Genomic DNA, 72,089 nt, shown 5'->3' with positions numbered 1-72,089 from the left:
AGTTAATGCATAGGATTGCAGCCTTATTTTATTTTCACAGGCAGCCACAAATTACAACTCGCAAATCTCTCCTTGGCCAATTCTCAAGATATTATCAGTTTCTTGTCAGCTGATTCCTCCACATTCAATACTCCTTACATTCCTCTGCAAGCTCTGTCAGCAACTTTTGGTCTCCCAGCCGAGGCCAATCCTGCTTAGCTTCTTCAGGCAGGATATATGTTTGTCTACAAAAAGATCACCTGCCTCCTGAACGTGCCCCACTGTCCCAGTTGAATGGAATGGCAACTCCAATTAAGCAGCCACAGAAGGGAGGATGCACACCATAGGATGTGAGATACAAAGATTAAACTCCCATTAATCTGTGTTTTTGATATGTCTTCTTAGATAAGACTAGGAATGAGTCTGGCACAGAGTGTTCTCAACTCCCCATAACTTAACAGTGCATTTGCTTTGTTGAGTTCCATCTGGTTCAGTAAGTTCCATCTTTCATTGCCCGATAAAGTTTATCTCCCAGAGTTGAGGGGAGCAGATTTGGTCAATAACAAGCTCTCGCCAAACTTAAAATGGAACTGGTAAACTGTGGAGGCCCAATAAGGACTTTTGAGTGCACTATGTTCCCCATTGTGGGAGGGGGGGAATGATGGATCCATTGTCAGAATTTATAAAAGGGACAATGTCATCACAAATGGATGTTAAAAGCCTCTGCAGTTCAGCAGATAAATGTTAAAATATAGGCTATTTTACTAAGCTGAGCCCTGTCCAACTTTCCTGACTATTGTGGGGCAATTTTGTTTACCACTTCTACGGATTGCTTGAACGGGCTGTTTACACATGAAGAGCATTCATTTCTCATATCAGTCTCTCCCTGCTGGTGAATTCATCACTGTATGACACACCACTACACAAGCATACCAAGTCCATAGTAATCCAAAATATGATCAGTCAAAGACCTCCTGGTGCCAGTGGGCCCTCCTTAGACTCAGCACTCGTGGACTTCAGTATTGGGAGACTGGAGGGTCTCACAGGACCTCCCAGACCTGAACAGAAGTGCCTTATGATTGCATCCAGGAGGATCTGCAAGGCTACCCCTTGGTTACCCTTTGTGACCATGACAGACTTTCCCTAAATTAATCTGTCTAATCCCCTTTTAAAGGTACCTAGGCCAGGTACCATCACTATACCCTATGCAGTGTTTCTCAAACAGTGGGTCAGGGCCCACTAGGTGGGTCATGAGCCAATTGCAGGTGGGTCTCCATTCATTTCAATATTTTATTTTTTAATATATTAGACTTGCTGCTACCATGGTACGTGACTGCATTTGGAGAAATATTACAGACCTGTACTTTGAACAGGCTACAATGTATATGCCTTTAACAATGACTTACTCCTGAGTAAGTGTGGGGAGGATTGCAGCCTAGGATAGTTAAAAATTTTCCTGCTTGATGATGTCACTTCCGGTCATGGCATCACTTCTGGTGGGTCTTTCTAAAAAGTGGGTCCCGATGCTAAAAGTTTGAGAACCACTGCCCTATGGCAACTAGCTCCACAGAGTAATGACACAGAGGGTAAAGAAAGATCTCCTTTCACATGATCTAAACCTGCTGCCAGTCAGTTTTAGTGAACTACTCGCTGCTGGCTGCTGCTCCTCCCACACCCTGGACTGGAAAAAGAAGTGATGGAACAGAAGAGGATATGTAGAAAAGAGGGCAGCACTAGCATACCTTGGGGGGGGGCAAGGGTTCAAATGCCCCATGTGGCACACCAGAGGGGGGCTGCAACATGCTGCCATCCCCATGCTGCCCCCCTCGCCCATGGTGACGCCCATCTTTTCCACCTTTTTTTTTTTTAAAGGAATGAACTTGGGCAGCTGCTCTGAGCACCACTGACTTCTACACCTTTTTATAAAAAGTGGCTCCCCCTTTTGTGGCAAGGCTTCTCCAGTCCCCGATCCCCTCTTCTCTTCTTCAGCTGCCAAGGAAGAGCTCAGCAACTGTAGGAGGTGGAGGAGAGGAGGGGATTGGGCACCCAGCGTAGGGCCTCCTTCACTCCCCAGTGGAGTGGAACAAGAAAAGCTACTGTCAAGCACCGCTGGAAAGCAACCCTAGATTGGCAAAGAATGGGGGGTGGCATTTCATTCAGTGTTTCAAGGTGGCAGAGTAGCCAGGCCCAGAAGTAGAATAGGGTGGTGGGTAAAGATGCTTAAGCCCATTGGCTTTTAACCATTTTTTGTGCCAACACCCCAACAAATAAAGTATGAGATTGAACCCACTGCCAATCCCGTCCCCTCCTAGAACCCAAACAACCCCCCCATCTATACCCACCCGCTGACTCTTTCCCCCCTACTTCTTGTGGCTTCACAACAACCTGTGAGGTGAAAGAGGCCCTGAGTAGAATTGGCCTTAGGAGCTGCAGGGCAAGACAGCTAGAAGATGCTGTGCAGGATTATATTTATTTATTTTTCACATTTTTATACCGCCCTTCCTCCAAAAAGCTAAAGGCAGCGTACACAGCGTGCTCCCCTCCTTCCTGTCCTCACAACAACCCTGTGAGGTAGGTCAGGCTGAGAGAAAGTTACTTGCCAAAGGTCACCCAGGAAGCTTTGTGGCTGAGAGGGGTTTTGAACCTGGTTCTTTCAGGGCTAAGTCCACCTCCCAAACCACTATACCACCATGGCTAGTAAGAATGTTGTTTTGATAAGATGGTACCATTATTCAATTGGATCCAAGCCCTCTCTTGCACAGGCTTTGAAATGTTGCTGTGACCCCTCTCCCCAAGTGAGGCTTTGCAATCCCATTATGATCCTATTGGAGTCAACCCACAAATTGATGGGCTAAAGCAGTATTCTTCAATCTTCCCTCCTCCACCCTCTCTTCAGCTCTGCCCCCTTCCTGTTGCAATTTTGTACAATTTCAATCCAGTGCGAAAAGTCAAGGCAGGCACAATTTTCATTTCAAGGAGGTCTGTGGAACTCCTTGCCACAGGATGTGGTGCTGGCGTCTAGCCTAGACGCCTTTAAAAGGGGATTGGACAAGTTTCTGGAGGAAAAATCCATTATGGGGTACAAGCCATGATGTGTATGCGCAACCTCCTGATTTTAGAAATGGGTTATGTCAGAATGCCAGATGCAAGGGAGGGCCCCAGGATGAGGTCTCTTGTTATCTGGTGTGCTCCCTGGGGCATTTGGTGGGCCGCTGTGAGATACAGGAAGCTGGACTAGATGGGCCTATGGCCTGATCCAGTGGGGCTGTTCTTATGTTCTTATGTTCTTATGTTCATTTGGCCAACTGGCACAGAGTATTGGTCTTAGATTTGAAGATCCAGGTTCAAATCCTTGCTCAGCCATGAAGCTTCCTTGGTGACTCCATCAGCCTCACCTACTCAGCCTCACCTACCTTCCAGGGTTGTTGGGAGGATGAAAGGAGAGGAGGAAATATCTACACCACCCTAAGCTCCTTGGAGCTCAAACTGTGAAAAATAAGTAAATAATAATAATAATGATGATGATCAGCCAGCGATAAGATGAAGCTCTGCCTTCTAAGCACCCCTTCCTCATGTACTGCAAAACAGAGCCATCTAGATTCTGAGTATCAGCCTTAGACGTTCAGTCACCCAGAAACAATCACCCAAAAATGTTCTCTCCCACCCAGTATGATGTCGACCTCCCTGCATGGGAGGCACCAGAGATAGGTGGGGAGCCCATAATCATACAGATGTATATGTCTGTTTGCTAATCCTGCCATCCTCCTTGCCCATAAATTAAGAGCTGACTGACATGATCCTGTTAAAGAAGAGCTGTTTTTATTGAAAGACAAAACAAAAGATTTGGAATGTGTTGCAACATTTCACTTTCCCAGTTATCAGACCTTGTACAATCTTACAGGCTCTTTGCAAATCTTATAACGTCCTTTTATTTTATTTGGCAAGACTATGTTACGGTCCCTGGCTTTTTACATTAGGATCCTAATGAGATTTTGTTTAAGTATCTCTTGCGCTGGAAACTAAAAACACAGTTTATGCAGTGCACCTTGTGGGCATCTTCACCAAGAACAATTGCGTGGGATACAGGAAAGCCTGGAAAAAAAGTTTAGCTGAAGTCTACAAGGGCCAAACTGTACATCATAGTAAGTGAGTTACCAGGTTTGGTCTTCTTAATCCCCCCCCCCCATTACGTAGAATCAACCAAAGACAGACCCTGATCTGGATCAAGATTGATCCAGCATGGGTGGGGTTTGACTTTTTACCCCATCATAATCCCAGCCTCCATTCCTGCCCTGGGAGAGACTCACTGGTGGCTATGGCAGCTTCCCTTCCTCCTGGTAAAATAGCACCCATGATGTACCCCCTCCCAAGATCAATAAAGAATCCTGGAGGGAGCAAAGAGTTAAAGTCACCCTCAGTCCAGCTCCACCTCTCCTCCCCCCCAACAACTGCAATTTAAGGAACAAAAAGCAAGCACACATGGACCAGTGCCACAATTATCAGAACATATTGTTAGGCCCAGAGCATCTGGCTGTTGGACATGAAGCCAGTGCCAGAGGTGCTGGAGGCAAGGCTATGTTCCTGTCTGGACATGGGGCAGACCACTGGTCCTGATGGTTTGGAGATGGGTAGGAACCGTAGACTGAGTGGGGAAGGGGAGCTAGTGCAATGCTTCTGCTCCTTTCCCATGAGCCTTCGCTTTCCATATACTGAACATCTTAAGAGGGTTTTTAGTACACCCCAGATGACTTTCACTGTTGTGGCTGCATTCGGAGTCATATAAATATGTTGCAGATGGTTTGAAACTGTTGCACCATTAAGAGTTACCCAATAGCTATGTGCACTCTAAGGCAGGGGAGTTCTGTGGCGGAATCTGGTGATGTCACAAGACTGCCAACCCTGGAAAAATGGAGAAATGAAACATTTATCCTTAAAGAGCATGTTTTTAAAATGACCTAATGCAGTGCTTTAACCTTGGGGTCATGACCCCACATTTTCATGGTCGCAGCAAGTTAGGGAAACCAAAATGACTGATCTAGGAAAGTCAAGAAAAAGTTATTGAAATTATAAGGACAGTGGAAAGTCACACCAAACATTCAAGACACAGTTGTGCTTCAGTGCAGCCCAAACATATAAATAAGACATGATCCAGCCTCAAAGTACAGCTGGAAGCGCTGGGGGGGGGTGTCCTCTCTTGTCGCTTACTGCCAGTAGTTTGCCAAACCAGCAGTGAGCGTGATGGCCTACAAGGTTTGACTCCTGTGCAAAACTGTGCAATGTTCTTAAGCACTTGTCCACCCACTCGTACAACTCCGCATGTTATTGTCCTGCGGAAGCAAAACTAGAAAGCAAACCAACTTATGTTCAGGTCCCAGAATTGTGATTTGACATTCCCAATCATCTCTGGGCATCTCAGGTGAGGCTGTGCTCCTATTCTCACAACCTTAAATCTGTTCACAAAAACAAACAAACAAAAACTCAGCTCCTGAAGAAGCCTGCAGGTTTCAGTCTCTCCAACAGCACATCAGGGAACACTGTTCAAAAGCAGCTAATCAAATTGTGTACAATACAAGCTTACCGGCGGCAAGTTCTTCTTTCTTCACTGACAGCTTTTATGCCCTCCATTTGGTAGCACACTCCAGTGCCGTGTCCCTGAGAGGCAAGGTGGAGATTGGGGGGGGGGGGGGTGAATTGCATTAGCTGTGCTTTGCAGAGACAGCTTCATTTCTAATGCAATGAAAACTCCAAGAGTTTTGCTAAGGCACTTTTTTTTGGCAGCCGGTTCCACAAGCAGAATGGCATCAAAAGAAATCAAACTGCTCTTCTGCATCTAGAGAGCTAGTGTAGCATGATGACTGAGAGAGAGAGTGATACAAATCAAGAAATCGCTAGTTCCATCTCACGCGGTGAACTCACTAGGGCTGCAAGCCTATCCACGCTTACCTGGGAGTAAGCCCCATTGGCTATAATGGGGCTTACTTCTGAGTAGACATGCATAGGATTGGGCTCTAGGTGACCTTCGGCAAGATGCTTTCTTTCTATTGTGCACATATGAAACAGTGATACACTGAGTGAGACCACCAATTCATCTAGGTCAGTATTGTCTGCACCAGTGGTTCCCAACCTGTGGTCTGTGGACACAGGTGGTCCATGAGACCCTGAAAAGAGGTCTGCAAGGTGTTAGGGGGAAAAAATGCCTTTGATCACTTCCAGCAACTTGCTGAGTGAGTGCTCCTTCATGGACCACTGAACAGTTGGCTGTGGTTGTGGGCAGTCTATTCTCTGCCAGACCATGGGGGGACGCTCACTCAGGAGATGTTATCCCACAGACCACCAGAGAGGATGAAGAATGGACCACCCGCAGCCACTACTGAAGTGTTGGCTGTGACCAGTGCTTTTTTTTGTGAAAAAAAAGGTGCAGGAACTCACAAATTGTTAATCTTTTATTTATTTATTTATTTATAAACCATTTTTTATTGGAGAAATAAAATATTTTTTATGTGCTTCTCCCCTAAAGATGAACTTACTTCTGAGTAGACATGCATAGGATTGGGCTGTCAATCTCCACATCCCCTTCCCCCTAGCTACTTCTTCTACACAATACTGTATAGGTGCACTTGTAGAAAATACTGTATAGGTGCACTTGTAGCGTGTAGTATGTAGTGTGGCACTACTTCGAGGAGAGGAAGCAGTGAATGGATTCCAAAAAATGGCTTACATGAGTTCCATGTAGTAAAATTACTCTAAGCAATTGTGGGAGTAAGAACAAAAAAGGAATTCTTACATGAGAGGGGTCCTTAGGTGCACATAGAAACAGCTATTTTTTGCAAACAAGTGATTAAATATGGTTTAATTCAGGTATCAGAATACTCTGTGTCTTTGGGAAGGCACTTGGCATGCAATTGTATGTTCTCTGCTGCCCTGAGCAGCTGCTGTGCATTGCTGGAGAGGAGCTGCAAATGCTGGCTGGTGGAGGGCATGCTTGTGGGGGAAGGACGAGGAAGATCTCTGGCAAGGCTGGACAGCACATTGTACACACGTAGAATCCCTTTTCACCTGCCCTTAGCGTGTGAAAACGGGTGCAGATATATATCTCTGCCAGGATTAAGAGCCCAATCCTAGGTATGTCTATTCTGAAGTAAGCCTCGTTCTAGCCAATGGAGCTTACTCCCAGGAAAGTGCCTAGGATTGCAGCCTAAGAGCCCAATCCTATGCATGTCTACTCAGAAGTCCACTTTAGTGAATGGGGCTTACTGTGGATAGGATGGCAACCTTAGAGTCCAATCCTATGCCTGTCTACTCTGCTTCTGTTTTGCTCCCCCCCCCCGGAATGCCTCCAAAGGGGAGGGGCCCCTGCAAAAAGGTGCCGGAACTCCGTCCCCCTGCGTTCCATTAGAAAAAAAGCCCTGGCTGTGACGGTCTAGTCTCTGCCCTCTCTGGTAGTCCATGGGGGAGCACTCACTGAAGTGACAGCTGCAGCACTGGCAGTCCTGCCTGGGGGCAAGCCTTCCAGTGATTATGTCACTGCAATTACCTCCATGGGTCTCCACCTCCGTTTTTTGGGTTTTTTTAGTGGAGGAGGAGGGTGGGTAGCCTCAGAGAGGCAGGGTACAACTCTGAGGGTCACAGCTACCCTCAGAGCTTTTCCGTGCTGCTCTGTGGGCCATCCTTTTTTTTTTTTAATTTTAAGCAGAGGAGGAGGACAGAGTGGGATAAGGCTCAGAAGTTAGGCCTGATCATAGCCACACTCTGAGCTTTTGCATACCTTTCTTGCAGCAGTGGCTATCGGAGGGGTGTGCAACCAAGGGTCACTGGGCAGGTGGAGGTGATTTTGCAACCCCTCCAACATGGTACCCTGGAGCAACTGCACCCATTGACCCCCCCCCCAAAACCAGTGAGCTGCAGCCGTGGGAGGTCTTTCAACCAATGAGCTGCAGCTGAGGTCCTTCAGCTCTGCACTCCCCTGAGGACAACCAAATTTAATTTTTTGTGCTCAGGGATAAGGATTGCATACGGTCCATGACAATTTCAATTGTTGCCTCAGTGGTCTGTATGCTCCAAATGGGAACCACTGTTCTATGGCAGTAGGTCTCCATGACTTCAGACAGGGTCTTTTCCAGCCCTAACGGGAAATTCCAGAAATTGAACCCAGTACCTTCCCCATGCAAAGCAGGTGCTTTACAACTAGGAGCCTCAGGGAACACACAAGACAACAAGATACTTGCATCCTGGTGCCACCCCCTTGTACCTGGCATTCTGAGGTGACCTACTTCTAAAAACCAGGAGGCTGCAGCTATCCATCATGGCTTGTAACCTGTGCTGGATTTTTTTTCCTCTAGAAATCTGTCCAACCCCCATCTGAAGGCATCTAGGTCAGATGCCATCACCAAGTCCTGTGGCAAGGAGTTCCACAGATTACATGCTGGATAAAGAAATATTTTCTCTTGTCTGTTCTAACTCTCCTGACACTCAATTTTAGTGGATGTCTCCTGGTTCTGGTATGCCATATGTCTGGTTCTTATATGCCAGGAGGTGTAGATAGATAGATCACCACAATAGACACCAGGAGGTGTGCAGACAACTCTGGGACTCACTCCACATGCACACAACCCCTCCAAAATAATCCTTTCTCCGTTTCCACACATAGCCAAATAGATCAGTACTTAAAGGGACAGAATCAACTGCCAATAATTTGCCCGAGGAAGTTTTAAATGGCACACTTAAAATCAAGCAATAACTGATCATTAGAATGTCAAAACTCTAGTAACTGTTGACAACTATCGACTTTTCTTAAATGTCGGCTGCTCAGCACATGCAAACAAAAAGACCCTTTGTGATTAAAACAGAAATGACCAATTATTTTCAGATCGGCAATTTGCCCTAAGAAACCAATAGTGAGATTGAACACCAGACAATAAGCCCTTTTTTTTTTCCACACAAGAAAAATAGAAAAAAGAAAAACAAAAACTACAAACTCAGACCACACCACACCATAGCCCAGGCAAAGAAATATTTTCATGAAAACCTGAAACAGACAGACACACCCAACAAACACACAGACACAGACAACAGGCAGACACACCCAACAGCATTCTGAAGTGAATGCATCTGCTTGTTTGTTACAGTTCCCAGTTGGAATTTTCTTGACAAACAATGGTAGTTTCATGCAACTGGTCCATTTTCTGGTCCTCATCCCCTGTAAATCTCTCTCACTATTTATTTTTTTTTCCTTTTCAGAATGCTGTGTGAAAATTGTGTTTGTGCAAGATGTTGCATTGGCTTAGCTAGAACTCTAGCTCACCACTCTCCCACTTTTTCTATTACTCCATTCCTCTCTCACTTTTCTAATCCAGAGAATACCGGAGGCAGTGGTTCTTCACTCAGGTCATGCCAAATGTACTTAGCCAGCCTCTGCTCTTCCTACCTTCTGGACTGAAATGTGAAGAGGAAGGCAGAATGGAAAAGTGTGGAGGAGGAGGAGAGATGCTCTCTAGCCAGCCCACTACTCATCTCTCCTCACACTTCCATAAGAACATTAGAAGAGTCGTGCTGGACCAGGCCATAGGCCCATCTAGACCAGCTTCCTGTGTCTCAAAGTGCGTCAGGAGCACACAAGACAACAAGAGACCTGCATCCTAGTGCCCTCCCTTGCATCTAGCATTTTGAGGGGAAAATCACTAAATATCACTCTTTCTTTTATGATCATAGACGAGGAGGAAAAGTAATTCAGGTGAATGGGCAGATTGGAGGTGAACATCCTACATAAATCTGCTGCCTGAGACAACTGCTTCCGTTGGACTCATGGAGGGGCTGACCCTGCCTACATCAGGTACTGATGGGTGTACCCTAGATCCAGCCCAGTTTAAGCTACCTAGTTCCCCAAACACGTATGGCGCCATCTCCAAAAATCACTCTCCATTCATCCGAACCATTTTGATCCAACAAAATACTAATATAACTCTTTTTTTTTTCAAGTCAATGACATTACAAGTAACAAGATGGCGGGAGCAAAAATCAGCAGCTGTTGACAAAGCTGCCATTGGCTTTTGTTACAATAACCCACTTTTAAGTAGTCAGTCCAGATTAAGGCATCAGCACTCGAAATAACCTAAATCGAAAGACTGTTGTTCTAGTGAACTTGTATACCGCCCCCTGAGAGCACTGCTTTTGGGAATCTTGCACAGTAAAAAATAAGTGGTTGATGTTTTAAGGAAAAGACATAATAGGAAAGGGTTACATGGCAAGATACTAAAAAGGTAAGATGATGTCAGGTAGCATCTGGGAGAGAGAGTTCATGTATACCATACGATGGTATAGCAAAATGCCTCTGGGAACATGAACTGAAGGCTTGGGCAAAATAAGGTTTGTTAAATTTCTGAAAATGGATGGAAAACAGGTGATCCACCCCACCAAAAGAAAGAATAAGGACTTTATGGAACCATTCTTGTGATAGCATCAAGGGTATCCATACTTTGATCACCCATACAAAATATTACTTAACACAGAGAGTACCATAGCGAGAGGGGGTGCAAAGCACTAAGTTTTGCAAGGAGCCTCACCACAGCTTTCAAGGGGCCCCTCTCCCTTGGAGGGGAGCAAAACAGAGACAAATGCTTCCATTTTGCTCCCCTTGCTCAGAAGGGATTCAAAGGGGAGGGGCCCATTGCACGCTGCAGTGAGGCACCCTGCAAAACTTAGTGCTTTGCACCCCTCTAGCTATGCCACTGCCGATAAGCTGTTAGAGGAGTTGGTGATATGCTTGACACCAAAAGTTAGTGAAACCCCAGTGGACTCGCTCAACCCGAAAAGACATAATCTACATAAAAGCAGGAAGCATTGTAGCAGGCCAACAAAGTCCTTCCAGAAGAGATAAGTCTTGGCCAACCAACCATCAATCAACTGATCTTTAAAATTCATGGATTTTCACAGGACACCACCAGCCACACCTCAGAAGAAGGCAGAACCCACAAGAAGAACTCCCTAAAAGTTTTTACACTGTACTGTCTCAGACTGCACCCCTTTCATTCACTCATATGGCAACTTACATGTCTTCTCACCATAACCTGCTTGTGTGTCTCTGTCTATGCACAAATGTACATGCCAACTGATAACACAGGCCTACATACATACATTTTGGCCTACATACATTTTGTTGTTTTAGACCTATTCTTGGGTATATTTGGGGATGGCGAGTCCAAAAATGGCATTGGTTTTGCCCTAGTTTGGCAAACTCGTTTGCCCAATTGGCTCTAGTTTTGGGGATATGGCATAGCTACCTTATATGCCCATTCAAGCAGCTTCCTTGTGAGGATGGCAGAACCATGGCTTGAATAGGCATATAAGGTGGCTATGCTGTACCCCCAAAACTAAAGTCAATTGGGCAAAACAGATGCCATTTTTGGATTCATTACCCCCCAAATATCCTACAATCATTCAAACATCCTTGGCAACCAAAAAAATAAAGGTTTTGTTTTTGCTTGGCCCATGTAAGAGTTCATTGCATCTGATGAAGTAGGCCCTAGCCTATAAAGTTTGTGCACTGCCTTTCAAGTGCAGCCAGGGCACTCCAGTGCAAATTATTGTCCTACTTATGGCTATGGATTACAATAGCACTTACTCGTTGCTTATTTTCATTCCGTGAGGACACAATTGCAACATGTACTCTCACGTACTAATGGAGGAGGGAGGAGGATGCTTATTTGTAAAGCATACAACACTTTCCCTGGGGAAGGAGGACAGTTCCTCTGATTTCATGGCATTCATCATGGTGCCAGAGGCCCCTCATGTTTAACTAATTAAAAGGAAAAAAAGAACAAGCAAAAGGACAAGAGGAGAACAGCTAATCAAGAAGGGAGATGGATGGAAAAGGGCTAATAAGTGGAAATTAAACACAGTCAATGGAAACATTTGAGTGGCTCAACAGTACAAGTTCCAGATGGTTGAGAGCCATGTTTTGGATGCAGAAGTATGAATGAAGTTATACATGACATTTCTGTTCATTTCATGTATTTTCATAGGAATAATTCATCACGCACCCAGGCAATGGCACCCACTGCCTTGTAAAAAAACATGAGTGTTAATCATTGTCAACTTTGACAGCTGGGGGGAGGAGGTCTGGTGTAGAGGGTAGAGCCGCCGTTAACCCGAAGATAACATCTGAAGGTCACTAGTTCTAGATCACTGGAGGCTTCCATGAGTGGCGAGAATTTGAGAAGTAGCTTGCAAGCTGAGCTGAGCTGAGCTGAGCTTCTCCACCTCCACTTTTTGAGCAGGGTGCAGGGCCAGAGGTGACTGAATGGCTGTGTTTTTCTGAACTCTTGGGAAAGCATGCTATTTTGTCCCAAAAAACCCTGGGTCTGAGGAGATCCGAGGATCTGTGATCAGGAGAGATTTGATCCTATAGATGGTGTATGGTTTCAAAGAAGGGTCTAGCCAGGGGCTGTTTTTTCTCCAAGGGAACCCAGCCATCAATGTCGGTGTTGGTGAAGATTCATCTCGAAACCAACCCAAAGGCCCCAAGCAGGGAAGGGCACTGGAAGAACTAAGTGAGTGTGTCTGGCATTGATTCTGACTGCCTGATTAAGCTTTTGCCTGATGGAAGAAGAAGGAGGGGCAGTTTTTCCCCCTCTGGGAAGAGGAAGAGGAGGGAGGCTTTCTCAGCTCATTTGTTTGCTTGTGTGAGAAGAAGCTTTGGAGGAGAACTGCTGAGCTTGTTATGGAAATATGAGAGCATAACTCTAACTTTACAAATCTAAAACTCGTTGGATTATAAATTAATGGTTTTGGAATATAAACTCTGCTCTGAATATAAACTCAGTTTTGTTTTCCTGTGGAGATCTTGGAGTGCCTGTGGAGAGGGCTGGAGATCTGCATTTCTTTGTTTTGCAAAAGTGGTTTATTGTTTTGAATTCCTCTCACTATCTCCTGGAATGGAATGTGGTTGATATAGCAACAAACATAAGCAATAGAATCAAAACAACAGACTAAGAATAGAACATAGGGGACATCTAGTGGATTTAAAAAGATCCGCTAGGACAAGAACAGGATTTGACGAGTGAAGTAAGGAGGACAATACGTTGAGGACATCTAGTGGTGTTAAAAATATTGCAAGGTTTATTTGACTTAAAATTTCCTTGTGTTGGTTTTTATGGGTGAACAGTTGATTTCTTGATGGTGTGATGTGATATATGGGTAACTGATAGTAATATATGTGATAACAGATATTTGAGTTTTACAGGAAAGAAGACATAAGAAGAAAGAAAAAGGATGACAGGAAAATGAGTGAAAGTTAGGGGCTCTCCTGCCCTGGAGTCAAGCTTGGGAAAACTAACACAAAAGGAACCAAAAGGGAAAGATTGGAAGTAGACAATACAAGACAATATAGAAAAATTAGTGGTGATGGGACAGCAGCACACAAATCAATTTCTGCAGGTTCCAGCTAGTCTGAATGTTTTAACTACACAACTAAATTATCTCAGTGTGCAACTCAAAGCTGATAAAGGCCAAGCAGATGAGAATACACAAAAGATTAGAAAATTAGAAAAAAAGACAACAAAGATCAATCTAGATTACTGGAGATAGAACCAATATGACGGAGAAGCAATGGAAATTCAGATGGAGAGTGCAGCTTGAGTGGTGAGAATACAAAATGTACCAGAACAGAAAGGGGAAGATACATGACGTCTGATTGATGATTTAATATCAGAGTGGATCGACACACCAACAGAGGAGATAGTCATGGATCCGGATTCAGCTAGAAGAGTGAGCACTTTTTATCTAAGAAAACATGAACTACCAAGAGAAATCCATGTGAAATTCATCAGAACTTTTTACAGAGATAAAATATTGAAGATCTCACAGGAAAAGGAATGGATGGTGGAGGGCAGCAAAGTGAAAATTCTGAGACATGTCCCATGGAAGGTGAGAAAGAAGAGAAAAGAATATGAAGAGCTAGTAAAATTCTTAAGAGGAAAACAAATACCATATAGATGGCTTCTCCCGGAAGGTATGTTTTTTAAGTTCCAGTCACAGAGATATAATATAAATTCAACAATAAAAACAGAAAATTTTTTGAGTACAGTGATGAAAGATGAGATGAGAAATGAAGAAACTGAGGAAGAGGAACTGAGAAGAAAAGAACTAGAAAGTGTAGAAATGGAGCTGGAAGAAAAGAAATCAGATGATTCAGAGATAACTGAGGAATTGGAAAAAGAAGAAACTAGAGGGGCAAGGAGGCATTCACTGATAGCAACAAGACAAAGACAAAAAGAGAAGGTGAATAGTAAAAAGAAACATGATGGTTAAGGGAGGATGGAGTATTTACTATGTCAACATTAATGGCTTAAATTCACCTCAAAAACGAAAGAAAGTCTTCCTTCAATTGTAAAAGTTAAATATGGATAGGTCATAATATTACATTAGAACAATGGGGATTTGGAAATATAATATAAAATTTACTAGAGCAACAAATTTTAAAGAAAATGTATATAAAATGTTTTATAGATGGTACATGACACCAGTCAAACTGGTAAAAATGAATCAGAACATATCAAAAAATTGTTGGAAGTGTAAATGTGTAGAAGGGACGTTTTAACATATGTGGTGGACATGTAAAAAATGCAAGTATATTGGGAAATGGTAAGGAATCCAATACAAGAGATCGTTGGATTTACGATATTGCTGAAACCAGAGTTATTTTTGCTTAATATTACCTTAGATATTATAGATAAAGAAAATGATGTGTATTTAGTTGTCGTTGTTGCCATCCTTCAGTCTCGAAAGACTATGGTGTCACGCTCTGAATGGTGGTTCTGGAACAGAGTGTCCTCTCCAGAGTGCGAAGCCTGGGTAAAGTAGATATGGAGGATAGACTGTATCCCATGCAGCAAATCCCCCCTCTCCACGTCGCTGAAATGGTCCAATGGAAAGGCAGAGGCCAATACGGTTGGTTCCAGCGGCATCGCAGGAGTTCCCAGAACACGACTGTGTTCAGTCATGAACTGCCTCAGGGACTCCGGCTCCGGATTTTGCCTCGAGGTTGACTCCTGAAGCCTTTTCCATAACTGGATGTAGCCACAAGGCAGTGGAGGTTTGGGATCAGAGTTTTCCTTCTCTCAGATGAGTTGCCTTCCCAGGCTAACGAGTCCCATCTACCTGTGTATTTAGTTATTATGATATTAACTGCTGCAAGGATTTTATATGTTAGATACTGGAAAGATATTAAAATTCCAATGAAAGATGAATTAATAGAGAAAATAATGAATGTGGCGGAAATGAATAGGCTTACAGAAATTTTGAATCAATAGCGCAGACTGACACAGATAGAGCAATGGAGACCATTTTATGCTTGGTTGAAAATGAAGTTGTAGATTATTATTATTATTTATTATTATTAACAGATGTATAAGATAGGGCATTTAGATGAATATATTGTATACATGATATATTATACAGGATATGATATGATAGATAAATGATATTAAGAGGCTAAACTAGAAGAGGAACAAGATTAGAAGATATGTATTGATTGATTAGATATATTGATATATGATTGCCTGCACTCTTCAATGGTATGTTTTTGTGGTTTGTGTGTCTGTGTTGTGTATTGAGTTTGTGCTTGTTTATATTTGTTGTTTGTTTTTATTTTGGAAAATTAAAAATTAAAAAATTTTTTTTAAAAAATCCTCTCTCTCTCTCTCTCTCTCTCTCTCTCTCTCTCTCTCTCTCTCTCTCTCTCTCTCATAAGATTTGTGATTATTTTACCCTTCCTCCCCAGTAAGAAATTCATTCGGACGACCGCTCCTTCAGCATTCAGTCAAAGGGACATCACTGCTTTCATGAGAGCAGGACCAAGAGAACAGGTTTAGACATGCCTAAGGTGGCTTTGGATGTGAAAATGAACTCTTTTTGCAGCTCACTTCTACTCTTGAATCTTCCCCAAGTTGCAGATGTTCTTTGCTGGTCCTCTGCAGCATACCTGTTGGTGGCAGCATACAGCTACCTGCTGCCACCAACAGACCAAAAGAGGGAAATGTTTTGAATGCAATTTGGCTACAACATGCACATTTTACCTGAAAGAGTCACTGGACAGTGCTTACCTCAAGAAGGTGCTTATTCATCACATCCATGCTCACCCAAAAGCTGGCTCCCATCCCTAAAAAGGTTTAGCCACAGGCTTTTGGGAGAAGCAATGTGAAGGCCTTTAAGAAGCTCCAGTGACCACTGAAGAGTCATTCTATCACAGGTGAGTTCAATCTGTATTAGAAGTGACACAGGTAAGAACAATACCTGCATCCTGATACTACTTTCAAGCTTGGAAGATAGTCAAGGCCCAGGGTGCATCTCCAACTTCTGTCCATCGTATGGCAAGATCACACAATCAATATGGGCGCTAGGAATATAACCAGAGAACCAGTCGGCTCTAGTCCACCCTCCTTGCAGCATTCCCCAAATGTATGTATTCCATTTTCTGCAGTTTCCATTCAGTGGGAATTCTGATCCAATATCTTTCCTCTTGATGGATAGAGATATTCCACAATTAGAAAGTGGAAAGGAGAAGACACTTGGCCCATTCCTATCTGTTTTAACTCTGCATGGACCAGGCTGTATAGTAGGCCATCATGTTTGATTAGATGGACCACTTTGAAGCAGAAACTGGAACTTGAGGCACTTGTCCTGAATAAACAGTAGAACTACACCTTTTTTTTCTTTTTCTTTTTGTAAATAGATGCTAAAAACAAATGGGAGCTCTTATATATAGATCCACCATTATCTGTGGAATGCATTTGTTTGGAATGAATATGAGTAGGAAGGTCTTTTCATTCTGGAGATATGCGCCCAACAAAAGCTAACACTCCACAAGTTTGTCAGGAAAAACTCTTACTTACATTTAACTTGCAACCGAGGTTACAAGTTTTGATTGCCCAAGTGTTTTCAAACACGACACAAAATGTGTCAAGTGTTATTTTAGCACTTTGAGAACCATTGTTGCCATTTACTCTCCAAATTGGCTAGGACAGTCATTGCCTTCCCTCTATATAATTAGAGAAAAGCAACACATTCTGAACCCAGGCAATTTTCTTTAATTTGTGTTCTCGATGGGTAGAGTACACTTTTTGCCTGAGCAAGGAGGTGCCACGACCCAGGCAGTCTAGACACCACTTTCACATGCTATAGCCCTGAAGAAGCTGTGCTGAAGTTTACCCATCTTATTGAAAATGGAAGGGGGTCAGCAGAATAAACAGAGAGCTTCCCACCATGAAGTAGCCCCCTTAATTCTATGCTACAGCACACATTCAGATGACAACGAAATAACAGCTATACTATGTCCTAATTTATATTCATACCTGTTCCAGAAGGTATCTAGCTCTCGATTTACAAGTTAACAAAGTAAACCAACCTAGGATCATAGAAAGCTACATTATACCAAGTTGGACCATCTAGGTCAGTATCTCTCCAGGTTTCAGACTGACAAATAGTCTGTTCTATCTGAAGATACCAGGGATGGACTTTCTGCATGTGCTCACCGCTAGTTATAGTCCTTTCTCAAACTAGTCTGGTGTAATTAATGAGGCATCTAATTTGGAATTAGTCTTGCTCTGAGCTTCTCTTCCCATAAATGTTAACCCCAATGAGATCAAACACAAGGGCACTTGTTTTTGAACACCATCATTTTAATTATCTTCACAAAACACACCACATGAGAACTCAAGCAGAAAAGGAGTTCAGCTCTTCCAGAGTGAGTTTGTCAAACAGGTATTCTCCTATGTCATTCAGAGGAACTATCAGGTGCTTCAGATTGTGAGGTGGTCTGCCAGACACTTGATGGCCTTCACTTGTTCAAGGAATTCAGACTCCAAAAAGTCACAGAGCTAAGAGGCTAGCCACGTTACACAGATATTGCAGCATGAAATTTTGCCCACCAATTCTGCTTCATAATCATCAAGAAACATTGAACCAGTACCCCAGATATTAGCATGTGGAGCTCAACAGTTCTCTTAAGTTATAGGATCTCTCCTTCTCTCCTCCCATCAAAGGTTTGAAATCTGGATACCAACACTGTATTCCTTCCAGGCCACCCACAATGAATTTCAAGATTTCCAGTTATAACATGCACGTCTGCAAGGACACTCACATGAGGATCTCCCTTATCTTTAGCTAGCTTGTGCAGATCCAGCAGAGCCTGGTTCACTTTCCTCTCCAACCCCAGGGCCCTCTACAAGACTTCCAAACTGTTCTCCCACTCCTCCTTTTCTGGTTTCTGTGTAAGAGAATGTTCTAGATTCAAGAAAAGCCTGAACATTTCCATTACAGTTTAGCACTTTCCAGCATGAGGGAACTATTTTTAAGGGATTCCCCAATTAGCCCTTCACTATCCTCAAATCCCTGGAATGCAAAAGCAGACAATTACTCAGATAAGATCTTACAAACAAGCTGGGTGAATATTCTTGGCCATCAGCATGTAGAAGAAGTTGGGTCAGTTTCAATTTTGAATGGTCCATTCTGTTTAATTAGAAACCCACCTCCCATTATCCTGCCATGTGTTTAGAACTGCTATCAGTGATAGAATGCTGCTTTGCATGTAAAATGCCCCACATTCCCAGGGGGAATTGGAAAAGAGGAAACTATGTTGACATGGATGGACAATTGGCCCAATTCAGAAGATGAATATGAATTGGATTGGTCCTGTGTGGTTGGTCTGTGTGGTTGGTCTGCGTGTGGTTGGTCTGTGGAACTCCTTGCCACAGGATGTGGTGATGGCGTCTAGCCTGGACACCTTTCAAAGGGGATTGGACAAGTTTCTGGAGGAAAAATCCATTATGGGGTACAAGCCATGATGTGTATGCGCAACCTCCTGATTTTAGAAATGGGTTATGTCAGAATGCCAGATGCAAGGGAGGGCACCAGAATGAGGTCTCTTGTTATCAGGTGTGCTCCCTGGGGCATTTGGTGGGCCGCTGTGAGATACAGGAAGCTGGACTAGATGGGCCTATGGCCTGATCCAGTGGGGCTGTTCTTATGTTCTTATGATTGCGCACTCAGGAATTAAACAGCTATAGCATTGTGAGTATCAACTAATGATCATGTTTACATTGTTGCTCAACACTGCAAGCACCTGGATGGATCCAGAGGGCATTTAGTTCAGCAGTCAATGCAATTCTCAGTAGGCAACAACAGCAACAGGATTTGATGTTGGATCACACTCAACTGATTCTGAATACCTAAAGAAGAATACTAACCAAAGTGGCCCTTCCTAATGTCTAGCCAAGAAATAAGTTTGGCCCACCTTGACATCTTTCAGCACAATATGACCTCCTCTCTCATTCTGATACTTTAGGAACTTCTCTCCTCATAGAACTGATCCTTCTGAACTTTATTATGTGGCTCAAAGCCACATCATCATGATCAAAGCAACAAGCCTTGAGTAAAGAAAGGGTATACCAGTTGGGCATCAAGTCAAGCTGAGATGGAAGTGTTTAGTCAACCAGCAAGTCCATGTTGTGACACAGCTGCATGTAGCCACACAAGAGCAACTCCATGTTCCATGATGTAAAAAGGATACACATGTAACACAAAATCTTACCCAGAATTTTTGTCTTCTGCTCTTACCCTATTTTACAGGCATTCCTACCATTACCCAGGGAAACCCACCTGTGCCTCTTTAACCAGAGGCTAAATACATTTCCTTTTTTTTTTCATTATTTGTCTAGCTTAGAATAACCTTGTTTTAGCTGGAAGTCTTACAAGAGGCACTGTAGCAAAGCTTAGTCTCCCAACTCCTTGCCCACAAAAGCACAGACTTGTTACAAGAGACTCAAGTTCCAAGGTTATTACATGCCAATAAGCAGTCTATTTTCTTGCCTGCAGCAAGTAAACATGGCTTTCAGCCTAGAAAGAGACATTTTGCAGACATTGGTTCATCCATTTGTGACATAATATGGTGAAATGGCAGCCTGATTAGTAGAAATTAGATATTTTAAATAAGATACCAGGTTAGTCAACAATTTTTTAAACTGCAACTTGTATTGTTTGCATTTTATTTTTGTTCATTACCTTGTATCTTGCCTTCTTAGGATCGAAGTTCAGACTTGGTAACTTTAGGAGATGTATTAGCAAGGCTCCTTTTAGCTCCTACCCACACCTTAAAATAAAATATTCAAGAGAGAAGTAACAAGGCCAGATATTAAACCTCTAATTCACCATAGCAGGTATGAAATTCTTCCTTCCAAGTGAAGGATCTGGGCTCTGGTAGCAAGCCATTTATGCTACTTCAGATTGTTTTTTTCAAGCTAGATTTAGAGTTTCCCTGGAGCAGCTATTTGCAACCTTTTTCATCTCACTGCACACTGACAAGGCCCTAAAGTTGTCAAGGCACACAATCAGGTTTTTGACAATTGACAAGGCACACCATGCTGCCGGTGGGGGGCTCACATCCCCCATTGGCTCTACTAATAAATGACCTTTCCCCCAAATTCCTATGGCACACCTGTGGACCACTCAAGGCACACCAAAGTGCCACAGCACAGTGGTTGAAAATGGCTGCCCTAGAGGCACGCAGCAGAAGAACAGAGTACCACCACTTGCTCTATTGGACAATGACCCCCTTCAGCAAGTCAGCATTTTCACAAAACCATAAAAGTTCACATGCACTAGTGATCAAACTATCTTGATCCTTAGGAAAAAAGACCATGCAAGAGCGCCTTACCGTGGACAAGTAAGCATAGCTAACATGGAATTCTAGGTTCACATCTGTTTCACAGCAGCCTCACACTCAAAGTGGAAATTCTAGCACACCTGAGAAGCTATGGACCTAACAACCATAAGCATCTCACTCTTAGCAAGCCTACCTGAACCTTTACTCAAAAACTGCTGGATAAAAGAACTTATCAGGGCTTACTCCTGAGTAGGAAAAACTCAATTCTGTGTTAGGGGACAATAATGGAGGCCTCCTCAAGGTAAGGGAATTTTTTCCCCTTACTTTGGAACTGTTTTGTGGCTGCATCAGTGTTGGAATGATTGTGAGGACTGGGCAGACTCAGAGAGCCCAAGGCTATGCATGTCTACTCAGAAGTAAGTCCATTATAGTCAGTGGGGCTAACTCCCAAGCAAATGTGGATAGAATTGCAGGCTCAGGACCCAATCCTATCCAACTTTTCAGCACCGGTGCATCCACAATGCAGCCCCAAGGTAAGGGAACAAATGTTCCCTTACCTTGAGGAGGCCTCTGTGACTGCCTGCCCACCACAGAATGCCGCGCATGCCTCATTGGCATAGCTGCACCAGCACTGGAAAATTGGATAGGATTGGGCCCTTAGTCTCTTCAATACTACACTATACCAGCTCTCTATTTTATAGGTATTTTCTGTATTCTTTTAAATTGTGCAGTCTTAAAGCCCCTGCAGCACATTGTCAGGAAGTTCTATGGAAATGAATGGGAGCCTTTGCACAGTTCCTGTCACTTCAATGGAGCTTGTGCAGCAAAACCTATCTCTGGCTGGAACTGCAAATCCTCTTGCATAAAGTTCTCCTAAAAATTCTTTTTCCTTTTCTTCAACAGTAGTGACTCAATCTTTACCTTGCTTGTGTTTCTCCATGTCCTCTTCTGTTAGTGTCCAAAAATAAATTACTATGTGCCACCCCAGGCTTAAATCTTCCTGTCTACCAGTGGTGTAGCTAGAGGGGGTGCAAAGCACTAAGTTTTCCAGGAAGCCTCACCATGGCGTGCAAGGGACCCTGCTCCTCCCCTTTGGAGCCACTCCAGGCACAAGAGCAAAACAGAGGTACTACCTTTCCTCCAAGGAGCTCAGCATGGTGTACATGGATCCTTCCCTCCTTTTGCTCTCACAACAACCCTGTGAGGTCAGTGAGGCTGAGAAAGAGTGACTGGCCCAAAGTCACCCAGGAAGCTTTGTGACTGAGTGGGAATTTGAACCCATTTTAGAAATGGGTTATGTCAGAATGCCAGATGCAAGGGAGGGCACCAGGATGAGGTCTCTTGTTATCTGGTGTGCTCCCTGGGGCATTTGGTGGGCCGCTGTGAGATACAGGAAGCTGGACTAGATGGGCCTATGGCCTGATCCAGTGGGGCTGTTCTTATGTTCTTATGAACCTGGATCTTCCAACTCCAGAACCACTACACCATCCTGGCTCTCAAAAAACAAGTGCAAGTCTTATGTGCAATTGAGTACAAGTGTAAGTGAGAGGAATGCTTTTATTTAAATCCTTTTGTTGTGTGGTTTTTAACTTTTGTCAATACTAATATTTTTTTCTATAAAGGTAAAATAAAAATGCTGAAAATGAATAAAGCAACACACACACAAAAGATATTTAGGACATTGGTTCTAAGCAGTAACACATACTTGTGCCAGCAGATGTCGCTCTAGACCTTTCCTACACAGAGCTTCCTTCTGTGAAAGAGAAATGAACTGATGGGGCACTGTTAAACTTTTCTCTGTTTTTTAAGTTAAATGTATTGATTGCAGCTGTGACCTGTACTGCACTGCCTGATCCCCTTTCCTTGCCTTTCTCAAGGCCTCCCCGAGGACTGGTATATACCAAGCAAAAAAGCAAAGATGAGCTGACTTTTTGTAAGGAGCCCGTAATTCGCATCTCAAAGGATACAAGAGGTTGGATCAGAAAGCATCTGTTGTATGAAGGGATGTTGCCTGGATTCCCTCAACCAAGAGCAATTTCTGTGGAGCTGCAATGTAGGACAGTATTCTCATGAAGAAAGAACAGGGTGGGGCAAATAGCATAGCTTGTTCATATTACACAATTGCACAAAATAGACACCATTATAAGTGTGACTTATTTTTATTTATTTATTTGAAAAATTCATATCCCGCCTTTCCATGCAGAAGCAAATGCCCAGGGTGGCTTACAAAGATGGCTTCATAATAAAAGTACAATGTATCAGAACAAATGTTTAAAAAAATATATCAAAATCAAAGTGTTAAAACATTAATCTTAACATTAAACACTAAAACAAACACATTTAAAACAAAGCAACACCCATCACATATTATCAGTCGTTAGGGGGGAAACAAATTAGTCCAGGGAAAGCGGTCAAGCCACAGCACCATTTCAGAGGTGCAGAGGATAAACATCCAGTCATCAGCCAAAAGCCAGGTGAAACTGGTATGTTTTGAGCCCTCAATGAAAAGCCATGAGGGAGCAAATTGTTTCCCAGGAAGGAAGTTCCATAATTGTGGTGCCACTGCAGGGAAAGCTTGCCTCCAAGCCACCATCCCTCTAACTTGGGATAGAGTTGGCTCTTGAAAGAGAACTCCTTCAGATGACCTAAGAGGGCAGGCCAGAATGTATGAGAGAAGGCAGTCCTTCAGATAGCTGGCCCCATGTCATGCAGGGTCTTAAAGGTCAATACCAGCATCTTAAATTGGGACAGGCAACGCATAAGCAGCCAGTGTAGCTGCTGAAGCAGAGGTGTAACCCCTGTAAGAGTCCAGCCCCTGTAAGCACTTGGCCTGCTGCACTCTATCCTGATTGCAGCTTCCAAACTGTCCTCAAGTGTAGTCCCACGTACAGTGAGTTACAGTAGTCCAGGCTTGAAGCCACTAACACATGGACCACCCTGGCCAGGTCTGACTGGCTCAAGTAAGCACAGCTTATTGTGCTGAATGCACTCTAAACATGCCAGATTGTGAACAGGAGATGGAGCTGTAGCACTTTGCATGTGGAAGGTTCTAGGTTCAATCCCAGGCAGCATCTCCAGGTAGGCCTGGGAAAGACATTGCAGAAGAGTAGCCAGAATAGACTATACTGATTAAATGGCCCAAGAGCCGGACTCCACCGAAGGCAGTTTCATATGCTCACTTCCATGCCACAGATCTTTGTTATTTTCAGGACCCTTTTCTCTTGTGCCACCCCCATTTGCTGAAAACAATAATAATACAGATAGCCTCTCATATGGACCTACCAGTTCTTTAAGAACTTCTTTAAAAGCTCTGCTTTAAGTTATGCTCACTGTTTGAGGTATGGCCAAGAGATGGCGTCACTAGGGTTTGCCTCACCCAGTGTGGGAGGCCAGGGCATCACTCCTATGATAAGCCTCCTCCCATATAGTGGGTGGGGTAATGTCCCAAGCCACGGGCGTGGTGATGCACCATTTCCCCTCCCCACTGGTGTTTTGGCTATAACTCTTAATATATGGCTCTATTCTATTTCAACATTTCTGGCTCCATAGCTCTTTTTTTTAAGGCAGTGATCGTCTACCTTTTTTTGTGCCATGACCCAATAAATAAGTTAGGGCACAATCCTAACCAGGTCTACTCAGAAGGAAGTCCTATTTTGTTCAATGGGGCTTACTCTCAGGAAAGTGTGGTTAGGATTGCAACCTTAGTAAAATTTGAGACTAGGGACCCATTGTCAATCTCACCCCCCCTCCCAGGACTCTATCTGTGCACCCCACACTATTACACCCTGTTCACTGTAACCAAATATTAGAGAGAGCAGAAAAAGTTACCATGAAACCTGGCGCTAATGAAAACTATTTTAGCACAATTGCTAAGAACCCAAGCAGGACTGGGACATAGTCTCCTGGTACCTGAAGGGGTACACCAGATGCCTCCTCCTTTACCTGGTGGTGCTCTAGTCTAGTGGTCTTCAACCTATTTCATTCCTACAAGTTGCCACTTCCCCACAACTGAGGCTTCACAACCCCATAGGGGTCACAACCCCCAGGTTGAAGAACACTGTTTTGAGGTACAAGTCCTCACTTAAAGTCATTTCATTCAAAGTTGTTTCATTATAAAACTGATGAGGAAAAAAAGAATGATTTCTGACCAAGGCTGTTGTCTGTGTGGAGTTTTCACATTCTCCCCATGTCTGTGTGGCTTTTCTCCAGCCTGGAAAACTCATATTTATTTCAAAGTTTAATATTAGAAGTGTTCTGTACTTAGAAGTTTGGTGATGTTTTTGTGACCAGAAATATGCTGTAGGAAGTTAAACCTTGTTCAGGTATATCTGTTAGCCTACAGTAAAATTGGTTTCAATATAAGTCATTTTGCTTACAGTTGTAGTTTCCAAGAACCTATCAACAACTTGAAGTGAGGCTATATACAAAAATAATATCTGAAACAAGGATATGGCCCCCTTTCTGGAATCTGCTGCATGGATGATATGGGTGACTCTGGAACCTCCTTTGAGACCCAACTGATAATGGCTAAACTGTGCCAAAGCTTAATGGAGACTGAACAAGAGGACACATAGTCCATGATAATGAATATGATGGATTTTTTAGGGGAAATATTGGACATCAATATTTTAAACAAACAATAAAATAGTTCTTGAGACTTGAGAAGCCCTTGCTCTGGTAGCCATTCATCTCATCTCAGAAGGGGAACATGGAACAGGTCCTCTGGTGAGGATCTTAGCTGATGGGCACATTCATGTGGGAGAAGGCGGCAGTGTTAAATTAAATCTGTAAATGCAACTTCTGTGCAAAAGGAGGCTTTACAGGTGCAAACGAAGAGCTGCCTTTGTAGTTCATGCATAGATTTATAATATTCATTAAAAAGCTTTGAAGTTCAAGGCCTTTGAAGATGTAAAATGAGACATATGTTCAAAGTGTTATCGGGTTGCTTTTTTTAATTTAAAGGAAAGAAGGTATACATTGCCTTATTTTTATTTTTGGAAATAGCAGCATTAGTTCTGTGATTTATTTTCCTCTCTTGTGTATCTGGTTCTTTTTCTTTTTCTTTTTACCCAACAGGGAAAAGAAAGAGATGATATTAGAGGATCCTGTTACTTTAGGAACTCCTCCTTTCAGTACAGTGCCTTGGGTAGGAAAGGATACTAATTTATGCTCACAATTTGATGCAGTGGTTCTACCATCAGACAGAAAGTGCCAAGAAGAGAAACTTCTACTTTCTACTCATGATAGAAAGTGTGGGTGGCTGGTGAAAGATCCTCTACATTGCAACTTCTGGGGTGTCTTCCCAAACCACTCCCCTTCCCAAGAGTAATGGGTCATTTTTGGCTTAACTCACTGCTTTCTTGTATAACTTGGGGCAGTAACAAAAATGGTAGCAGTCGGGGCCACTCCCCAGGCCCCTGCCCCCCCAAAATAGAAAAACCAAAAACCACACCATTTGAACTGGTTTCAACAGGGAACAGTTGCCTCAGCCTGAACATGAATGGACTTCATTGGAAAGCATTGTGTTTCACTCTATCCCTCTGTGACTCAATCCTTCGTTCACACATGCAGATCCCCCACTTGATATTGCAGTCTTCAGTGAATTAGCAAGCATGTGTGAACTTGCTCAAACCCGTGACTTTGAAAGTAGGCACTGACTTTTGAAAGAAAAAGAGGTCTTTTTGAACCGCACCACTTTGGATCAAAAACTGCTATCGTCACAATTCATTTCACGGAACAAGTTATGGATGATTCCCACTATTCTGAATTAAGCCAAAGTTTGTGAAAAGCATGAGAGAGGCACACCCCCCCCCCAAATAAAACCAAACCCTTGCTTTCCGTCAGCGCTGCTCATTCCATGTCTGATTAAGCAGCTGCCGACAATTCCAGGCGAATCTGTTTCTTTATTGGAGTGTTAAAAATATCAAAGCTGCTCTTTGTGGCTTTCAAGGTATTCGGGAGAAGTAAGAAATACCAAAATCCCCACTTCTATCTACATCTATTTGCAGCTGTGAATCAACTTCAATAGCTCCCCTCATTCTCCCTCTCTCTTTTTTTAGAGATCCTTTTTAACCATGCTCTGGATAATTTATATTTAGCACTAAATAACGCGCTAAAATCTGGACATGTTCAGACACAGCACTTGAGTTCAAATAAATTGCCTACATTATATATGCAAAGCTGCATCAAAAGTAGGACAAAGGCAAAGAAGATCAACATCCTAAACCTCCCCCATGAGAACATCTGTGCATATTTTCCATCCACCTCCCCAAAAAGCGTTATAATGGCAACAACTACTTCTAACTTCCCTTTAAAAGTGTATTTAACTTTTTATTTTTTTAAGATGTCATGTCATCTTTTTCTTCATGACATGAAACTGGTGCACCTTAGCTGGTACCACTGGAAGACAGAATGAGTAGATATACCAACTTATGTTCAACCATTATGTTCCTGAGTATTTAAAGTGAAGAAATCGGGGTATCCTGTTTAGGGAGGAATAGGTATTAGGCTTTAGCCTGATTCCATTCTGAGTAAGCTTGTTGTGCTTGAGCTTCAGCTCAGGCCTGACTCCACTTTGAGTGATTTGCTTGTTGTATCAGCTGTGAGAGTTTAGTTCATGAAGGGCAGTGAAAGACAAATTGCTTTATGATCAGTGGAGAGTTGGAAGTATAAGAAAGTGAGTGAGGGTGGGTGTGAATTGACTTTTTCCTCATTCTCACTTGGGTACTTGCCTCAGCAGAGGTTATGTAGTAGGGTGAGAAATTTGTTCTTTCTGAGTTTTTGAGGTTGAAATTTGGGGTGAGTGAGAGTAAACTACTTTTAGAAAATTTAGTGTTTGCTATTTTAAAACTGTATGCATCTTCTTTAGTATTGGACTGCCTTACTTCTTTTATGTAAACATGTTCTAAAACAAATTGGAATGCTTGTTACTAACTGGGTTTGATGGAGTATGAAGAGGTGGGGGTACACTTACACACCTGGGAAGTTGGAATCTAAATTTGGGGTTGCTCGCTGGGATCAGGGATCCCATGGGATCCCATGGGGTTAAAACTGTGGATCAGGGATTTAACGATCTGTGATTGTTAAAACTGTGGATCAGGAGCATCATGAAGGAGCATCATGAAGGAATGCTAAGGTAGCTAGATAGCTCCTTTGGTTTGAGAGACTATTTAGCCTTGACACCCCTTCTGTACTGAAGCACCAGAATGCAAGAACTAGACTCATGCCTATTCCTGATGAGATAGTGCCCAGTGTTCCATCATATGAAGAATCAAGTAGCTTCCTCCAAAAGTCTTCTTTGTAGCAGCCCCAACACCATGGACCTCTCTTCCAAGGGATGTCAGTGCCATTATGTTATAAACATCCTCTCCCCCCCCCCCCAACAGGTTTGCAGTCTAAGCTGACCCCATTTTGGTTTCTGGCTGGCATTTCTGAGATCCAAGCAGGACTTTGCTCTGTAAAGGGGCCATGGCATGCTGAACAGTTAGGAAAGGTCACACCAATTAAAGGTCATTTGAGAAGGAAGGCTGTGGCACTGCCAGTCTATGTGTCTCACAAATCCTATCTGTTCACTCCCTATTTCATAGACTTTAATCACTGTTGTTCAGACTGCCCTCCATGATCAGGACTAGAAGCCTGCTTGTCTCAAAAATCTACATCTCAGCTCTTTGGGCTCTGAAAGGAATCACACACTATGCTGTATGTCATGCTCCTATTATGAATATACAGAATGTATGTTATCCTGTCCTTACTGTGTTGAACATAATTTTCAACTACTTCATCTCAACTTTAATGTCAACCTGCAACTTCTGGGATGGGGGAAGGGAAAGCAATCTCACTCTGAGAGTTTTTGCATTTCAGAAACAGCAGCTATTTAAGATGTTGCAAGTATGAAAGTCAGTCATACAAGGGCTAATTCAGAAACTAAAGGAGCCATTTCCTAGAGATTCAAAAACCTGTTAGCATTGCCCCTTTGTGCTATAATGCAGAAGATGAAGCAGGCCTGGCAGAGCCGTAGCTACAGTACCACCATAATTCTTTTAAATATTGAACCACAATGCCTTTGGGCTGACACGATGGAGTCCCACTTCAGTGTTTTTATTTAGCTGTTTCAGAAAGAACATTACAAGCAGGGGAACATGAAATAAGTATAAAAGAGTCATATTTGGAAGAATGATGCCAGGGAACCAACTTTGAAGTGGTGAGTTGCTAGAAATGCGATTAGCATTTTTTCCCCCACTGGCATCCACCGGTAGCAGGCATTTTGACAATTAAAAAAAGAAATACATAACTTGTTTTTCTCAAGCACAGTGCTCCAGTAAGTTTCAGGGAAGAGATCACTATAGAAACAAACACCTCAGAACTGAAATATTTCAGATTTAAGAGAACACAAGGTAAGAAATAAGAATCAGGTCAGAGACCCATCTAGTCTAGGATCCTGGACTAGATCAAATCAAATGCTTTTGGGAAGCCCCTAACTAGGGCATGAAGGCAATAGCAACTGATATTTGGTGGTAAAGTATCACTGTACATGGAGGCTCCATCTGGCCATCATGATTAATAGCTACTGATGAACGGCTCCTACACCAGGCATTTGTCCAATCCCTTTTTAAAGCCGCCTGAGCTACTGGCCACCACCACATGTTGCAGCAGCAAATTCCATTAAGGGTACAATCCTATATCCCAATGTTTCTCAAACTGTGGGTTGGCGTGAGCCAATTTGAGGTTGGTTTCCATTCACTTCACTATTTTATTTTTAATATACGATACTTGATGCTACCGTGGTATGTAAATACATTGGGGGAAATGTTACAGGCCTGCACTTTTAACAAGTTACTATGTATATTCTTTTAACAGTGATAGTCAATAGGACTTACTCCTGGGTAAGTGTGGGTAGGACTGTAGTCTATGATTGCTAAAAATTTTCCTGCTTGATTATGTCACTTCTGGTCATGATATCACTTCCAGTGGGTCCTGACAGATTCTCATTCTAAAAAGTGGGACCCAGTGCTAAATGTGCAAGAACCACTGCTATATGCAGTTACCTGGGAACAAACCCCACTGGACATAGTGGGACTTAGCTATACGTACAGGACTGCACTGTAATTAAATTTGGATTGCTTACGCAAGCCCTCTGCTTCCTCCATCCTGAATCTGCTGCCAATCAGTTTCACTGGGTATCCAAGTCCTAATATTAAGAGTGAGGCAGAAGGGCAGTAATACCTTCTACAATGCCGCTCCCTTTAGCAGTCTCTTTAAACCAGACTGATGGCTATTGCAGCCAATGAGAGTGAGAGAAAAATTCGGTTCTGGCTCTGATCGCTTATTGACTAAAATCAAAAGGCAGGAGTCTTCTTGGAGTTTTTACCTTTTATTATAGATGTTACACACAGAATATTGTTTCCACGCTGTCCTGGAGCGACTCAAAGCTCCACCCAACTAAGTGAGGTTTAAATACCCTTAGAACAACAACTTACATAAGCAAATTAAGTACAGCCCGTTTTGGGCTCTTGGCCCTGTCTTTCCCAAATTATTCCCTAAATAGGAGGTCACTCTGCCCTGAACATCTCATGCCCCAGCATCCTCCCTTATCTGGAAACCCCTTGGGCCACAGCCGACTGACACCTTGGTCATAAACATGTTTTTCTCACTTCTTCTGCGAAAGCAGGTCGAAGCCATGAGCTGCAGCCATGACACAAGGCCTTCATTTTATGCCTGCATAGTTATGTTCATTTCTGGCCCTTGAAATGGGCCCAACTAATCTCCATTAAATGAAATAAGATTGTGAAACAGGTGAAAACCACTAATTTTTCCAACAAGAACAGGACATTCTTGATGTTATGGGGCCAGTCAGCATCAATTTCTTGTCTCATCATCAATGATGTTTCCTGCAGTGCTGATTAACGCAGTGCTTGAATGCGTCCCCCACAGTACAGGTGTGAGCCACTTAACAATGGTGGTATGTTCTCCTATCCCCATTGTTATGCAATGAGGTTGTTAAGCGAACATTCGGCCCACTCTAGTGCCTTTGCTGTGTAAACAGACACTACCTGCCAGAAACTAGCTGGCTGTGCAGGCTACTGGAGATAGCTTGCCTCTTCTTTGCAGTAAGGGCCTCTTTGTTGTGTAAACATACACTCTGCAGCAGGCTATGTGAGTCCTGACTGTCTCATTAAGAGCCTTTTTGTTGTGCTTTGACCACTGTCATATATGTGATCTGTTGTTAAACAGCCTGTGTCAGGAATGTTATGGTATATCTAGCCATTTTCTCCACTCTGCATAAAATTTTATAAACTTTAGGCTACAATCATATGCACACTTACCTGGGAGTAAGCCCAAGTGAACCAAAATGGGCTTTCTTCCAAGTAAATAAGAATAAGATTGTTGTTTGCTGTCTCTCCCCACCCCGAATGATGAAGATTCTCAATATCCATACAGTGGGTGAATTCATACAACTAACAGGTTTTACATTTCCAATTATCTGTCCAGTGCAGTTGCGGCATGAGAGGCAGTGGCAGAATCGTAACCTGGAATGTGTAAAAGGATTTGGTCCGGAGTGAATATGGGCCCTTGGAAAAGAGAAAAACAACCACCTGGACAGGCAAGTAGGATGAAAGGCAAAGAGGCAAAACTGAGAATAAGAAATGAAGGGAATCTGCCTGAGCCTCTAACAGGCTTACAGGGAAAACTGAACAATAAGAAACTAGTCTGATAATCCTCCACTTGAGGTTGAAGCCCAGATTTTCAGAAGTATCTTTCTGCTTCTTTTTACAAGGGATTCTGGGAATCTGGGGCAAATGAGATCAGGGCAGACAAAAGTTTCAGTTTTTCCAAAGTAGGACTGATTCCCAACCAATTCTTATTTTTAGCACCTTTTAATACCTTTTAGCACCTTTAAAAAGAGTCTGCTGAAAATCTGCATTGTTAGTATTTGATGGCTCCAAAGGATGCCCTTACTCCTTTGGGGAACCATGAGAGCACTAAGACCGCAAACAGCAGAATAAGCCCAACATCCCGAAAGAGACATCTCAGAGTGTACATTTGGGGTTTCCGACTGTGGCCTCGGGATTTAAACCACTCCACCACGTCCTGAAGGTCGTGGGACTTGGGCTCATACCCCAGCTCCCTCTTGGCTTTTTCCATGCTGAAATAATGTGTGACGCCCGTTTTGTAAACCTCCGTCCGCGTGAGCAGGGGCTGGAAGTTATATACGCGCCCAACGGCAAAATGGACCATTTCGGTAAGAAATGCAAAGAAATAAACAACCAAAAGAGGAAGGCGAAGTGTCGGGAATGTATAACCCAAGCCTTCCACAAGAGGGCAGAAAAACTCAAAATTGTTGACCGGGCTACCATCTGAAAGGAAGTATGCTTGGCCTTCTGCCTTATGCTCTTTGGCTGCTCCAAGAGCCTCTGCAGCTAAGATATGAGCTTCTACCAGATTATCGACATGGACAAAGTCCACTAGACTGCCCGGATCTCCATACACAAACTGAAACCATCCCTGTTCAATGTAGCTGACGATTCTTGGAAGGTGTCTCTGTTCTCCAGGTCCATAGATACCAGCAGGTCTCAAGGCGCACGTTCTCAGTACCCCCTGTCCTCCCGCAAGGACAGTCCCATTTGCCTCTAAGACTTTCATCTCAGCTAATGCTTTGGTCCTGGAATAATGGTCAGGGTGAAGATGGAGTGGGAGATACGGCAAAGATTCATCCCCATTTTCAATTACTTGACCCCCAAAAACCACATTGTACGTGCTAGTGTAGACCAGCCGCGAGACGCCGGTCTTTCTGCAAGCCTGAACGATGTTCTCGGTTCCTCTCACATTCACATCTTCGATATGCTTCCGGTTCAGCTGCTCCCGGCCAGACATGCCATAGGAAGCAGTATGAAAGACACAGGTCACTCCTTGGAGTGCTTCTTCCACTTCAGAGAAAACACGAACATCGCCCTGTACAAATTTAATTTCTTTCGGCATCTCTTGGACAGGCTTCGAGATATCAAATAGGATCACGTCCAATCCCTTTTTGAAAAGGGCACACCCTAAGCTAGAAGGCAACAAGGATTATACGTTACAGGCACAAGGACTTGGATGACATCCATAACTATTTGAAGGTTGAATCCTTGGACCAATTCCAAGGATTAAATAATAAAATTATTCAAATAATGTTAACAATTCCATAAAATTAATAAAACAATAATTCAAACCCCCAACAAGCTAACAAGCCTCAGGATTGGTCCAAATGATTCGGCACCATTCTGCCAAAGGTAAAAATAATTACAGACTGCAAATTTTAATCAATTCAGACTCAAGTTGATTAATTGGTAAGGTTACCAATTTTATAATTTCATACACCAGAAATTAATTTAAATGTGTGTGACTTTTTTTCTACCCCTCCCACAGAGCATCCCTGCTAAAGATGGCTAAAGTTCTATTGCTCTGCTTTTTCCACAAAATAAAGCCAACGGGCAACAGGGCACTAACCGAAAACCAAAGTAACCGCCGCCTCCCGTAATAAGGATGGTTTTCTTGATGAGATTTTCTTCATCCATGCTTGGCTTTCGGGTGCTATCTTAAACAGATCTATAAATAAAGGAACAAATGAGAAAATTTTTATTTTATTTTTTTTAAAAAAATTATGTGGCTTTAAATAGCCCATGTTCTGTGAGCTACGCACTCGATTTGGCTCTGAGCAAAAAACCAGAAAGCAGATGGGGGGGGGACGACGACACAAGACCACAAAACCCACTTCTACCTTATATATTTAGATCAAGTCAAAAATTCTTCTGGCTGTTGAATGTCTGTTCACAGAAGCTGTTCAAGCACAGGAGCACTCCTAAGAAAAATGGGGGCAGCACTTAGCCAACACAGGTCAGCTGTGTCAGTGTGAAAGCTGTTTGCTATACACTTTTGCCTCCAAGGAAAAAAGAGAATTTTACTTAAGAGAAACCAGGAAGGTACATTCATCAAAATGCTTCCACCAGAAGATACTTTTTTTTTTTTTTTAACTCAAAACGTATTCACCCATTTCTGCCCACCCCACAGGTGTACACATTTGATCCATATATGTTTTGTATGTGCAATATTGGACAGAAATGGCTTAAGGGTTAAATAAGGCCTGTCTTGCTTTATAAAGTAAAGCTATTCGTCATTTTCCCCAGTGTGCTTCCCACACCAAGGAGCAAATCTTGCTGAAATGCAGACTGACTGCACCTGTTCTCAGTGTCATAGGAACATATGAAGAGCCCTGCTGGATCAGGCCAAGAGCCCATCTAATGCAGCTTCCTGTGCCTCACAGTGGCCCATCAGATTCCTCAGGGAGCCCACAAGACAGCAAAAGACCTGCATCCCATTGCTGCTCCCTTGCATCTGGCATTCTGACATAGCCCATTTCTAAAATCAGGAAGTTGCACAAACACATCATGGCTTGTAACCCATAATGGATTTTTCCTCCAGAAATCTGTCCAATCCCCTTTTAACTCCTGTGGCAAGGAGTTGCACAGACTAATTACCACTACTAATTACTAACTAATGTCAGGGCTCAGTTCAAATGTGAACTCTTGACTTGGACTCAGATCCTTATGCACACTTTCCTGGGGGTAAGCCCTATTGAACCTACTGAGACTTACTTCTGAGTAAAGATGCAAAGATGGTGCTGCTAATGGCGTAAAGCACACATGTGAGTACTTGCTGCTGTGCCAGTTTAACAGGCTTGGACACACCCTCTTTTATGTTGGGAGAAGTTCCACACTCTACAAGGGGGAGGACCAGTAGCAAAATATAACCCTGATCCAGGTTGACCAGATAAAACGGAGAACTGAGTGTCTATACCTTTAATCATTCTATGGAAGAGGGAATGTGGGCAGGTGCAGCTCAACACGGAAGGGCTTAAAAAGCTGCACCTGCCAAAATTCCCTCTTCTATACAATGGTTTAAGGTATAGACTCTGTCCTCCAGTGCATCTGATCACCCTGCTTTGATCCAACAATTCTCCAATGCAATATCCCCCCCCCCCCACACACTCAAGCCCCCTCTACCACCCAGCCCAAGAATGCTCGCCATCAGTGCACTCTGCCTCCCTCCTCCCCACCGCGCAGCTGGGATCCGATGCTCCCGCGAAGAAGATCGCACTAGAGACCTGGACAAAGAAATTGACAGCAGCCCCGGGTCAGTTGCTTCCCCCAACACAGATTGGAAAGGATCAGTCCCTCCGTTCTTGCATGCCCTCCTCCCCACCCCGTTCCAAAACAGTGATTTCCCTCAAGCCTCCCACCTTCCTGCCTTGCAGCTTGCAATCAGCTTGGTCCCTCCCATCACCCCATGGATGCTCCTCCTTGCAGCTGGGCAGGGCAACTTGCTCAGGCTACAATCCTATCCAAACTTTCCTGGGAGTAAGCCCCACTGACTAGACTAGGATTTGCTTCCGAGTAGACATGCATAGGATTGGGCTCAAAGATAGGCTGCCACCTCTCAAAGGCTGCAATTCACACTTTCCTGGGAGTAAGCCCCATTGACTATCATGGGACTAACTTTTGAGTAGACATGCATAGTCTTGGGCTCAAAGAGAGTCTGCTGCCTCCCAAAGGCTGCAATCCTAACCACACTTTCCTGGGAGTAAGCCCTATTTAGAATGGGAGTAAGCCCTATTGACTAGAATGGGACTTACTCCCGAATAGACATGCCTAGAATTGTGCTCAAAGAGAAGCTGCCACCTCCCAAAGGCTGCAATCACATCCACACTTTCCTGGGAGTAAGCCCCATTGACTATAATGGGACTTACTTCTGAGTAGACATGCATAGGATTGGGGTCTTAGTCTGCACTAGATATACTCTCCTTCTCCTCCTCACTTGCGGAAAGCAAGCAAAAAAAGCATGCAAAAAAAATAAATGTTTAAAAGACCAGCTCTATATGCACCAGCCCCACCTCGCCGGAGCTTGCAAGCAAATCAGCTGTCCGCGCACAAAATAAACTTTCTCCTTGCATTTAGGACCGCGCGGGCTTCCATAGTTCCGCATGGCGCCCTGTACTGCACTGCACCTGGCCACCCTGCCGTACAACAAGATGCCGGGTCCATGCTTACGTACAGTAAAATGGTGCGCTCCAGTGGCTGTTAAGAAAAAAAATTCCGTACGACAACATGGCTGCGGGAGCGTGGCTTGCTTGGCCAGGTGTTCAACACAGATTCAGCTCCAGGCACTTTGAGCTGCATCAGGACATGCAACATTTAACCATGCAATATGGAATTGACTCTGCAATATCCAGCACAGAGTTCATATGCAATTAGTAGCTTAAAAATATTTGCAAAAATATATATATGCAAAAAAGTTGCAAAAGATAAATATGCAAAAATATTTCCCCTGTCCAAGATTAACTTGCATTTTTTCATTTTTTCTTTCTGATAACTCAAGTGATAACTATATATATGCATATATGCAACTTTTAAAACATACATACATACATACATACATACATATGTATGTATGTTTTAAAAGTTGCAAAAGATAAATATGCAAAAATATTTCCCCTGTCCAAGATTAACTTGCATTTTTTTCTTTTTTCTTTCTTTCTGATGACTCAAGAAGGGAGCATCAATATTTATACCACACCTATCAGTGTGCATGAAGCTTTGAGAGTCCAGCTCTACAAAATGCTTTTGTTCACTCCCTCTCCATTGTGTGTGAAGGGGAGCTTAACCAGTTGACTTTCTGCCTGCATGGAATAGCCTTGGAATAGCCTTCACATTCTTCATTGGGTGCCCAAGTTGGCTTTCTTTTTTAATACAACAGGTGGCGCAGTTGTACCAGTGAGTGGTACTGAGGCTGGCCTTGCATGTTTTTCTGCTTCAAAACTTGGTGACAAAACAGCTCAAGCATGAAGTGGGTGGGGAGGTAGGTGAGGCAGAGCCTCCCCGCAGGAGTCCTTCAAAAAGAAGTGCTGCCACTGTGAGACATGCAAGCACTCATAACCCCGCACAGAACCCCTCACAACTCACTCACTCACTCAAAACAACTCACTCACAACCCCTCACAAGACACGCAAGCTCCCACACATGGGTTGTGATGCTTGTGCACCTCACCCAGCAGTGCACTGCTTTTCAAAGGACTTCAGCGGGGAGGCTCTGCCTCACCTGCCTCCCCACTCACTGCATGTCCCTACTCTAAACACCTCTGGGGGCTTTTGGATGCAGAGCTGGTTCATTTTGATGCCACATCCAGTCTTGATAGTTTATTTGGCTGCATGCCCTCTGTGGTATGGAGCAACATATCTTCTTTGATATAAATATACTTGGAGGAGGGGAAAACAACAAAACACTTCACTCCTTGAAGCAGTGATTTTCAATCTTTTTCATCTCACGGCACACTGACAAGGTACTAAAGTTGTCGAGGCACACCATCGGTTTTTTGACTATTGAAAAGGCACACCATGCTGCTGGTAGGGGACTCAAATCCTCTGATTGCCTTAGCCCCGCTAACTGGGTAAGAGGCACTTTTTCAAGTGGGTGCTCGTCTTTTTAGCAGGGGGAGAGTAACTGGCCCACCTCACCCCAGCAATGTCTTTTCTAGTGGTTGTCTGTTGATGTTCTTTTGCAACTTTTTAGATTGTGAGCCCTTTTGGGACAGGGAGCCATTAGTCATTTGATTTTTCTCTGTAAACCGCTTTGTGAACTTCTAGTTGAAAGTGGTATATAAAGTGGTATATAGGGGCTAGGAATAAGAATAGGCTCTCAGTTTGGCTGTACTTGTTGTAAGAGGCGACTAAACAGCCACTGGGTAGATGGGACCCGTTAGCCTGGGAAGGCAGCTCATCTGAGAGAAGGAAAACTCTGATCCCCAACCTTCACTGCCTTGTGGCTACATCCAGTGATGGAAAAGGCTTCAGGAGTCAACCTCAAGGCAAAATCCGGAGCCGGAGTCCCTAAGGCAGTTCATGGCTGAACACAGTCACATTCTGGCAACTCCTGAGATGGAACCAAGTGTATTGGCTTCTGCCTTTCCATTGGACCATTTCAGCGACGTGGAGAGGGGGGATTTACTGCATGGGTAACAGTCTATCCTCCATATCTACCTTACCCAGGCTTCGCGCACTGGAGAGGACGCTGTTCTGGAACCACTATTCAGAGCGCGATACCATAGTCTTCCGAGACTGAAGGATGCCAACTATGTAAATATTGTTGTTAATAATAATAATAATAATAATAATAATAATAATAATAATAATAATAATTGACACTCCCCAAAGTTCCACAGCACATCTGCGAACCATCCGCGGCACCGCACAGTGGTTGAAAATCACTGCCTTGGATGGAGGGATTTATTCATTTAAAACACAGTTTTAATCTTGCCCCTCTTTTCCACAGCTCAAAGGGACTTACAACAAGCAGAATTTGGCTAGTGGCAGACCTCTGGTGCCACCCCTGGGCTTAGTGTTAAATCATAACCAGCATCTTGAACTGACCCTAAATGTGCTCCATCTTCCATCCATCTTCATTGCATCTAGCCATGCACCTTGGCACTCAAACTGGCAGCAGGCATAAGGGGTTGCTTGGGCTCAAGATCTAGCAGGTTCTCTGATGGGTTGTACTACCCCTGGCTAGTTCAGCCCCTGCTCTTGGGGGCTCTGGTATGGTTTAACTATCTGAAGTGTCTTCATCCATTTTCTAATACTGGTCACTAGTCTGATATACTGGTAGTTTCACCATTTCTATGACCATGAGCCAAGTAAGACTAGCCTGGCCCCAACTGGACATAGGCACCAGCTTAAAACTCACCTATTCGGACCTCATCAAACAGATCTCCTATATCTTTTCCCTCTAGTCTAGTGATTTTCAGTCTCTCTCATCTGATGGTACACTGACAAGGTGTTAAAATTGTCAAGGTACACCATCAATTTTTGTACTATTGAAAAGGTACAGTATGCTGCTGGTGGAGGGGGTGCACATCCCCCAATGGCCCTACTGATGTGACCTTCCTCCAAACTCCTGCAGTACACCTGCAGACCATTCCAAGCACACCAGTGTGCCAGGGTACAGTGGTTGAAAATCTCTAGTCCCTTTTCTTGTACACTTTGTCTTTTATACATAGACAATCTGTGGGGGGGGGGGTCGAGCCTGAATCACATTAATTTCATGGATATGAGCTGCCTGGGGAGATAATATTTGCCTGAAAAGCAGTGTTTGACTCAAATAAATACACCAGTAATAAATATGCATCTTGGAATACTGTACTCCACTGTTTCTCAAGTTGTGGGCCACAACCCACTTGGGGGGGGGGTCACAACCTGATTTCTGGTGGGTCATGATAGGCTGGTGGCCGCCGTCTTGGAAGAAGGCACTCGTTTCAGAGTCTTTCTCTCATGCAGAAGATCCCAGGTGTCTACTTTTAGAGCTGGGAAAGAATTCCTAGAGAGCTGTTGCCAGACAGTGTCTGTAATACTGACCTAGAAAAACCAATGTTCTGGCAATATATGGTAGCTTCACAAGCACAGAAGCGTACGAAATGGAGACTGGGGCTGTGATAGTCTCCAGGGCAGCACTCAGAAGACAACATCCCCCACTCTTCTCCCCACTCTGAGATCATGTCAAAACCACACATCCTATAAGGGCAGTGTTTCCCAAACTGTACATCATGACCCAGCAGTGGGTCATGACCTGATTGTTGGTGGGTCCTGAAACAGAGAAGCTGATAAGGAAAATGCATTGAGCCCTATGGAAAGTGAAACTGAGTCACACGTGTGTGTTTACTCATAAGTAGGTGACTGTGTCTCAGTCCACTTGGAAGGGCAGGTAGAGAGGAACACAATGCTACCAGAATGATCCTAATCCCATGAACGCCCAAAAACACTCGAGAAGAAGGTCTCCCCCTTCCCCGCGTTGACAAGGAAAATGTATGAGCCCTATAGAAACCAAACTGTGCCCCATGTGCTGATTTATTTGTGAGTAGGTGAACCTGCCACATTTGTTATCAAAGGCCAAGCAAAGAAGTAAACAAAGCCATGAGAGTGGTCCCAATTAAATGAACATGGAGCTCAACAAATGCTCCAGAAGGCATTTACCCCCACACCATAGTAAAAAGGACAAAAGCAGAGGCTTGAGTGGTTAGTAAAGTGAAACTTTTTTTTCTTTTTTCTTTACATCTCCTAAAGCTAGGCGAGCCCCTATAGAGTGCCATTCTAAAAAGTGGGTCCCTTTTCTAAAATGTTGGGAACCACTGTTAAAGGGTGAGGCCAGCAGCAGCAGGTCAGGGTCACACTTCTACGCCTTCACTCAATAATAATAATAATAATAATAATAATAATAATAATAATAATAATAATAATAATAATAATAATATTTATTTATTGCCCGATCTTCTATTTTTATTTATTTGTTGCCTGATCTTTTATTTATTTATTGTTTGCATGTTTATACCACTCTTCCTCCAAGGAGCTCAGGGTGATGTGCATAGTTTCTTCCATCCTTTCTGTCCCTGAAACAACCCTGTGAGGTAGGTGAGGCAGAGAGACAGTGACTGGGCCAAAGTCGCCAAGGAAGCTTGACTGACCAATGGGGAATTCAAGCTTGATTCAATGGGGAATTGAATCTAGATTAGTGGTTCTCACTCTTTTAGCACTGGGACCCATTTTTTAAAATGAGAATCTGTCAGGACCCACCAGAAGCGATGTCATGACCGGAAGTGACATCTTCAAGCAGGAAAATTTTTAACAATTCTAGGCTGCAATCCTACCCACACTTACCCAGGAGTAAGTCCCATTTACTATCATTGTTTAAAACATATACATGGTAGCCTGTTAAGAGTACAGATGTGTCACATTTCCCCAAATGCAGTCACATGCCATAGAAGCATCAAGTGTGATATATTAAAAATAAAATATTGAAATGAATGGAGACGCACCTGAAATTGGCTCATGACCCACCCAGTGGGTCCCGACCCACAGTTCGAGAAACACTGATCTAGATCATTCAGGTCTCAGTCGAACACCACACTACTACAGCATTCTGGTTTCCATTTCATAGTCATGCTGAACTACCTGAGGAGGGCGAAGGGGAGCTTGTTGCTTTACTTTCTCTTTATTGCTTTACTGTCCACTAGAACCCACGCATCCTCAGGCAGTCACGCCCATACTCTGGGTAGCTTGCAAGGCCGAGCAATGTGTCAGAAGTGGAAGGCCAATTGCTCTGAGGGTGAAAGCACTAGGCAGGTTGGTTCTATTCAAATCAAGGGAAAAAAGATTTATTGGGGGTTAAAATGAAATAAGGTGAAAACAAGCAAATAAACACTCAAAATGTATGCTTGAGATCCAGGCAAAGTTCAAAATAATGTAAACAGATTCTAACTGAATGTTTTCTGACTTTAAGTATCCACTTATAATTAAGTGGCCATTTAACATCCCCTCAGAGGCATCAGAGAGGAAAAAATATTCTTGTGAGTTAACTCTTTCCTAGCTGCACAGCATCACAGCTTTCGTTTTGGTTTGATGGGCTTCTTGCAAAGGCACAATCAACATCTTGCACTTATTGTTATCTCAGCCTAGCTGGGAAACTTCTTTTATCCCATTTTGGGGAGCCTAGCCCTTTCCAAGCTCTGATAGCCTGCTCTGAAATTAATAGATATTAAACTTTCCCATTCCCAAATCAGGTGAGTGAGCTGGACTAATAAGAACATAAGAAGAGCCCTGCTGGATCAGGCCAAGGGCCCATCTGATCCAGCTTCCTGTGTCTCACAGTGGCCCACCAGATGCCTCAGGGAACAAACAAGACAACAAGAGACCTGCATCCTGTTACCACTCCCTTGAATTTGGCATTCAGAGATAGCCTACTTCGAGAACCAGGAGGTTGCACATACCCATCACGGCTTGTACCTGTGATGGACTTTTCTCCATAAGCCTGTCCAGTCCCCTTTTAAAGGCATCTAGGCTGGGTGCTATCAACACATCCTGTGTCAATGAGTTCTACATATTAATGACATGACGGATAAATAAATATTTTCTTTTGTCTGTTCTAACTCTTTCTCTCAACACTCAATTTTAGTGGATGTCCCCTTGTTCTGAAGTTGTGTGAGAGGGAGAAGAGCATCTCTTTATCCTTCTGCTGCATAATTTTGTACAACTCAATCATGTCCCCCCTCAGCTGCCTTTTGTCTAGACCAGGGGCATCCAAACATTTTGGCAGGAGGACCACATCATCTCTCTGACACTGTGTTGGTGACCAGAAAGTAATGCACCACATTTTTTTTCTTCAACAATTATTTATTGAACACAATGAAACTTACACACAAGAAAGAATGATGTTTCTTCTACACTCCCTATTTTTCCACGTAATTTCTGTCCAGTTCTATGGGCTTCCTCCAGCGAGACACAAGGGCATGTATGCCCTGTAGGTACCACTCCTTGTTCTGGTCACGAAGCCATTTCTGCACTGTGCAAATCACCTCTTCATCATCCTCAAAATGTCTTCCGCGAATGGCATCCTTTCATGGCCCAAACAAGTGGAAGTCTGAGGGAGCTAGGTCAGGGCTGTAGGGTGGATGGGGTAACACAGTCCAACCCTGTTTAGTGATGTGTTCCGAAGTCCTCAAACTTGTGTGAGGCTGAGCGTTATCATGTTGAATCAAACATTCACCTGAGTTGTTATGGCGCCGAAGTCGCTGGAAGCGCTTCTTGAGTTTGGTTAATGTCTTCACAGAAGCTTCAGAATTAATGGTGCTGCCTCTTGGCATCACATCAATGAGTATGACGCCCTCACAGTCCCAAAACACAGTGATCATGACCTTACCAGCGGAAGCAGTTGCTTTGAATTTTTTCTTCTGTGGAGATTGAGGATGACGCCATTCCATCGACTGTTGTTTTGTTTCGGGCTCAAAATGGTGAACCCAGGTTTCATCACCTGTCACAATCCTGGACAAGAACGCTTCCCCCTCATCTTCAAAATGTTTCAGCAACTCAGAAGAAATGTTTTTTCTGAGAGATTTGTGGTCCACCGTAAGACAGCGCGGAACCCATCGTGCACACACTTTTGAGTAATCAAGAGCACGGATGATTGCATCCACACTTCCTTTGCTGATTGACAGCTTCAGCGCCAACTGCCTAGTTGTTATGCGTCGGTCCTCGCAAATGAGCACATCAGCAAGCTGCATCTTGTCAGGTGTGACAGCCGTGGATGGCCGCCCCGAACGCTGCAAATCTTGGAGCTCTGCCGAACTGCCTTCTATTGGCCTCACCCTCTGTGCCCAGCGACTAACCGTACTTCTGTCGACTGCAGATTCTCCATAAACTGTACACAAATGTTTGTGAATGTTCTCAACAGTTTCTTTCTCTGCAGTGAGAAATTCAATGACGACACGCTGCTTGTAACGTACATCACTTACAGACGCCATTTCGAAACACTGCTGCAGCTACGCTATCTGTCTGAAGAAACCGAAAATTTGTGTGCGCACTCCTGAAAATTCAAATAATGTATATCTAAAGTTTCGCATTCGTACCATTACTGTAGGCTGAGAAAAAAATGTGGTGCATTACTTTCTGGGCGACCCTCGCACATTTCAAATTTGAATAAATTTACATAAATTTAAATATATTAGAGATGGAACTTCTATGAATGAATGAAGGTCTTGAAATAGCTCAAAGGCAATAAAAGGCCTTGCACAAAGCAAGGCTAGCCTTCTCTTCGAGCCTGCTGCTGCATCACAGACATGAAACAGCAAGCAGTGGAGAGAGCCCTCATCCCACAGGTCATGCGACAGGTCGAACAGTCGCCCCTCACACTTAGAGCAGTTGCGTCTGGCCAGCATGGGCTCCAGCAAGTCTCCAGAGGGTCAGAGGCTCATTGAATACTGGGGGCTTCCCGTGGGCCAGATTGGGAGTCCCAGGCCAGGGTTTGGGCACCCCTAGTCTAGACTGAAGAACCTCATAAAGGAGGTCCCCCCCCCCCCCAGTAATCATTTTGGTCTATTTCTTCTGTACCTTTTCCAGTTCCACTAAATCCTTTTTGAGATAGGGCCGCAAAAACTACATGCTATACTCCAGATGTGGCCTTCCTGTGGCCTTACCATCAATTTGTACAATGGCATTATAGTGGTGGCCATTTGATTCTCAGTCCCCCTTTTTAGTGATTCCTGAGCATAGAATCAATCGATGAATTCTTGTATGATTCCAAAATAAGGAAGTTGGAACAATGTAAACACCCATTTTGAAACCATTGGCTGTGTTCTCTTGAGTTACATTTGCCACGTATCTCATGTCCTAATTGGATTCAGGTTGTGGTTGATGTATATCCAGCTGTTACAAACAGATGGCCATAAAGGGTTTCCCTCTTCTTGTCCTCCTTAGGCCCTGTAACTTGGAAGAATTCATAAAGTCCAAAAGCAGCCAACAAAGCCCTGACAGATGTCTTTTCCTCTCATCCAGCAGGAAACATACACTGCATTTCTGACCAGATTCCTTTGGCTTCTCTTGTGGTTGGCTGGTAAACATGGCCTTTGAGTGCATGAGGAGAAGTTACATGGTGTGCCTCTATGGTCAACAGGGCCTGCTTTAAGCCAATTGGGCCCCATGGCTGAGGGGGCCCCATGCTAGGGCAGTTACTGTAGTGTTGTCAAACACACACAACACATTGCAACGGACTTCTAACACCATATTGCAAGTTTTAGAGAGAACAGCAACTATTTTAACTTTCTTCTGAATGCTTAAAAGGTCAGTACTGCTTTTTTATACTATTCTCTGAAAAAGTTTCCAATTGGGCCCTGCAGATGGCCCTGCAGATCCTAAGGCCCTGATTATCAATGCTCCAGTTCCCCTTTGACCTGGAAAACATTCTTAAAGCTGATAAATCCCTTTGATGTGTACATTGCACAAGGGTCAATAGTAGAGTTACGCAGATATCATTCCAAAAGTTAGCTGCAGAGTCACACATTTTTTTCAGAGTAAACACCAATTTCTATAGATAATCATGTTTACCCACTGCAAAAGCTCCCAGAGGGTGGACCCTTTTTTAACTGAGTGGAGATGTCCAAGATTATGAATGTATTTATAGCAATTCTTGATAATGTAAATGGTAGCTTTTTGTTTTGCCAAATTCCTGTTCCAAACTTGTTCTAGAGAACTTATGCCTACTTTAAGCTAATTATTCCCTCTGGCTCAAACCCAGCTAGCTCTAGCAGCATCTAAACCTACTGTTAAACCCCAGTACCAGCAGGAAGATAACTAGTAGGTAGCTTGTCTGTGGGGCTGCAGGGTCCCTCCTCATAGTTCTCTAAGCAGCAGCTCTTGGGCATGGCAGCTACTAACTCCAAGCTCTTCTACTACCCACAGTCTCTCCAACTTCCAAGTGCTACTTTTATCCCTAAAGACCTTGTTGCCTCCACATACCCACTGCTGAAAGCCCAGGCTTTAACCCCATGTTTCCCAGATTCACCAAAGGGCCACTGCAGACACCACATCCTATCTCCTCCCAATATCTTCCATGATTCCAATACACTTTTCCACTGCGGTTTTGTCTACATTACTCCATAATTGCCAGCCACTTGCTTCTCCAGGAAAGCCACATGACACCATCATTGCCACATTGCTGTCACCCAGTGTGTTCTGTCTTCCTGCGTTGGTTGTTTTTTTCCTCTGACCTTAGTTGATCTTAGTCTTGCTTATAAAATAGTTGGGAGCACCACCTTTCCAATGTGGATGGGCAAAGTGCTACAGAAGCTTTTCAGGGCCACTGTTCTCTTAATTTTAAGCTTCCTGTTGGGAGGTTTCAGTCTATTTTGTGGATACCCTCTTTGGGATCTCTAGAAGTTAATCTCTGAGTTTGGGGACATTGTGTTTGATAGCTCTTGTCTTTATTGTACATGCATGTATATTCCTATGCCTATTCCTATGCCTGGGAGAAAAGTCTCCCATTCAGGTAGATGTGTAACTAGGGTGGAGATTGAGGGGTAATTACCCCAGGCACTATGCCAAGGGAGGGAACATGTTTGCCATTCAGCCTCCACCATTGTTACAGAGGAGGTGCTGGTGACTTCATGCCCTCCATTCTTTCTCCTTCAAAGGGGAGCCTCCACTGAAGAAGAAATGGGGGGCGTGAAGCATCCACCAGGAACTCTCCCTCTCCCAGGGAAATCTGGAAGGGACATCACCCAGAAGTGACATCACAATATCATGATGTCACATAATACCATGGTGTCACTGCCCTGGGCAGTGCATTACGTCTCTGCTGATTCAGGCAAAACATTTCACAGTCTGGGGAGTAATGCACTTTGGGGCAAAAGATCCTAACCGTGCATATGACCCTAACACGGATGGGGCCTGAGCTGTCAGCAATGAACTGGGATAGAGATCTTGGGGTTGTAGTGGCCAAGTCAATAAGGCAATGAAGAAGGCAAATCTCATGATAGGGGTTATTAGGAAAGTAATTGAGAATTAGACTGCTACTCTTCTATTGTCCCGGTACAAATCCGTAGTGCAGTCGCATTTGGAGAACTGTGTAGAATTCTGGGATATTGTAGAGCTAGAAAAGGTGCAAAAGGGGGAAGCCAAAGTGATCAGAGCCCAGAGCATATGAGAAACAGGAAACAGTGTTTGGGGATTTTAGATGAGCAAAAAAAGCTGATCCTTGGTTTGAGAAAAGGGGCTGATATAAGCGAGTCTCTGTTTTTGTCAGCGAAATGTTGGCTGGCATGGTGACACCTGGTTTGATCGCAAAGGAATCTCTGTCACTGAGGAGAAAAGACATAACTGCTGCTGCTTGAAGCCTTGGGAAGCAATCAGCATCTCTAATCTAAGGAAGGGAGGAAAAAACAAAAAAAATTCCTCTTCTTTTGAAACATGAAAGACTTTTCACATCCTTAGAGGCCTCTCTGGAACAGGGCTTTCTGTGTGTGGAAGAAAAACATTTGCCAACTGAAGAAATCCAGGAGACACCTTCCTTTGGAAGGAATGAAAAGAATAGGACTGAGAGGTGTTCTTTGGTGACATTTACTCTGATGGCATCAAAAGTGGGCAAGTGCCTTGTGAAGGGTGGTGCCATTTTTTTTCTTAATTATTGCACTGAACATCTCTTTTAAGTTTATCAGAAGATCGCTTCTTTCCAGCAGAGCATGAAATCAACAGGGCCTTGCTTCCTTCCAATACATCCTCAAGCAAATATCAACAAATTGCATGCTTGTTTTCAGAGTTAACGATCCAAATTGCAGATTTCTCCTGATTTTTTTTTTTTTTTTTTGGTCTGTTGATTAGTTGTGAAATAATTGCAGCTTAAATTCACAGATTATGGGGCAGTCATATCTCACAGGAGTGTCTTCCACAGACATTGCAATCTTAAACCCACTGATGTGGGTTTACTCTACTGAACACAGTAGGACTTATTTCTGAGTAGACATGAATAGGTTTGTGCTGACAATCTGGCCAGGTGTGCAAAATGAGCAAAGGCAATTCATAATAACACAACTCACAAAAGTTGTTTGACTGTACATATAGTCGTTGAGTTTTAAATCTTGTTTGCTAGCTTTCTTTCCTTAGTTGATACCACCTGCTTGGGTGCCATCATCTCCTACTCCCACCTCACCAGCAGTATTTTAGTCTGCCTCCTTATGTGAGTCAGATGTGTGATAATATTGCCAAGTTAGGAATTTGTGTAGCAAAACAGATGACCTCACAGCACTATGCAGGGGATCAGATTTGCCTGGCTCAAACCCAGTCGAAAATATGCAGTTCAACTGCAGTTGTCAAATGCAGTCGACAACAAAGTTTGTTGCCAAATAACTCAACATCAAATGCCTGAGATTGTTTCCGCTCTATGGCACGCAATGGGAGCCTACCGCCCAACATCAGGCCCAGGAGATTAGAGACTCTCGTGAATTGGATCAAAAGAAACAATGTTCTTCATTGAAGGGGCTACAAGGAGGCTGAGACCGTGAGCCAGTGCTGCCAGTTCTGCTGGCTGGCCTGTCCCCAAAAAGTGAAAATTTTATATTTTATTTCAGAGCATGTAGAGGTATCAAGGGGCTGAGATAAGCAGCCCATTTTACCCACAGTTCCTACTTTGTGGTGGCCACACCCACCACATTCTGGTTTCTCAGTATCACTAGGCTGCAAAGTGTCACCTTTTCAAACATTTCAATTGTCTTAAAACTCAGGGGGGAGTAGATTTTTAATATGTGCTCTCATTTTTATCAATTGGTGAGTTTATATACTTGCTGTGTTTCTCAAACTGTGGGTTAGTACCCACTAGGTGGGTCACAAGCCAATTTCAGGTGGGACCCCATTCATTTCAATATTTTATTTTTAATATATTACATTTGATGCTACCAAGGTATGTGACTGCATTTGGGGAAATGTTACAGATTTGTACTTTTAACAGGCTGTATAGTGTATATTCTATAACCTACTATGTATATGCTTTTAACAATGGTAGGGCCCAATCCTATCCAATTTTCCAGTGCTGGTGAAGCCATGGCAAAGGGGCTTGCACTGCATCTTGTGGTGGGGCAGCAGTCACAGAGGCCTCCTTAAGGTATGGGGACATTTGTTCCCTTACCTTGAGGCTGCATTGCGGTTGCACCGGTGCTGGAAAATTGGATAGAATTGGGCCTGTAGTCAATGGAGCTTACTCCTGGGTAAGTGTGGATAGGATTTCAGCCTTTGGAATGTTTGGGGAATTTTTTTAAAACAGATCAGCAACTGCTTGGGAGTGTTAGAAGTGTTCTTTATTTTAAATAATTTTTAAACCTGTTGTAAACTTTTAATTTGCTTACTAGCAGCCCAATCCTATGTTTCCCAAGTGCCTGGGGCTACAATGGCACCAAAATGGCAACTCCTGTATCCTATGGGGGCTAGGGAAGCAGTGCCAGGTCTTTCAGGGTAACATTCCCTTACCCTGTGTAACTCCCAGGCAGCCCCAATGAGTCTCCTTGGATCAGCACCTACTATTGAGTGGGTTTCCCAGTCCAGGAGGGGGCTAAGATACGGCGGCAGAGTCTGCTGTCATCTCTGCCCCCTCACAGACCCGCTCCTGCCCTCCCCCCACCCAGTTCTGCCTTCTTCCCTTCCTCCCCCCCTCCCCAAAAAGCCCTGCTGCCAGGAGCTCTTTCTGTCTCACAGCACTTTTGTGATAGCTGTGGCCCATAGGATTGGGCCCTTAGTTGAGTTGATTTGATTTTGTCACATGGTGGGTGTCAAAAATTTTCCTGCTTGGTTATGTCACTTCTGGCCATGACATCACTTCCAGGTTAATGACATCACTTTTAGTGGGTCCTAACAGATTGCCATTCCAAAAAGTGGGTCCTGGGACTAAAATGTTTGAGAACCACTGTACTAAGTGACTGAACTACATGACCTCCAAGAGCTCTTCCAATTCTGACATTCTATGAATCTAGATCTTGTCACAATACTATGGTATCATTTACATGCTGTGCAAAGCAGAACTTGCTTTCCCCATCTGAATCTCCAGCCAGATTGTTTCAGAAGATAACTCCTGCTTCTAGCGCTGTGAGAGAGGACTGATGTGCTTCAGCAGATTAGTTAACCCAGAGAACTGGATGCAGTTCTATGCTGCTTTCCTCCAAAGAGTTCAGGGCAGTATAAAAGTTTCTGTCCTGCTCACAACCAGCCTGTGAGGTAGGTTAGGCTGAGAGAGAAGAATTGGCCCATTGCCATCTAATGTGCTGCCTGGCTGAGTTGGACTTTGAACCCAGGTCTCTCTCCTCCATCTGAACCTGAAGCTCTAAATACTTCACTGCACAACATCAACTTGGCAGTGTTGAAAGAGCATTGACAGAACTGTTGTTATGCCTCTTAAATGAGCACAGTCAGAGCCTGCACATCAAAGGCTGGCTGAGAAACTGCACTGCTCTGTAGTGGAAATGCATTTCTTCACTGTCTCCTGAAGAACAATCTCTTTAAACAAGTGAATGATGTAGGAGCTCTCGCCTCCCTTAGGGCTTGCTACGTCATGCCCCCTCCCAGCTCTGTCAATCATTATGCATGCTGTGTATTCCACTGAAGGTGGAGTCCACCTTGTCAGTGTAAAGGTGAGAGGAAGGTGTCCTCGGATTTTATCCTCTCCTGGAAGCAGCTCAGAGAAGCCGCTCTGTAAAAATATATCTATATTGCAACTTCATGACTTGCAGCCCCTCACCAGATCTCTCCCACCTCTCCATCTGCAGCCAGCCCTTCTCTTTCCATCCCATCCATGTATAAGATGTGCTAACTTATAGTGACACATCTGTTGAACTCTGCTGGGAACTGATTGTCTAATTTTTTTGCAGCGCATGTGTGTTAATTCGTCCTGACTGTCTTCTGGCTGTGACCATGGTCATGTACCTCTCTGGAGTGGACAATTCAGTGATGATCTACTTGGGCGTGACTATGGTCTGTGGAGGAATGGTCCTTTGCCAAGTCCAAAAGAACTGCGGCATGAAAAAAGTTCCTTTCTGCCTTGGTCTTTTCCTGCTTCTTATTTTGGGGATTCTCTGTTCTGCCACACTGAGAAGTTCTCTGGGCTTGATTGTATTCTCTGTAGCATGCTTCGCCTTTTGCCTTTATGCACATGTCCAGACGATGCTCCCTGTGGACCACAAAGCAGTCCTCATCACAGGTAAGATGGGACCTCACGACTTTCTTAACGACCCAGTCAATATCACTGCTTGAAAGAATGTTGTGGAACTTTAAGGGTGCAATCCCTAGCAAGCATCACTGAACACAGTGGAACCTACTGCTGAGTAAATGCACACAGAATTGTGCTCCACATGACTAACAGCACAATGCTATGTATGTCGACTTGGAAGTAAATTCCACTGTGTTCAATGGGAATTACCCAGGAAGTGGGTGTATGATTGCAGACTCTGTTGCCCTTGAAATATAGAATTATCTCAACTACTATGTATTTTGAACTTTTCAGAGATGCAAGGGGTTACATGCCATCATCAGTATCAGGAATATTTTTTTTACTGCTTTTAAACTGAAAAAAAGTTCTCAAACGGTTTGCATTGTACAGGAGAAGATGATTCCTGGCTCCAAGAGGACTCAGAATCTAAAAACAAGTGCACCAGAATCTAAAAACAAAAAAACACCAGCCGCCGCCACTGGGAGGGATTCTATGATGGGTTGAATAGGGTCAGTGGTTCTCACCTTGCTATAAATCAAAGAGAACTACCACTTTAAAAGGTGGAAAGGGACTGGGTTGTTTTTTTCCTTTGGTCTATTTTTTACAAATGGCCACAGAGAATTAATAACAGAGCAAATGTTGACAGAGAATTGACATTTGTTGTTGCTTATCTGAACATCACAAAGGAAAATTTTGTTCTTAAAACACTCTGCAATTTTATTCTTAAATACTGTTCTTGATGTGTGCCTTGAAATTGCACACCAGTGTACATGAATATACATGCTCACACATACTCACACTTTTTTCTTTACTTTTGCTGCTTTCTCTCTCTTCGTCTGAAAGGATCGAAGAGAGTCGCTGGTGGTTGTAAACTGGGGTTGGGTTAAATGCTCAGAGAATAGCAGGGTTTGGGGCAGGTTGTGATGCAAGGGGCTATGTCCTGACTGTCCCTGAATGTTTGAACTAATTGTCTTCAACCGGGGGATGAAACGTACAGGGTTTGAAAGTGGCCACTTTCAAAGAGTTGCATTTGTAGTTTTGAGGTGGGGGGGGAGAGAAGGGCAGCAGAAAAAGAGAATTTAACTGCATTTTAGAAAGAGTTGGTGTTTAACTGGAGGAGGGTTAACTTTGTTAGAGCAGGGTGGACACTGGAATCAGGAAGACTCATAGTTCTTAGGCTAATCTGTCACTGTGTATAAATGCAGGCTTGGATAGGGTGATATTGGTAAACAAAAACGATGTCTTGGAAAACAGTCTATCTGGGTGAGGGGCAGACTGAGGTCTTGCCAGATCTATACATCCAGGTCAGTTATAGCACTTAACTAATACTGGAAGTTCCAGTGAAATAGTAAGTCCTCTCTAACGAGCAAAAATTAAAGTGGTGAAATACTTTACAGTCTTTGGACTGACAGCTCTCTAACTCATTTCAACAGTTAAATTGTAATTATTTAAGCTAAAACTTTTTGTGCCCAACCAGAAGCTATGATACAGAAACATTAAGTGAAAATAGCAGAACTCGTGTAAGCCGTATACTGCCTTTTTAGGGAGATAATAAACTCTGGGCGCAATCCAAACTGTACCCTATGCCGGCCCAAGTCCCTTTCCTGGGCGGGGAGGAGGGTGGTCAATGGGCAGCCCTGGGGGCGGGCTGGCGAGGAGCGGGAGGCAGGGCTGTGATCCAGCAGTTATGCCGGATCCCAATCCCTGTTCTCCAGGGAGAATTGAGCGAATTCAAGCTGCTCTGCTCTCCTCGGACTTGCGCCACCTCCAGAGGTGGCGCAAGTTCGAGGAGACCCATTGTGGCTAGCAGTCCTTACCCAAGGTAAGGAGAAAAGTTTCCCCTTACTTCTGGTTGAGCTGCTTCTGGCCACGATCCTGTGCTTCTCCCGGCTTGCCTGTTCCAGCAAAGGTTAGGATTGTGCCCTCTGTGTGTTATTTTTTCCAAAACTGAATTCCTATGTGCTCTTAAGGGAGGGACTGTGTTTCCAAAGCACCATAGCCAGTCTCTGCACCCCACTATCCAGAGAAGTCACAGAATAGAACCACTTATTTGAAAACCTAATTCAATATGAACAGTTTTATTCGTGCACCACATATACCTTTTGATGACACATCCCATGAATTCCTCATTCAAGATAGGCTGTCTCACAGATTTTCTGAGACGACAATTGCAATGCTATACACACTGACCCAGGAGTAAGTCCCACTGAACTCAGTGAGGTTTACATCTGAAAGACCAATTAATTGGATTGCTGCAAGTGCAGCAAAGCAGACAAGAGGTGACAGAATCACATCACACCTGCAACACATTCTCTGTTACTGGGTTTATCCCAGCCACTTTCTGCCAGAACTGTGCCTTCTAGATGAACATTTGGAACGGTATGCTGATTCAAAGGATAAGAAGAGGGAACAGCAGGCAACACAAGTACACAAAGAGTTAACTCACATTGCATGAGATTGCTTCTGGATCTTTGGATTCACCTTTTGGAACTCACCTTTGTTCAGGTGCTTCTTTGTTTTTCATGATATGCAATCTGAGAGGAGTGACCTGGTGTCACTTTTCAAAGTACAAGACATCAGGTCATTGCCCCAAGGGCTTTACAATCTGGAATACAACACACGAAGACAACAGATGGAGAGGAAAAAAAAATAGAGGAAGGGTAAAGAGGGAAAGAATTTGTGATTATTTAACTGATGCACACTGACAGTACAATTCTGTGCATGTCAAATTCAGAAGTAAGTTCCATTGTATTCAAAGGGATGTACTCCCAGGAAATCGTGCATAGGATTGCAGCCTGAGAGTTACGATGAAGTATTGGGGGGAGGGGGCTGTAGACTGTGTGCCAGAGACTTCATGGGCAAGGCAAGTTTTGAGGTATGACCTGAAGGAGGTGAGGAGGAAAAGTAAGAAGTGAGTGAAGCAAGTGAGAAAAGCAGCATTGTTGACGCTTTCTAGAACAGCCTTTTCCAAACTGGGGGTCTCAACCTACTGGTGGGTCATGAGCCCATGTGAGGTGGGTTGCAGGCTGGGTGCTCCTGCCCTCCCTTGTGCCCAAACAGCGCCAAATCAGAGGCACTCCAGAAGCATTAGATAGACCTGGAGGCTTCTTCCTGATCATGCCATGCCAGCTACCACTCTATTGGCCTCCTCAGAATGGCCCACAGAAGCCTCCAAAAGCCACTTCCAGTTTTTGGAGACAACTTCCAGTTTGCCCCCGAAAACCAGAACAGGCTTTTGGAGACTTCTGCAGCCTTTCGGAGTCCATGGAGGTCAGTAGAGTGTGTTGCCAGCCTGGCACGACCCAGAAGAGGCCTCCCTGGCACCACCAGGAGTGTTGTGACCCACCATGAGGATGAGGTGGGTCACAGCGCCATTAAGATTGGGAACTGCTGCTCTAGAAGTAGGCTCCAGGCCTAAGGGGCAGCGAGGGACAAAAGGAGAATGTCAGCAAGAATATTTGGACTCCTGAGAGTGGCAGTGAATGAGTGAAGGTGGTTGGCAGTGATATGAGGGGCAGGGCTGCAGAGGGAGCTGAATCAGGAGTTGTAAAAACAGTGCCTTGGTTTTGTACAAACACATTCCTTGGGGCTGCTCTGCTCTGCAATTTTCTCCTCCATTCCTGACAAGCACTTATGGATGCACATAGGCCAGGAGGGCAGGCAACCCTTGCCTGGACACTTCACAGCCATCTCCAGCAAACCTCAACCATTAGGCAAATTTTGCAAGAGACAAAGGGAGTTTTTGAAAGGACTAATTGGAGAATTAGTGCATTTTCATGCTACACAGCTGCTGGTGCTGGCACTCTCTGTGTGTAGTGGAGTGCACCTCATGGGTGGTTTGTTGGATTAAGGCAGAAAAAATGATCACAACTAATTTGCTATGGCTCTGTTGAAGGAGCCAAGGAGGAAAAAAAATCAGACGAATGGGTTGTATCTAAAGAACATTGTCAAAACTTTTCGATTGAAATTAGCAGGATTTCAGTCAGTCACAACTAAGATTAGCGCAGTGCAGATGTGAAACTGTGGAGAATCTGCAGTTTCATAACATATCTGAGTGAACCAGCAAGACCTGCCTTGCTTTTGCAGGACTCAGTAGTCCTATCTGCCCCCTTCAAGTGGCGCCCAGGGTAGATGTCTCCACTTGCTTCACCCTAGATACCACACTGCCCATTAATCAAACTTACAATCTGTGTCTGCATTGGGGCAGTTCCAGGGGGGGCATGAATGCGTGGCCCCCCAAACTGTCTGCCAGCCCGCAAGGGTGCCTGCTGGGCTGGGGAGCAAAATCAGGAGCCAGGGGAACACCCACTGGGCAGGCGCCAGTGAGATTGGCAGGAATGGAAGCCCAGATTTACCCAGCCCAGGGTCTGGGACCCCAGGCCAGGGAATGGGAGTCCAGGTCTAATGAGCTGATAGACATGGGCTCCAAGTCCAAGCAGGAGCCCAGGTTTACCCAGCCTGCAGACTTGGGCTTCAAGTCCAGATGGGAGCCCAGGTTTACCCAGCAGGTAGACCTGGGCTTTAAGACCACCCAGCAAACTTTGGCCATGGACAGCCCAATCTTATGCTAGTCTACTCAGAAATAAGTCCCATTAGAGTCAATGGGGCTTACTCCCTGGAAAGTGTGGATAGGATTGGGCTGGGAGGCCACAAAGTTCAACCCAGAGCCCAGGTCTACCTGCCTAGTTGATCTGGGCTCTGGAGTTGGTAGTCCTGATGCCTGTGCCCAAACACAAACACTGGATCTTGGCCTAAGAGTTGACCTGTTGTAAGCAAGACATCTGGGCTCAGGTGTCACCGTTTCTGGCTTGATCTTCCTCATACAATACAATATCCACCATTCATTCCATTTGGGGAAAAGAGACTCATGCTTGGGAATTATACACTGGTGTGTGCAAACCCTTCTCCCATTCTCAGACACTGGGGTGGTGTAGCTTGGCTCCATTCACAGAAATGCCATTTCAGTGGAGAGGCAATGTGCCTCCAGGTTGCAAAAAGGAGGCAATAGGTCTCTTTATGCAGAATGTTCAGAAAACAAAGCTTTCGGTACACTACCCTGTTCTTTACACTACCCTGCCTGTCATAATGATGGACATTTTGCTAGTAATATTACCAGTCGCCAACCATTTTCCATGAGTGATGACAAAGTGACTTTGCTAACAGTAATGGCAAAGTGACTTGTGCGTCGAGTACCTATATCATCCCAATTTATAATGCTGTTGCTCTGTGCTCATGGAGATATAGATGCAGATATTAAATCATTTCCTGGTGTAGTGCAGGAAGAATGGCGGGTTCCCACAGATATGGAGATATCAGTTTTCAGGATGCTCAACTTGTGTTCCTTTTTGGTACATAAAGAATTGCTTCCAGATAGCATCTTAGCCGCCCCGACTTCCTCCTTTCACAGCCAGCAATCTCGAGAGAAATCACAGTGTGAAGATAAGTGGTGATTTCAATATGGAGAAAAGTTTAGCTATCCAGCTTTGGACAAAAGTTAACACTCCAGTAAAAAAAAAAAATGTCTCCTAGCTAAGATCTATACTTGGGTGATGTGATGCTAGAGGACAGACTCTGGCAGGAGGACCCAGCCACCATCCCTACAGTGCCTCCATGGCAATTAGCCAGATTTGGAAACTGCTAGACTGTTCTCTCTCTCTCTCTCTCTCTCTCTCTCTCTCTCTCTCTCTCTCTCTGTACTACAGCACCACCACTGCACAAGGCCAGAGGTGATACTGCATCTATCAACTTAACTGGAGTCGGGTAACACAAAGCAGGGCCTGCCTTAGAAGCTGTGAGGTCCAACTTGAAACTTTTTTTTTCCCAAGGGCCCCAGGTTCACAGTCAAGATCTGCACAATCTTGGAGCTCAATCCTATCCAACTTCCCAGTACTGATGCAGACAAAAGGCAACCCGAGGTAAGGGAACAGATGTTCCCATACACCGAGGAGGCCTCCATGACTATCCCACTACAGCATGCAGCACACATCCTGTTGCCATGGCTGCATCAGCACTGGAAAGTTGGATAGGATTGGGTCCTTAGGGGTATAAATAAAATTTATGACAGACTTTATATCTCTATGGGAGAATGGAAAGCAATCAAAATGTGTGCTTAAAAAGTTCATGTGAGTTAATGAACCAAATGGATCTAAGCACATTTTAATTTAGGTTTCACTAGCACAGGGCCCCTTTAGGTGCAGGGTCCAGTTGGGAGAAATTTGGTCCAATGGGCTAAATGCCAGCCCTGGACACAAAGGAACAATTGCAAGAGAACAATCGTACTGATTACTGATACAATTATATGGTTCCAATTATGCTGATGCATATCCTGCTCTGTAACCACAGCTTCAGCTGGTCTGGGAAGTTTTGGCTGAGATGTAACAGTAAATCATGGCTGTTATAAGTATGAATCATCTGGCATTGATCCTGGGTTGATATTCTAGCTTGTTAGCACATTGTGGTTTATACAAACCACTGTTTCCTGACATCAGGAAATCTCCTCTTGGACACAAAGGTATGGCTCTGTCGGCTTAAAACTGGAACAGGAGCCATCTCCACCTGTCAATCTACTTTTGAGAGACTTTAATGTCATTTCCATTAAATCTGCCCCCCCCCCCGATTCAGAAAGGTGTGTTACAGCAGATTTTTGAGAATCCTTGGGCTGCTGTATCTTTGGTTTGTTTTTTTCAGGAAGCGACTCTGGCATCGGCCACGAACTGGCGAAATACCTTGACCATTTAGGATTTGTTGTGTTTGCTGGTGTTTTGAATGAAAAAGGACCTGGGGCAGAGCAACTGAGGAAGACCTGCTCCAAGAGGCTTTCCATCCTGCAACTGGACATCACCAATTCTGGGCAAATCAAAGAGGCTTATCGTGAAGTCACTAAGAAGTTGAAAAATTCAGGTATGCACAATGAACCTCAAGAGGTTCACATGAAGGTTGAAATTTGGGCTTTTTTCTTTTACATTTGACCTCCGAATTCAACATCCACATCTGAAGTCCAATCTTATTCTTACTGCAAGAAACCATGCACCTGCAGTTCCCCTCCTGTAGTGGTGCTGAAAGCCTTAAAGCAATAAATGCCTGTCGCAAAATTAACTCTCACAGCATGCAATTTAGCACATTGCTTGAAGCTCCAGCATGAAGGATTGTGCCTATTCATCCCTGATGACAGAGATTCTATGATGGGAGGGGTGGCAGGAGGGCAGAATGGAGACAGGAGGGGTGAAACGGGGCAGGGGGAAGGTAAGGAGGGCGCAGGGATGGATGGATCAGATCCCTGGATGTGAGTGGGATCAGCAGCACCAGCACTGCCTATATACTAACTCCCTTCCCGGGCCTGACCCTGCAGCACAGGACAATGTGGACCTGAATCAGCAAATTAGCTGTTGTAGCTCTGAGTAGAACCATCCATGCTATGGAGAGTTACCTAGAGGAGACCTCCTGGACTGCCACCACCATCACAGGGTGCAGTGGTCGCCATGCTGACAACATTGCATTGACAGGTGGTGGAGAGCATAAGACTGGGCCCTTGATGTAAATTTGACATCAAAATTAACTTTCTGAAATGAGTGAATAAATTAATGTTGTGTTACTTTCTGCAGCAAAGCAGTCTGTAAATGACTTTACTGTGGAGGGTTTTTGTTAACGCATCACTTTGCACTTTCTTCCCCCTCCTCCCCAGCTCTTTGGGGCCTCATCAACAATGCGGGGATCTTGGGATTTGCTGCTGAAGGTGAATTGCTCCCCATGGATACCTACAAGCACTGCATGGATGTCAATTTCTTTGGTCCTGTCCAAGTATCGAAAACCTTCTTGCCATTACTTCGGAAATCCAAAGGAAGGCTTATTAATATCTCAAGCATGGCTGGTAAGTCCAGCATTCATGGGATACTGAAATGTACAGTCAACTATTTTGGCTGGCTTGCTGTCTGAGAACCAGGATGGAATTCAGGGTGGCCTAGTTTACCTGGGTACCTCAAAGGGTGCGCGTATCCTATCTAGTTATCATTATCATAGCATTGTGACAAAGTGTCTAGTGACCATGAAGACAAATTCACAAGAATGAGAATGGGAGCCACTTAAATTGCACAGCAATTTGTTAAAAAGAGTTTCTGCAAAAAGGTTCAATAAGACAATCAACCCAAATGTGTAAGGGTTTGTAAAATGTGACAATCAACCCAAATGTGTAAGGGTAACCCACATGTGTAACCCAAATGTGACAAAATGTGTAAGGATGCCTAAAGAGCATTAGGGATACCAAAGAAATGAGAAAAAGGAATAGCAAAAGGTCCTGAAACTAAGATGGAGAGGTGAGATAGAGATGGAATGTTTCAAAGAAGCAGTGCAAACATTTAAAGCACTAGTGTGGCTAGATTAGTGATTCCCAAACAGGTGGGCTGCAACTCACCAGCCAGGGAAGCACTCATCTTTGCCACCATACGGGGCAGGGCAGGGGAATGACAGGAATGTGATCCCCAGGATCGCGCTGCTGCCAGACAGAAGGGTTCTTTGTTTTTTTTAACTTACCCTTGGCAGTGCTGTCCTCGGGGGAGGGGTGCAGGCAGCCCCTGGGGATCGTGTTGCTGGAGATCATGCCACTGCCGTCCCTCCACCCCCACAAAGACTTAGGTAGTTCCCAACTTCTGAGTAGAAGTTTGGGAACCACTGGACTAGATGCGTCTAGCGTGGCTGGGAAAGCTTCCAGGGGTCCAGAGGTTTCACAAGTTAGAGACTCTAACTTGACACATAATTCACAAAAGGAGTCTTTGCATCAGGTAGAGTGCACCTAACTGGTTGAAACACCTCCGTATTTATGGGAAGTTTGGTGAAATCCTGTGTATGTCTACTCAGAAGTAAGTCCCATTAATTTCTATGGGACTTACTCCCAGATTAGGATTACAACCTCTGGGAGGTTGCCTGTATGCAGCTCTGAGGGTAAGCACTTTGTAATGCCAAGTGCTGTTCCTATGGGCACGATCGAACTTTTAGTGCAGTTGGGCACGAGCAGATGGGTGAATGGAACCTAGGTGGGTATTGATATGTCCCTTCCTGGGACATATCTTTCATGGGGCCCTGATATGTCCCTTCCTGACTCTTCATGAGACTCTGTCAATAGAGACAGCCAAAATGAAAATGTACTTATGAATGCCAAACAGGAGGTGAAACTTTCAATGAAATAGTATTAAAACATCACTCCTCTCTCGAAAGACATGCATGAAATGGCATCTTGTAGCAAGCTGAGTCCAAGAGGGAGTTCTGTGAGTTTGACCTGAGCAGGGTGACCAGATGCCTTCTTTTCCAGGAGTCCTCTTTTTTTAGTCTTGTGTCCTGGAAAAGAACTTAAATGTCCTCTTTTTCCCTGTGAGTAGCCAATGCATAGCCTTCTTGTAATTAATAAATGTGCAATAAACTATACGTAATATAGTTTTAAATTTAATAATAATATAGTATTTAGATTAGCCACATGAAATCAATATACAAGTGTTTTTGGATTTTATTTTGTCATATCCTACATTTTTCTTGGATGTCCTACATTTGTCCTACATTAGAGATGCCTTGACCTCTTTTGTAGCTATGACATCTGGTCACCCTGGACCTGAGTTTTAGAGGAAGCCATATAAAAAATTCATATTATAATCCCTTGGTGTATGTCAGTTCAAGAAAAATAGTCCAAAAACGCATTGGTGCTAGCATTCCGATCCTGTACTGAAAGGGTGCTGCATTATTTTAATTGACTAATTAATTGGTTACATACTGGATGGTTCATTGTTTCTAAAAACCAGTGGTTCCCAAGCTGTGAGCCGTGGCTCCCCGTAGAACCATGGAAGCCAGGGGAGCTGCTGAATCCTTGGAAAAACCCGCTGCTGTATACAGGGTATAGGATTGTAGCCCTGATGGAGAGCGGCCAATGGCCCCATAGGTCAAGGGAGCAACCAGTTGAAAAAGTTTTAGAACCACTGATACAAACTCTTAAATAGTCGATTGTCCTTTGCATTTTTCTTGCCCTTTAAGGTTTCACTGACTCTTGTAAATGAAATATACATTTTACCAAATGTGTCATTTAAAACCAGACCCTCAGCAGCTAAGCATAAAAGTCATATTTCACAGCCACAATAAGACTCTGCTGTTGAGATGTATTCCTACAGGATAGAAAACATTGCATTATGCATCTTTTAAAACCCTCACTTCTCTTTGGGGGCCTTTTAAGCATTTATTATAATGGAAACAGGAGCCGCTCTCAGCATAGTCTTGCATAGCCGAGGAAATCTTAGCTGGGATGTCTTCCGGACGGCAAGATTTCCATCCCGACAGTCGGGATTGATGAAGACAGGGTGAAACGAAGCAATCGCCGCCTTGTTAAAAATGTTCCCTATCCTGCCTGTCTGCTGCTTTGGGCTGCGCCTTCAATGTGGCAGGCGTCCAACTGCCGAGCCAAATGGCATATGCATTTATCAATTCCAGCAAGTGAGAAAGCTGGTTTGTCAAAAGTGTCCACAGTACTTAGGGGTTGCAAACAGTCGTAGTGAAAGCAACCAACTAAGAATGGTCAGGATGACAAGCTGATCAATATACACCATCCTATGCTGACCAAAACCCAGGTGAACTTCCTGAGGTGTGCACTTCCTTATCACATGATGCTACCCAGAGGTGTCACTACAGTTTGCATCACCGAGAACTCATTGTATCACCCCCATGATGGACCTCTTTCCGAACCAGACCATACAGAATACATGACAATATCATACACACAGCCTGAAAGCATCACTTGGGTTGGTGACAACCCTAGATAGATAGATAGATAGATAGATAGATAGATAGATAGATAGATAGATAGATAGATAGATAGATAGATAGATAGATAGATAGATAGATAGATAGTAAAGGTCACCCAACAAATCAGTAACCAACAAAAAAACCAGTGGCCAACTTGATGAGGCTCACACAACTGGGTGAAAGTTCTACTATTAGCTCTGAGACATGGAAATGAGAGCTGACTCATACTAACACCTCATTGGGTCCCTCCTGTGTCATAACAACACCTCATTGGTGCTTGGAATGAAGGCGTTCCCTGGGGTATTTGATGGGCCACTGTGAGATACAGGAAGTGGACTAGATGGGCCTATGGCCTGATCCAGTGGGGCTGTTCTTAAGTTCTTATGGAACAATCAATCTCATTGATCAGATTTAAGTTTAAAAAAAAACCCTTTTTGTTACATTAGGCAGTTGTGTTTTCCTTTGACTTTTGATACAGATATTTCCATGTGGCTTGTTCTTTGCATTCTGCAGTAAATTGTCCATCAAATGATATATAACATGAAGGTATTAATTCAAAAATTCTAAAATTTTTGCAGTTTGGCCAATAGTGGTATCACCCCCCCGCCGTGAGGTGCAGTCTAGACCCCCCACACCACCTAGTGATGCCACTGACACGACCTCTTGCTGAGTCAGAAGCTATACAGAATTTTAAATAGGGCATCTTTCCTATCCTCGCTTATAGATACCAGTAATTGTACTTGATACCTCCTGCATTCAAAGCAGGAACTCTGCCACTGAGCTAGGAACACCAAAGTCCTGGATTCAAATCTCACAAACTTTCAAATCCCATGACTTTATGAGGCAAGCAATAACCTCCTTCCCCTACTTCCCAAGTTCACATGCACATTGATGAATCACGGCATAAAAAGTAATCAATGTGATTGTCTATAACATGGTTGCATCAAGATTCTTTTTGTGTGGTGTTTTATCAAAGTAAAGGAATAAACTTTTTCATACATCAGCAAAACACCACACAGCAAAAATGTACACAATAACCTCAAGGTTGTTTTTTGCTGCTGTGTCTTACCAATGTATGCCAGCACATGGGCAACACAGAGAAGGGGGGGTGCCAATAAACTAAAGAAATTGCACAGTTGTGGGAAACTTTGCATGCTTCCATGCAGGAATTAATTTTAGAAATTCCCCTAGTTAAACTGGAATTTGGGAGGAGTGGAATAAAGGGCAGAACAAACTATAGGAACAATAAAAGGATGGAACATAACAACTCTTTCCCTTCTCTAGGGAAAATACTAAAGCAATAATTTGCGGTCATGTGTTTTCCTAGAGCCACATGCAAGAAGGAGAGTTCAGCAGTGCCTGTGACTCTCCCAGTAAGGTGTAGCTTGGATCCCAGCCACTATACAACGCCAGTCCCACTTGGGTATTAGCCTGTTGGCATTACGCAAACAAAGCTTAACACCCTTGAATCTTCTCTCGTGTAATATTGGCACTGCCCTTTGTTTGAACAATTTCATTATACCCAACTCACGCTCACCTGTGATTATCACAGTGTTCTGAAGGTTAATGTGACCTCAGAATAGGAATTAAGTCGTCCTTGGAGGATTTGGATGGGGTTCAAGTCTGTGCAGAGCAAATAAACATGATGAACTGATGATCTCTCTCTCTCTCTCTCTCTCTCTCTCTCTCACCTGGTATCTGCTGTTGCTTCTTTGGAGGCATTGCCCTGGGAACCCAGAGAGTCAATGTCATTGTATTGCTAGTTCCCATATTAACCAATACTTCCTGAACTTCTCATAATTGAGGTACACTGTAATTAATTTTAGAGGTGCACATCCGAAATGGGGTACTCTTAGAATGTGAAAGATAAAAACGACATGGCCAAAGAGGAACCCAATACCAGGCATTGTTTGAGATGTTCTGTGTGATGGGAAGGGTTGTCCTCCAGTTCCTCAGCGGTGGTGCTAGAAAAATATATTGGGGGCACAGAAGGGCAAAGGGTATGTCTCTGGGGGCAAATTTTCTCCCACAGACAGACAGACAGGTGTAGAACAGCAGTTCCCAATCTTCTCAGCACTGCAACCCACCTCGTCCTCCATGGTGGGTTAGGGTTAGGGTTACCAGGTGCAGGAATGGCTTACCGGGTGAATGGGGAGGCCTCTTCTGGGTCAAGTAAGACTGGTGACCCAGATGCTGCTGACCTCTGTGGACCTCAGAATGGCCTGCAGAAGCCTCAGAAAGCCACTTCTGGTTTTTGGAAGCAAACTAGAAGTGGCTTTCCAAAAACCTAAAGAGTCTTTCCAAGATTCTGAGGCTTGCAGAGCCAGTAGGTAGGCTGCTGGCCTGGTGCAACCCAATTTGGAACCAAATCAGAGCAAGGGTGGGTGGAAGGGCCCCAGTCATGACCCACTGCACATGGGCTAACTACATACCAGTGGGCTGTAACCCAGTTTGGCAAATCCTGGTGTACTGGTTTGGGAGTCGGACTTCAACCTAGAAGATCCAGGTTCAAATCCCCATTCAGCCCTGAAGCTTCCTGGATGACCTCAGGCCAGTCACCACATCTCAGCCTCTCCTACCTCACAGGGCTGTAGTGAAGACAAAAGAAAGAAATGTTGTACACCACCCTCCTTGGAGGAAGGGTGGTATAAAAATGTGTGTGAGAGAAAGAACAACCTGAGAACTTGAAAAGTGCCTTTCCTTCAAGTGAAGGGTCCAAGTGGGAGGGCAGGGGGGCTGAATTATCTAGGATAGGAGTGTCAAACATAAGGCCTGGGGGCCAGATGCAGCCCGCAGAAGCTTTTTCTCTGATCCTGAGGCTCTCAGCGACTGAGCAGTGCTGAGATGTTACTGCTGTAAGGGAAGCCCACATGAAAATCAGCTCTCCCATATCTTGAATAATGACATCACTTTCTGCCTAATGACATCACTTCCAGCCCCTCAGCAGGCATCTTGAATGCTGTTTGGTCCTTGGTATGAAACGAGTGTGACATCCCTGATCTAGTACGTGCCTGCATCTTGCTCCCACTTCCTCTCCTCTGGCATCCTAGCTACAACTATCTTACCCTTGGCCATCAACAGAGACACAGTTCACACAGAAGCACGGAACAAATAGCTATTGTCTCTGGGGACACTTTTTGGGCAACTCCCATTTTACAGTAATTGGGAAGCAATGACACACCACACCCTTGCCTTTCTTCCACTTTGAAATAAGTACCATGTATATATCTGGGCAAACTGTCCAGAGTTGTGTGCTCATTGCCAGGTTACAAAACACAGCAGCTTAATTGTTAACCCAGTCAAAGCAGTCACCAGTGTTTTTCAAAGCAGTTGTGTTTATCACACTGGAGTTTCTCCTCACCATTAAATGCCCCAAATGCAGTTCTTCTTTTTGGGGTGAACAAATCAGCTGCTAATCTAGCAATTCGTACTTTGGTAGCAGTTACGCAGTTTCCTCTCTGGAGCTTCTTTTATGCTTTTTAAAAAGCATCTAAAAACACATTTCCATCACAACATTTTTAAAGTTTTATCGATAAAGCCACATCTGCTTCTAGGTCGCTGCATTCAGTTTGTTTTATATACAGGTCTTCAAAATGTATTTCATACGTTTCTACTACTTTGTGTTAGATGCCTTGCGCCTATTTGATCCTTGAGGTAAGATTGCTATTACTGTTGATTCCATGAGAAGATCTATATACTGCTTATCAATGAAAGGAAGTTCACAAAACACAAGGAAGTACACAGCACAAGGAAGGGGAGGAAAGTCCCACAGGGCCTCGTAATACAAAGAAAATAGAAAGACAACACAGACATCAGCAAGAGCCTCTAGCAAAGATGCTGTGCTGAACAGGGAGAATCGCTGCCCACCTGCTTAATGTAGACAACTATTGCGTACAAGGGTGGATCTTTTCCCAGTTTGTGTGTGAAATTGCAATATGCAAGCAATTTCCCAATTTTCCTTGTGTTTAACCTCAGCATAATCTTCAGCTATGCTCCGATCCTTCATGTTAAATTGCCACCAGAAAATCTTCATGACTGGGAAAGACGCTGTCAAACACTTGCTCCTGTTTCCGTTGGTCCCACAGGAGGTATCCCAATGCCCAGGTTTGCTGCCTATGGAGCTTCCAAAGCAGCCCTGTCCATGTTTTCTGGAGTCCTGAGGCAGGAGCTTTCCAAATGGGGTGTCAAGGTAGCTGCTATCCATCCATCAGGCTTCAAGACATGTGAGTCAACTGAGATTTTCACTGCTCCTTCCCTTCAAAACCAATGTTCTCAGGAAGAAATTATGCACAATCTTCAGAGATCAGTGTCACTCATGTAGGATAGGCAAAAACTGCTTTAAAACTCTCAAAGCACAATCTTAGGCATGTCTACTCAGAATTAAGTCCAACTGAGATCCATAGAACTTACTCCTAAGAAAGTGTGCATAGGATTGGTAGAAGTTTTTCTTATCAATAGAATATATGGATGGCATTTTTAGGAGTCTGTCAAGCGAGATTACAGAAAAGTGTTACTTACAGCCCATTCCTAACCCACGTCAATGCAGTGGGGTCTGCATGGCCACACTGCATCCTAAGATCAAGCAGGCTGGAGGTTTTCTTGAGATTAGGAGACATTTTCCTCTTACTCTGAATAAAGCCCCAGCCTGCTCAGTCGGGTAACTCAGATCATCCCCTGCCAAGTGGCTGGCACAAGTCCAGATTGCCCTATGTTGGGTTCTTAGGGCTGGAGAGGGGGATAGGATTCGGTGTGCACTGGTGACACCAATTACATCCCCTCCCAGCACCTGATCCACCCATTCCCTGCCCTCTCCTCCACTATTACACCCTTCCCCTGCACTGCTTGGAGCAGTTCCTACATGCTCCAGTGTGCATTTGCATCTGGTGCCAGCAAGATGGTGCAGGTCTTCCGACTGGCACGCCTAACCACTAGGCTCTTGCAACATGCTTTATGGCATGTTTGTGACAGCCTACGCTGGCACAGCGGTCGCTGGGCCGGCTCAATGGGAGAGTGGGCTCGCACTGTTAGAAACCCTTCCTTCTCCTCCTCTTCTCACATAACCTTGTTAGAACCTTCTGCCACATCAGGTCAAGAAGCCCATATTCAAATGCCAATTGGTTGTTCTTCCAGCTATCCAAGGAACCCCTGACTTATGGAATAAGGAAGAGAAGAACCTTCTGGACAACATAACACCAGAGGTAAAGGAAGATTACGGGGAAGATTACATCCACACACTGAAGATGTTTCTCTCAAACATTCCGTTATTCTCAGGGTCTGACCTCTCACCTGTGCTCCATGATGTTTTACACGCCCTACTGGCCAAGTATCCTTCTGGCTTATACACTCCCGGAAAAGATGCATACAAAAGTCTTCTCATCTTCTGCTATACTCCTCTCTGGTTTTACGATCTGTACATGAGCACATTCCAAAAATCTCCCTGCATACCCATGGCTCTCAGAACAGAACAGACAAAAACCAAGAAGTAATGTAAAAGATCCAGGGGCACACATGATATCCTAAAATTAAGACAGCGAGCCTATTAAAAAGCCATTTGTTCCGGGTTCATGGGAAGGAGGGTGGGAGTCTTCTATTCTCATTCTGTCTGAATTTCAACATGTTGATTTCTGTTCTGCTCCCTTCCACTTAAGAACATAAGAACAGCCCCACTGGATCAGGCCATAGGCCCATCTAGTCCAGCTTTCTATATCTCACAGTGGCCCACCAAATGCCCCAGGGAGCACACAAGACAACAAGAGACCTACATCCTTGTACCCTCCCTTGCATCTGACATAGCCCATTTCTAAAATCAGGAGCTTGCACATAGGCATCATGGCTTGTAACCCGTAATGGATTTTTCCTCCAGAAACTTGTCCAATCCCCTTTTAAAGGCTTCAAATAATCAGATTTTTTTTTCTGTTGCCTCAAATTTTGTATTTAAATATGAATTCAAATATTATTACTAGTATTATTTTTCAAGTAGTTTCATGTATTTCCTATACATACAGTTGGTGTGATAAGATGTTTCAAAGTATACATTGAAAAAGGAATTTTTTTTCTGCGAATGTATGGATTGCATATAATTCATAGATACATCCATGTTTTGTAAAACTGGATCTGTTAGGACATACGTCCAAGAACTTTTGCAAATTTTGGCAAGGGTGGAAGAGATCTCCTCTATTTTGCTAAGTTATTCAGCCAGTGTGAGTGCTAAGAAATGCTAAATTTAGCCAACTGAGATTTTGAAATGTGCTTTAGGCGCAATTCTATCCTGTGCTGCAACAGACAAGCCAAGAGGCTTGCCCTGTATCTGGCACAGGATAGTGGCCAGAATCAGCTCAGCCAGAGGCAAGGAAAAACTTTTCCCCTTACCCCTGAATAAGGCACCCTGGCCCCTATGGGTCTCCTCAGACTTGCGCCACCTCCTGAGATGGCACAAGTCCTGAGGTGGCTTCAAGTCGCTCCAAACTCCCCAGGAACAGGGGTTGGTATCCAGCATAACTGCTGGATCCCAGCCCACCACCCCCTCTGCCTGCCCCTGGGGCAGCCCACCACCCACCCTCTCCCTGCCCTGGAACACCTTCTAGATCAATCTGACCTTCCCTCCCCTCCCCCCGCCAAATTGCTATGTTGGTACTGGTTTCTAGACAAGTCATAATACCCTTGCATCTTCCAGTGGTCCTTAGGAAAGGTTCCCCAAGAAACCATAAGAGTTCAGTGAATAAAGAACCTTTTGACATCTAAGGAATGATGTTGCCACCACGTCCAGGTCAGCTTGACATGGAAGAACATGGTGCATCTCATAGCCTTACCAAATGAGCTAATTGCTTAACTGAATGCCAAGGTAGAAGCAAGAGAGGAACGCTAAGCATGTCATTAACTCAAGAATTTATTCTCATCAAGCTGGCAAGCTCCAAGATGTACATGCCAAGCACATAGTTAAAACATGATCTATGTTGACATTTGGCACCATGTTGTTAGCCTCAATCATGTATCCAGTACACTGTGCTGTTGCCAGAAAATGGGATTACCTCTTTGATACTGTTGTGATTTGTAAGTACTTTGCAAAGGTCACCGTAACCATAGACTGTGTTAATGATTCAGGAAGTTCTTGTTTGCAAGATATCACTTGCATGCAATCCCCAGGGCTGGTTCCATGCCTGAGATTATACCACCACATGGACAGTCTGGTTTGCCATGGATCTCTAGGGGAAAGTGCACCAATGGAAAGACACCTTAAAGGAATTCTTATAAGTCTTAACAACAACAAAGAGTGTTGACCACAGAGCCCACTTGGCCAATCCCAAGGAATGAGTGGTGGGGAAATGCACAAGGCTTTTGGAAAAATCAATAGAGCTTCAGTGTTAAAAGCATAGGCTTGCACTTGGTGAGGATTTGCAGAGACAATAGGACTGTGCACAAGTTAAACTGTACCTGGGTGCACACAATCACTGCACCTGAATACAGTTATTCATCCTTGTACATTCTGTTCAATGCAGGTACAACCTGTGTACTCAGAACACAAACCCATGAACTGTGTGCAAAAAAGAACCCAGGTGCAGTCACTCACGTACGTAACATAAGAACATAAGAACAGCCCCACTGGATCAGGCCATAGGCCCATCTAGTCCAGCTTCCTGTATCTCACAGCGGCCCACCAAATGCCCCAGGGAGCACACCAGATAACAAGAGACCTCATCCTGGTGCCCTCCCCTGCATCTGGCATTCTGACATAACCCATTTCTAAAGTCAGGAGGTTGCGCATACACATCATGGCTTGTACCCCATAATGGATTTTTCCTCCAGAAACTTGTCCAATCCCCTTTTAAAGGCGTCTAGGCTAGACGCCAGCACCACATCCTGTGGCAAGGAGTTCCACAGACCGACCACACGCTGAGTAAATAAATATTTTCTTTTGTCTGTTCTAACTCTCCCAACACTCAATTTTAGTGGATGTCCCCTGGTTCTGGTGTTATGTGAGAGTGTAAAGAGCATCTCCCTATCCACTCTGTCCATCCCCTGCATAATTTTGTATGTCTCAATCATGTCCCCCCTCAGGCATCTCTTTTCTAGGCTGAAGAGGCCCAAACGCCGTAGCCTTTCCTCGCAAGGAAGGTGCCCCAGCCCCGTAATCATTTTAGTCGCTCTCTTTTGCACCTTTTCCATTTGGAAAAGTGTACTCAGGTACAGACATTATGTGCTTAGGTAGTGCATAATATGTGCACAGTAGCCCCATAACATCAGGCCTCATCAGGGCCTGCTCTGAAACTGGAGACAGGGGTATGGCTGAGTTCCAAAGTGGGCAAAAAAGCCCCATTGAGTTCAGAATTATCCATGTCAGCTAGCAGTGGCTCTTCAAGGTTTCAGACAGACAGAACTACAGAGCCAGTGCACCAGTGGGTAGGCCGGAACATTCCTGTGTGCGCCAGCAGCCTGCCAGACCATGTAAGTCCAGCTTAGTGGGCAGGGGGTGAAGGAAGGTAACAAGAGGCGGGAGGAGATGGGGCAGCGGGTGGGCAGATCAGGCCTGGAATGTGGTGGGATTGGTAGTGCTAGTGCATGCAGAATCCTAACCCCCTTCCCATGCTCAATCAGCCTGCATGGATCAACTCAGACTTGCACCATCAATATAGCTGGTGCAGGTTCAAGTGAACCCTTGGTGACTGCTGGGGCTTGTCCCAGAGCATGGGGACAAATATTCCTTTACTCCGAGGAGACTTCCAGCAGCCAAAATTTCCCCCTTAGGATACAGCAATGGCTGCATCAGCATCCCTGCATCACAGTGCAAGGATTTAGACAGGATTGGGCTAGACCTCTTAAGAACAAGTGTTATGAATCATAATTACAGTTTCCACAAATCTAGGGGGAAAATACTATCTTCATAATTTTTGTTAAGGCAGATCCGAAAGCCATGGGAGAAATACTTCTGGCAGTAATAATTTAATTAAAGGGCAGGAAAAGAGAAAACAAATGAAGCAGAGCAAATATGATCTAATTATTATGATTTTTTTAAACAAGTATAAATGTTAGACGCTGTAACCTACCGTTCTTTCCTGCTTGGCAGAGATTAATGGAAGGATGAAAAAGAGGATTAAAAAAATCAGCACTTCCTGGCTCTCTATTTTCCTGGATAACAGCCCATCTTGTTAAAATATTTCATAAGGAGATTTTGTGACCTTTCGGGCTTCCAATGCAATTGGATATGTGGGCACTTGGGCAACTTCTAAAAGTGATGCTGTTAAGTGAAAATCCCCTTTTTTCCCCTTAGTTGTGCTTTTATATCTGGTTATGTTACTATGGACTAAAACATGCAGGCCACACTTCTCCCAGCACACCTTTCCAAAAACCCTGGTAAAGTCACAAGCTCATGGTGACAACATCCACCTCGAGGGTCGAGAAGTCTGGCATAGTAATTCATTGTAACCCAATCTCTGTTTATGCAAAAGTGTCTCCTAATCCAATCACTGTTTATGCAAACACATTAAACTTCTCACACACAGGTCACAATCGGGTCAAGTCAACCCCACTTCCCTGTGGTTATATGCATCTTAAATCCACCTCCCTGATCATACATTATAGGAAGAAGTCTGGCATAGTAAATCATTGCTTAAGTGTCTCCTATTGTTTCACATTACTGTATTCATTGTATTGTTGTAACTCAATCACTGCTTAACTACTCTATGCAAATTTGAATTGCCTTCCTGGGTTGCTGCATTCTTATTATTGTGTGGGTTCCCCTAGCTAGGAAGACAGTCATTTGACCCTATTGAATTTTGCTGATAATCCTTTCAATGTTTTACATATTCCAAGTACCCCACTGTGTGTAGTAAGCAAGCACATCCAGGTCAGCTCTAGGTCACATCCAGGTCATCCAGGTCAGCAAAAACCATTTTTAAGAGAGAGGCTGGCACACGCTCGCTCTCTCTCTCTGACTCTCCTCCCGCAAGGCAGAAGGTCCTCCTCCCAGGACTCTTCCCCCCTCCCATCCAACTGCTCTACAAGGAAGGTAACTATCTGGAACCTTTTCCCTTCTTCCCCCCCTTTTTTCTCCCCTTCTCTCCCCATCTTTAGTTAGCAACTGGGTTTGGCAGACCAGGGACCCCTAAGATCCTTCCCTACAACCTATCCTTTTCTAATTTCCTCGGATGCACCAAATACTTTTCAAATGCAACCACCATGAAGCTAGGTACACTAGATGCAAGTACTAGGACCAAGACTCATCATTTTTCCATGTGCATTATGTTTACCTGTGTGCTTTTGTAATAAAAATCTAATCTTTTATTAAAAGTTATCTTTCTCTCAGTCTCCTCCTTAAGCTAAAAGGGAATTTCTCTGCATTTCGCTGTTTTGTTATCCAGCTTATGGTCCTGAAGTTTCCAATAAGGGCAGTGTAATTATTCCCCTATATAAAACAGCCCTTTTGGTAACAATGCACTTCAGAGACTATGATGATCACAGAATTAAAGTTTCAAAGAGAGGAAATGAAACCAAAGGTAATTCAAGCCAACCAACCCTTACCCAAAATATGAGACAGAAAAACTTAGGAAAGAGGTTCCTTACGTCCACAATGTGGTCCTGATCCATCTCAGTCCCCTAAATGGGATCTGTTTTAATGTTTCAACGTTTGAAAATATGCATGCAATTAGACCAGTGATTTTTCCTCCATAGCACACTGACCTGTATTGTGTTCTCTATGGTCTTTGCCTCTTCTGATGTTACTTCCAGCTTCTGGGAGATTCTTCTGGGTTCTGTGGCAACAAATTTTCTTGCAGAGCCATGGGAGGAAGAGGGACAGACAATCTGTTCCTACAGACCATTGGCTTAGAAACAGAGCCACAGAACCCAGAAGAGTTCTTTAGCTGTTTTTAACCTCTGTGCTCCAAACTCCTGCCACACTCCTGTAGACCTTTCTCAGTACACCAAAACAGGGCTTACTTGGATGAGCAGGGCTTACTTGGATGACACACATTTAACAGTCAGAAAATCTTTTAAAAATTAAAAGTAGCAGAACTCCTTGCCACAGGATGTAGTGATGGCGCCTGGCCTAGACGGCTTTAAGAGGGGATTGGACAGCTTTCTAGAAGAAAAGTCCAACACAG

The 72,089-nt window shown here is 44.0% G+C and overlaps 2 protein-coding genes across 2 annotated transcripts; one reads left to right on the top strand and one right to left on the bottom strand.

Moving 5' to 3' along the window:
• Positions 1-30,875: 30,875 nt before the first annotated feature.
• On the bottom strand, positions 30,876-33,465 carry SDR42E1 (short chain dehydrogenase/reductase family 42E, member 1). Its single transcript, XM_066637622.1, has 3 exons — positions 33,387-33,465; positions 33,116-33,214; positions 30,876-32,678 (listed from the first exon to the last, which is right to left on the bottom strand). Exons 2-3 carry the CDS (start codon positions 33,181-33,183, stop codon positions 31,556-31,558), a joined length of 1,191 nt encoding a protein of 396 aa, XP_066493719.1. The 5' UTR covers positions 33,184-33,214; positions 33,387-33,465; the 3' UTR covers positions 30,876-31,555.
• A 16,460-nt stretch (positions 33,466-49,925) lies between these two features.
• Positions 49,926-66,479, top strand: LOC136660650 (17-beta-hydroxysteroid dehydrogenase type 2-like). The gene is made up of 5 exons (XM_066637957.1): positions 49,926-50,211; positions 56,908-57,120; positions 57,902-58,087; positions 65,079-65,216; positions 66,124-66,479. The coding sequence occupies exons 1-5, from the start codon at positions 49,926-49,928 to the stop codon at positions 66,477-66,479; spliced, it is 1,179 nt and encodes a 392-aa protein (XP_066494054.1).
• Positions 66,480-72,089: the final 5,610 nt, after the last annotated feature.

The sequence above is a fragment of the Tiliqua scincoides genome, chromosome 9, assembly GCF_035046505.1.
Source record: "Tiliqua scincoides isolate rTilSci1 chromosome 9, rTilSci1.hap2, whole genome shotgun sequence".
Taxonomy (NCBI): Eukaryota; Metazoa; Chordata; class Lepidosauria; order Squamata; family Scincidae; genus Tiliqua; species Tiliqua scincoides.
Note: the sequence above shows the minus strand (reverse complement) of the source record. Positions and strands in the feature narration are given on the sequence as shown.

Coding starts and splice junctions, on each gene's coding strand:
- SDR42E1 (XM_066637622.1), bottom strand. CDS start 33,183: ATGGATGAAGAAAATCTCATCAAGAAAACCATCCTTATTACGGGAGGC. Junction 32,679..33,115: donor GGCGGTTACTTTGGTTTTCG/GTTAGTGCCCTG, acceptor GTTGCCTTCTAG/CTTAGGGTGTGCCCTTTTCA.
- LOC136660650 (XM_066637957.1), top strand. CDS start 49,926: ATGGTCATGTACCTCTCTGGAGTGGACAATTCAGTGATGATCTACTTG. Junction 57,121..57,901: donor TAAGAAGTTGAAAAATTCAG/GTATGCACAATG, acceptor CCTCCTCCCCAG/CTCTTTGGGGCCTCATCAAC. Junction 65,217..66,123: donor TCCATCAGGCTTCAAGACAT/GTGAGTCAACTG, acceptor TTGTTCTTCCAG/CTATCCAAGGAACCCCTGAC.